Here is a 62,065-nt window from a genome sequence, read left to right on the forward strand (position 1 = left end):
TTTCATAAGGGACGTTCTACCATGGATATCTCATGGAGAGGCATCTTGCTCCTCTCTGTGAGAATTGCCAAGCTCCATTATCAGTCAGCCACATTCTGTTGGACTGCCCACTTTATCAACGAGCACGCAGAATTTACCTCTGTCGTCGTCTTCGCTCCGCTGCTCTCTCTTTACCTTCCCTTCTCGCTGATGGACCCACCTTTCATCCGGACTCTCTCATTGACTTTTTGACAACAACTGACTTACTTCACAAATTCTGATACCTTCAGCCCTTTCTACTTCAATCTCTTGCTACCCTCTACCCCCGTACTATCCCCTGCCCTGCTGTTTTCTGTAACCTGCTGATCATCCCTCCTCCCTTCTGCCATCCAATACCCTCGCTTCCTTCCCTACCCTGCAGCGCTGTATAGCCCTTGTGGCTTAGCGCTTCTTTTTGATTATAATAATAATAATAATAATTTGCTTTCATGGAATAGCCTTGGTAATTAACCCCCTTCCCTGGGTTACTAATTTTAATAAATCTTTTTTTTTTTTATCACACCACACTTGTCACACATTAGTTTCACTACTTCCTTACCCATCTGTATAGTGTCACTTTACCACCTTTGCACCTCTCACACAGGTATGAGGCAGGGATGGCCATGCAGAATGTTGTGTACGTGGTTCTGGCTTCACTCTCTGGCATCATGATCATCTGGTTCATCCTGGAAAACACTATCCTGGACCGCTTCGTCCGCTACACTGTCACACCATATGCTGGTAAATTGACCATACGACTCGTTTATATTCTCAATTTTAGGATTAAGGTGCAGGTGTTGGAGTGGTGTAAGAAGTACAGGTTCAGATTCTTCAAACGTCAAATTACCGGAGGCGGTACTTTCCTATATAATTTATTTATTTATTAAAGTTCATTCCTGTATGACCCTCATGGGTGTGCGATTAGTTATGATTAAAATAAATAATGGTGTTCATTAGCAAGGTAGACTACATTCTCGGTCAAAAAAAGTATCCAGTATGAAGACACCAAGTTTCAAATTAATGTTGTGTTTTGGGTAAAGTTCAATAAGAGAGGATTAAAGAATGAATCTCCCCAGAACTATACGTGGACCCCCGCATAACGATCACCTCCGAATGCGACCAATTATGTAAGTGTATTTATGTAATTGCGTTTGTACGTGTATGTTTGGGGCTGTGAAATGGACTAATCTACTTCACAATATTCCTTATGGGAACAAATTCGGTCAGTACTGGCATCTGAACATACTTCTGGAGTGAAAAAATATCGTTAACCGGGGGTCCACTGTACTTAGGTTACCACTAACCTCGGTGTTGTAGTCACTTAAATTCTTCTTTTGGCTTGAAATGAAATTTTACATAGGTAAAATCAAACTAGCTTCTTTGAATACATAAGAAGGTAGTGATAATGCTGTAACTTCTCATCCTTCTTAGTGGTGGTGCTAGCTCTGGTTGGAATCTACATTCAGCAGTATGCAGAGGCGACCACAGAGACTGGCTACTTCATCGTGGTTCTGCTGGGAGTTTCTGTCTTCTGCTTCGTAGCTCGGATGGGCCTGGTGATAGTTCGTGCCTGCAAGAGCCCCCTCTACGTCAACAACAAGATCGGTGACGACCCAGTGTTGAGCTTCGCTGCATGATACTGGGGTTACGTCGACCCATCTACTACACAATCCATCGCTACTTACTCCAGCCTCTAGTAGAGATGTCGTGCTACAGTTCTTGTAGTAGTGTCTTGTAAATGTTTATTTTTTTGAAGTGATGCTTGAGGATATCAATCTGACGTAGCAATGTGTTCAGAAGATGTTCAGAGAACATGCTGTCTGCTACGTGCTCTCACAAAGATATAACTCACTTGAAGCTTAGTACAAGGGCCATCATATCCATTTGTTAGTTCCACGAGACAATGTAACAAATATTCATGCATCTGATAGCCGGTTTCTTCACCATTTATCTACAGGTTTTCAACACCTGTAGATGAGCACCATGTATGCCTTAAATATACGAAAAAAAAAACTTTCTTGATGCTAATTTCCTCTTTTGGTTTCAAAAATTTTATCCCAAAGATAAGAGTATCATGTTAAGACCAACAGATGCTGTTGATTTGATGCTGTCGATTCACTATGATGAGCCATGAGGCCTAGCTGTTAGAATTTAAGAATTCATATTCACCCAAGCATTGCCTTTGTCTATATATGGATCAAATTTGTAATTTTTTTTTTTTTTAGAGATTTATAATGTTTTCTGTGATATTTATTCAGAAGTTCAACTGTTTTGATCAACATTAGTAAATACTGAGACTAATGTGATATTCTGTCACAATATTTTTTTCTAGTTATATATATTGTTTATTTTTCATTGTTTATATTACATCTTTGCATATAGACAAAATTTTGTCCTTTGGTAAGATTTGTCGTGAATTTGAGTGCTAGTAAAAGGTACTTGGGAGAAATTTTAGATGATGGGAGAGATTTTGCCATATCTCAGGCTGTAGTAGATTCTGAATGACAGAGATAAATGATGCAGAGAAAACTATTGTAAACTCCATTTCGTTCTAGGTAGAGTTCGACTTGAAGATGTAACCAGATCAAAGCCTAGTTTACACTGAAGGTTTCCTCTGCTCCATGTATGATTTTCTTGTATACTAGTGGGCAAAACCTGCCATTCTATGATAGGTTCTGAACATCCCTGGCTCTTGAGCCTAAGGTTTAACTGTCCGTGTTGTGTAAATTTGATTTTTAAGATTATATTCCACATGTCCACAAATCGTAAGTGATAATATAGGATTTTTTGGTTCGGTATTTACCCAAACTTTCGCCTTTGTTTTGAAACCCTTGTTAAGTAGTTTGCAAGTGTTTATGTGAATATTTTCTGTATTTATGTAGATTATACATAATATGAATGACAATGCTTCAAAGCCTTAGCAAAAAAAAAAAACCATTTTTATCTTTGTTTTAAGTGTACGTATTTACATCGTTATGTAACTGTAATTTCATCTTTTTTTTTTTACTTTTAAATTCTGCTAAAAAAAATGTCCCATACCTGAAATGTCCTACCAACAAAATATTTATCATTACACACAGCATACATGAGGGGGATTGCCAATGGACCCCTGGCTGTCTTCAAAAAGGTGCTGGACAGGCACCCAAAGTCAGTAACTGATCAACCGGGCTGTGGTTCTTACGTCAGGTTGCATGCGGTCAACAGTAACAGCCTGATTCCACCATGAGGCCTGGTCACAGACCGGGCCGCGGGGACACTGACCCCCCGAAACCCTCTCCAGCTGCACTGAGAGGACTTTGTTGCCTTATAAATGCTTTAAAATCAAAGGCAGCATTGGCTACCTATAGATCAATGCCTTTTTTACTTGCCTCTGGGTGAACAAGAATATAAATATACAAAACAAGCCTTTTTTTTCGCTAGTTTTGCTATATGAGTTTTATCAGTCTTGAAAAAGCTCTACTTACAGGTTTGTTGTGTATAAATGTTATTGTCCACATACCTTTTGGTGTTATGCTGTTCTAACCAGGAATATAAAGCTGTGATGAACACGAGTACTGGCAGATATTACAAGCACATATGTAACATTGTACATGTAGACTCGTAAGAAAAAACCAGATCCTCTATCTTGTTACATTCAAAGCTACACATAGCAATAACACCCTTGAAGGGTGGTGCCTTAGTTCTAAAAAAGGGCTCTTGGAATAAGAAATTTGAGCTGCTCTTCCTTGAATGATGATTACCTCCCATGAACGGTAGTCAAAAGAATACAGATGCGCTTAACAATTCACAAACAGAGAAATTATTTAGAAACATCTATACGTCCACACAGGACGTCGGCTTCGTGGTAAAGTACTGTGGACTCTGATACAGAGTTTGCAGGTTCGAGTCCTGTGTGGACGTAGAGATAATGTTTGTAAATTACAGATGTGTATAATGGGTCCGGGGATTGGGTCGCAAAGTTTTCACAGCTGAACAAGTTACAATACGACTCTCATGGGTTTAGAGCATCCTTGTGAACGTAGTAATTAGCAATAACTATCAGAAATATTGATTTGTGGGTGGGCGCTGAAGGTGTTTCAGCAATGAGTGGAAGCAAGTGTTGTTTACTAATGTATTTCCTGCTGGGAATGGTGAGCTGTTAGTGCAGAAATATCGCCATTTTTGGCAGCGCCTGAAACGTGTGACCACTGAGCAGTTCATTTTGGTGTTAACCAAAAGGTTTCTATATTTCGAAATTAATGAAAATTCTAACTGTTCGTATTTTATATATTCTGTGCTTAAGTCACTACATTAGATAAGAAGCCACATATGTCAGCAACTTGTAGGAACTTAGTGTTGTTTAGTGAATAGAAACATGGACAAGACGTGTTCTGTTTCGGAGTATGTAACATGCAAGATGTTGGATGCAGATGGCAAACTGGCAACAACAGTGATGGGAAAATACAAATAATACCACGGGTGGGGCTAGAACCCGTGGTCAGAGTGTCGTAAAGCTCCAGACCGACGCGTTATACACTGGCCCAGCTGGCCCAGTAGATAACGCATCGGTGTGGAGTTGTATGACTCAATGATCGCGGGTTCAAGCCCTACCCGTGGTATGTTAGCAGTCGTGTCATTACGATTTCGTGAGTCAAGGATAAATACGTTGCAGAAGCCACTTATACACTGATAACTTTCCCATCATGACTTGAACATTAACCACCGGAACGAGGCTACTTATTAACTGCAGAAGTGACCCTGATACACATGGGCCTTGTAATTGTATTTTCTTCCTGCTGTATTTATAAATATTTAAATTGAAATGTCAGTCACACAACTCAAAAAATATGAAATGAGATCACAGTAAACAGGTGATATCACAAAATGCAAAACAATCACTGTGAAAAAATATGAAATTCCAAGCGCTTTCGTGACTTTTCACATTATCAAGGAACGAAAGTGCTTGGAATTTAAATATTTTTTCAGTGTTCTGCATGTAATATATATATATATATATATATATATATATATATATATATATATATATATATATATATATATATATATATATATATATATATATATATATATATATATATATATATATATATATATATTAAACCTGCAGTTTTGTTTAAAAGATATTTATTACATCACGGTTTTTTTTGGTTTATATAGCCTAAATGGGTCTATGGCATTTATTATAGATTTAGATTGTGCGACAAAAATTTATATTTCCCTTTTAATGTTTCATGTAAAGAATTTTTATAATCAGTGAACCCCTTGGGGTTATACTACCCCTACGGGTTTACACCTCTCCCATGAATGTAATAATAGCTCTTGTATTTGTTTCAATGTTTCCTAATGAACAAGAAAAGAATAATATTCATACTATAATGTAGACAAATACACAGGTATACTGAACAAATACACAGGTATACTGAACAAATACACAGGTATACTGAACAAATACACAGGTATACTGAACAAATACACAGATATACTGAACAAATACACAGGTATACTGAACAAATACACAGGTATATTGAACAAATACACAGGTATACTGAACAAATACACAGGTATACTGAACAAATACACAGGTATACTGAACAAATACACAGGTATACTGAACAAATACACAGGTATATTGAACAAATACACAGGTATACTGAACAAATATACAGGTATACTGAACAAATACACAGGTATACTGAACAAATACACAGGTATACTGAACAAATACACAGGTATACTGAACAAATACACAGGTATACTGAACAAATACACAGGTATACTGAAATACACAGGTATATTGAACAAATACACGGGTATACTGAACAAATACACGGGTATACTGAACAAATACACAGGTATACTGAACAAATACACAGGTATACTGAACAAATACACAGGTATACTGAACAAATACACTGGTATACTGAACAAATACACAGGTATACTGAACAAATACACAGGTATACTGAACAAATACACAGGTATACTGAAATACACAGGTATATTGAACAAATACACAGGTATACTGAACAAATACACAGGTATACTGAACAAATACACAGGTATACTGAACAAATACACAGGTATACTGAACAAATACACAGGTATACTGAACAAATACACAGGTATATTGAACAAATACACAGGTATACTGAACAAATACACAGGTATATTGAACAAATACACAGGTATACGGAACAAATACACAGGTATACTGAACATAAATGCACAGGTATACTGAACAAATACACAGGTATACTGAACAAATACACAGGTATACTGAACAAATACACAGGTATACTGAACAAATACACAGGTATACTGAACAAATACACAGGTATATTGAACAAATACACAGGTATACTGAACAAATACACAGGTATACTGAACATAAATGCGCAGGTATACTGAACAAATACACAGGTATACTGAACAAATACACAGGTATACTGAACAAATACAGCCCTTGTGGCTTGGCGCTTCTTTTTGATTATAATAATAATAATAATAATAATAACTGAACAAATACACAGGTATATTGAACAAATACACAGGTATATTGAACAAATACACAGGTATACTGAACAAATACACAGGTATACTGAACATAAATGCACAGGTATACTGAACAAATACACAGGTATACTGAACAAATACACAAGGTATACTGAACAAATACACAGGTATATTGAACAAATACACAGGTATACTGAACAAATACACAGGTATACTGAACAAATACACAGGTATACTGAACAAATACACAGGTATATTGAACAAATACACAGGTATACTGAAATACACAGGTATATTGAACAAATACACAGGTATACTGAACAAATACACAGGTATACTGAACAAATACACAGGTATATTGAACAAATACACAGGTATACTGAACAAATACACAGGTATATTGAACAAATACACAGGTATACTGAACAAATACACAGGTATATTGAACAAATACACAGGTATACTGAACAAATACACAGGTATACTGAACAAATACACAGGTATACTGAACAAATACACAGGTATATTGAACAAATACACAGGTATACTGAACAAATACACAGGTATATTGAACAAATACACAGGTATACTGAACAAATACACAGGTATATTGAACAAATACACAGGTATACTGAACAAATACACGTATACTGAACAAATACACAGGTATACTGAACAAATACACAGGTATACTGAACAAATACACAGGTATATTGAACAAATACACAGGTATACTGAACAAATACACAGGTATATTGAACAAATACACAGGTATACTGAACAAATACACGTATACTGAACAAATACACAGGTATACTGAACAAATACACAGGTATACTGAACAAATACACAGGTATATTGAACAAATACACAGGTATACTGAACAAATACACAGGTATATTGAACAAATACACAGGTATACTGAACAAATACACAAGTATACTGAGCATAAATGCACAGGTATAATGAAATACACAGGTATACTGAACATAAATACCCGTGTATTTAAGTTCAGTATACCTGTGTATTCATGTTCAGTATAATTGTGTATTTATGTTCAGTATACCTAAGTATACTGAACATAGTCACACGGTCGACATAGGGCAAAATACTTTACGAAGTCTCGCTCTGCATATATGTTTAATACACCTGTCAGTATAACACCCACACACCTGTCAGTATAACACCCACACACCTGTCAGTATAACACCCACACACCTGTCAGTATAACACCCACACACCTGTCAGTATAACACCCACACACCTGTCAGTATAACACCCACACACCTGTCAGTATAACACCCACACACCTGTCAGTACAACACCCACACACCTGTCAGTATAACACCCACACACCTGTCAGTATAACACCCACACACCTGTCAGTATAACACATGCACACCTGTCAGTATAACACCCACACACCTGTCAGTATAACACCTACACACCTGTCAGTATAACACCCACACACCTGTCAGTATAACACTCGCACACCTGTCAGTATAACACCCACACACCTGTCAGTATAACACCCACACACCTGTCAGTATAACACCCACACACCTGTCAGTATAACACCCACACACCTGTCAGTATAACACCCACACACCTGTCAGTATAACACCCACACACCTGTCAGTATAACACCCACACACCTGTCAGTATAACACCCACCCACCTGTCAGTATAACACACACACACCTGTCAGTATAACACCTGTTAGTATAACACCCACACCTGTCAGTATAACACCCACACACCTGTCAGTATAACACCACACCTGTCAGTATAACACCCACACACCTGTCAGTATAACGCCCACACACCTGTCAGTATAACGCCCACACACCTGTCAGTATAACACCCACACACCTGTCAGTATAACACCCACACACCTGTCAGTATAACACCCACACGCCTGTCAGTATAACAATACCCACACACCTGTCAGTATAACAATACCCACACACCTGTCAGTATAACAATACCCACACACCTGTCAGTATAACAATACCCACACACCTGTCAGTATAACAATACCCACACACCTGTCAGTATAACAATACCCACACACCTGTCAGTATAACAATACCCACACACCTGTCAGTATAACAATACCCACACACCTGTCAGTATAACAATACCCACACACCTGTCAGTATAACAATACCCACACACCTGTCAGTATAACAATACCCACACACCTGTCAGTATAACAATACCCACACACCTGTCAGTATAACAATACCCACACACCTGTCAGTATAACACCCACACACCTGTCAGTATAACACCCACACACCTGTCAGTATAACACCCACACACCTGTCAGTATAACACCCACACACCTGTCAGTATAACAATACCCACACACCTGTCAGTATAACACCCACACACCTGTCAGTATAACACCCACACACCTGTCAGTATAACAATACCCACACACCTGTCAGTATAACACCCACACACCTGTCAGTATAACACCCACACACCTGTCAGTATAACACCCACACACCTGTCAGTATAACTCAGTCTATATTCTTCCCAATACAGTTTAATGTTAAAGGTCACTCGTTACATTTTCTCTTTAATTCCGAACACTCGGTTTTAAGTTAATATTGTAGCCTCTTAAGAATGTACATAATTTTATAATGTTAGAAATATAACTCAGTTTTTGGAACAGTTTTATTATTTTTACCTTCGTGCCCCTCAAGGAAGGTTCCTTGATGTTGGTGAGGGGCTCTTGATTTAGGGAATTGGATCTGTGCTCCAGTTCCCCGAATTAAGCCTGAATGCCTTCCAAATCCCTCCCCCCAGGCGCTGTATAATCCTCCGGGTTTAGCGCTTCCCCCTTGATTATAATAATTTACCTTCGTGATTTACTGCAATGTGTATAATGGGTAAATGGGTCGCCTTGTGCCAAATTTGCACACGGAAATTACTCCCTACGAAGGGAAATCCCTCAGGGGAGGTTCCTTGATGCTGATGAGGGGCTCTTGATCAAGGGAATTGGATCTGTTCTCCAGTTTCCTGAAATTAAGCCTGAATGCCTCCCCCCACATGCGCTGTATAATCCTATGGGTTTAGCGCTCCTCCATGATTATATAATATGAAAGGAAAGGACTCGGAAGGAGATGCAGCACCCCCCCCCCCCCACCCAGTGACAAGCAGGGGAACCATGAGTAAGACATAGGATTTTGTTTGGATTTTTAACCCTGGAGGGTTAGCAGCACTCGAGGTTAACCCAAGAAAGTCGGTGCGTCATCGAGGACTGTCTTATTGCCATTGTGTTCCTTCAATCTTGTCCCCCAGGATGCGACCCACACCAGTCCACTAACACCACCTACTTGCTAGGTGAAAGGGACAACAGGTGTAAGGGAACATGTCCGTTTCCACCATTGCCGGGGATCGAACCACGGACACTCAGTGTCTGAAACTAGAGCGTTTCCCACCAGGCCACAGAACCTAGAGTTTACCTGGAGAGAGTTCCGTACCTCACCTATGCTAATTGTGCTTGGGGATCAACTGCTGTATAGCCCTTGTGGCTTAGCGCTTCTTTTTGATTATAATAATAATGGGGATCAACTGCAGCAACACACCTAAAGCCAATAACCCAACAAAAAGCCGCAGTAAGAATAAACACTAAATCCCATCCCGGGGAACACCCCCCCCCCCACTCTTCATAGATCTAAACTTACTCCCTGTTCAGAACATCCACACTTACTACTGTGCAATCTACATCTACAGAACCTTAAATTCCAATATTAACCTTGATCTAAAACGCTTTCTTGATAGTTGTGACAAGATCCACATGCATAACACCAGTGTGGAAATTTATTTGGTCCCTAAAGTTCCACAGGACAGATCCGGCATGGCCGTGATGGAACGGCTGAGCTGGATGGCCCTTATACCCCACCCAAACATAAAAGCATTCTCTTGAGTTGGCGGGGATTGTTGGTAAGCTTATTTAATTTATAGATTTACTCTTCAGGGAAGAAGTAGGTAGTTTTACTGGTAGTACACTAATATTAGGATTATTGAGGCAACTGTAGATAATGTAGACCTAAGACCTTAACATAGGTAGTAATAGGCTGATAATGTAGGCAAACACTAGGATAAGTTAGCTAGGGAGAACTGGCAGCCCTAGTTTGAACGAAGAGACGAGGGTCTGGAAGAGAGACCAGCTCGTTCTTCTTAAGACAGATACCAACTGGACAAGACTTGCCGTGATCAGCAGACGGCGCCCCCCACGTGTCTTCACATTTGAGACCTGGGGAAATCTGGTAGAGGCACCTCGATGTACCGTAGATGACCTCCTCCGTCAGGCCCATACAGTAAGACAAGACCTCCACTTTATCTCGTAGATTTCTGGCCAGTGTCTGGGGAGATTGTGAGTTGAGTTTATCTGTGGGCCTGTGTTGCAGCTGGCAGAGCATGCCCAGTAAGTACCAGTGTCTCAAGGCAGTCTGGAAGCTAGTGTCCGTGTCTGCATAGTTATACTAGGGGATACATACCCTCTTGGATATAGGAATTTCTGAGGTGCAGGCAGGACACTAATAACGATTGAATATTGCAGGAATTAAGGCTCCTGGTTGCACGTGGTTTCTGAGGGGAAGTCCAAAGGGGCTAAGGCTAAGCTTAGGGAAGTTGAAGATCAGGATATATGCTGCAACACCAAGTAAGTTAGTCCTTTATACGTGCATGCAGGCGAGTTTTCTTGCAACATCAATCATTTGTGAAAATCTGTCCTATAAGCCACTTGTGAGGCTGAGGTACCCACCTCAGAGCTCGGTGTCAACAGAGTTTGCCAGGGTAGGTGACTCTCTTGGAGGCAGTCCACAGAAATTTTCACAACCAGACGCAAACATCTCTATGACATTCCCCATGTCCGACTAAACCTTTACAAAAATTCAATGTATGTCAAAGACCCTAACATCTGGAACACCCTACCTGAAAACTCTAGAACTGCAGACACATTCATCACATTCAAAACTACCGTTAGAAAACATTTTATCTCCCTGATACACCCTGTCAACTAACTACATAAAAACCACCTGGTGGTTCACACTTTCACTCACTCACCCATTTGACTATAAACACAAAAATACTAATCTTAATCTTAAAATAATGAATCCTAACTAGTCATAAGTTTGCCTATGATACTCCAATATAGAAACTATGTATTGTGCCAAAACAAAAGCATTCACATTGCTAAACTCACAAACTAGTATTTAGTCACTTAGTATTTAGTCAACTTAGTCCACAATTTGTAATAATTTAGGGCTAAGAATTAATCTAAGTCTGCCCGAAATGCCTAGCCATGCTAGGTGTTCTAGTGGCCCCCTCTGTAATTAGTATTTTATTACATGTAAACCACACAATAACCAAAATCTGTAAACCCCGCAATGTAATCCTTATAGAGAATAAACTTGATTGATTGATTATGTAGGACAGTGGGCTAGGACGGAGGTGAAGACTATACAGTGGGCTAGGATGGAGGTGAAGCCTATACAGTGGGCTAGGACAGAGGTGAAGCCTACACAGTGGGCTAGGACAGAGTTGACACCTACACAGTGGGCTAGGACGGAGGTGAAGCCTACACAGCAGGCTAGGACAGAGGTGAAACCTACACAGTGGGCTAGGACAGAGGTGAAACCTACACAGTGCGCTAGGACAGAGGTGAAGCCTACACAATGGGTTAGGACGGAGGTGAAACCTACACAGTGGGCTAGGACAGAGGTGAAACCTACACAGTGGGCTAGGACAGAGGTGAAGCCTACACAGTGGGCTAGGACAGAGGTGAAGCCTACACAGTGGGCTAGGACAGAGGTGGAAGGGTGAATGATACTTTGTTAATTAAGACAATCTGTCCCCCAGGGACGACATTGTCCGTAGACATATTAAATCTTTCATATTATTGATGGTACAATACCAAGTTGATAAATTTGCAACACTTGGTTACTGTGTATGATAATTGTACTTATGTGTACAGGTACACATAAGTACAATTATCATACACAGTAACATATGTGTAAATTACCTAGAATAGCCCAAAAAACTGAGTGACTCATTTCCATATGGGTTCTTGTAGCTTGCAAAAAAGTTTCCTTAATAAAAACAGCAACACAGTGTTGGCTTTATAAAATTATCCTGAGTTACTACCACTTTGGAGCTTATATCGTGAATAAACCTTCTATATGACATATTTTTTCCGTTTAACCTGGGGCAGAATTCGAGAAATGGTGATTGAAACACTGAAAGTTCAACTTTGTATTTAACTACATGAGTTACCCCTTAAAATTCTCTTATGCCTGATGTAAAGTAAGTAAATAACTCTAACTTTATTTAGGCATATTTACACACTTTTTGGATAGTTACAAATGCCTTACATAATACCGCATGTGTAAATTACCTAAGATAAGTGAAAAAAGTCAAATAAAATGACTTAATTCCACTGGGGTCCTTGATAAGAAGGTCGACTCTAGTCGATAGATGGCAGGAAGGTAACTGTCACACTCACAATAGACACTCGTCCCTCTGGCTCTCAAGTGTCATTAATGGCCTAGCAAGTGCCAAAACACAACTGACAGCTTCATGCACACACAGGAGCAGCTATTAAAATGGGGGCCATAGCTAGCAGGCAGAACGCTGGGGTCGAGGAGGTGGACATTGGGGTCAACCATGCCTACAGATACCCTCCTAAAAATGGTGAGACCTGCCGTAGTACCTCCTAATTTGCCTTTTCTTAGCTGGTTTAGCCCCTCAAGGAAGGTTCCTTGACGCTGGTGAGAGGCTCTTGATCTAGGGAAATGGATTTGTGCTCCAGCTCCCTGAAGTAAGCCTGAATACCATCCATTTTGTGTAATCCTACGGGTTTAGAGCTTCCCCTTAATTATAATAATTAAGGAAGGTTCCTTGACGCTGGTGAGGGGCTCTTGACTCATATAATGACTCTAACAACATGCTCATTGGAGAAGCCAGGTATAGGTACTCAAAAATTAGGGACAAAGGAATTAATGTACAATTGCTATGGATCCCATCACACATTGGATTACTCCTTCATGATAAAGTTGATATGTTAGCCAAGAAGAGTACCCAGAAGGAGAATGTAGAATATAACTTTGGTATAACTGTGTCTAGCATTAGGAATAATATTAGGAGAGAAGTAAATAATGAAAATGATTGTTATAGGAATGCAGTTAGAAGCCTGAGTAGATCTATAACTCACTGTGATAACATGAACGTAGATAAGTATGTTTATGGAGCAACCTGCAATGTGAACACTGATGTTGTAGTGGCCAGGCTTAGGCTTGGTTACAAGTACTGACTGATGTTGTAGTGGCCAGGCTTAGGCTTGGTTACAAGTACTGACTGATGTTGTAGTGGCCAGGCTTAGGCTTGGTTACAAGTACTGACTGATGTTGTAGTGGCCAGGCTTAGGCTTGGTTACAAGTACTGACTGATGTTGTAGTGGCCAGGCTTAGGCTTGGTTACAAGTACAGTGGACCCCCGCATAGCGAACTTAATCCGTGCAAGAGGGCTGGTCGTTATGCGAAATGTTCGCTATGCGAATTAATTTTCCCCATAAGAAATAATGGAAATAAAATTAATCCGTGCAAGACACCCAAAAGTATGAAAAAAAATTTTTTTTACCACAAAAAAATGTTAATTTTAGTACACACAAACTGAAAAAGGCATGCACAATTACATGACACTTACTTTTATTGAAGATCTGGTGATGATTGATGGGATGGGAGGAGGGGAGAGAGAGTGTTAGTGTTTAGAAGGGGAATCCCCTTCCATTAAGACTTGAGGAGGCAAGTCCTTTTCTGGGGTTACTTCCCTTCTTCTTTTAATGCCACTAGGACCAGCTTCAGAGTCACTGGACTTCTTTCGCACAACATATCTGTCCATAGTGGCCTGTACCTCTCGTTCCTTTATGATTTGTCTAAAGTGGTTCACAACAGTGTCATTGTAACAGTCACCAGCACGGCTTGCAATAGCTGTGTGAGGGTGATTTTCATCAAAAAAGGTTTGCACTTCAAGCCATTTTGCACACATTTCCTTAATCTTTGAAGTAGGCAATTCCTTCAATTTCTCTCTCCCCTCCTTTGAACCAGTTTCCCCAGGTCTGGCCTCTTGCTCTTGAAGTTGATCTATCAGCTCATCAGTGGTTAGTTCTTCATTGTCCTCCTCCACCAACTCTTCCACATCCTCCCCACTAACCTCCAACCCCAAGGACTTCCCCAATTCCACAATTGATTCCTCAACTGGTATACTACTCCTCTCAGGGTTAGCCTCAAACCCTTCAAAATCCCTTTTGTCTACACATTCTGGCCACAGTTTCTTCCAAGCAGAGTTCAAGGTTCTCTTAGTCACTCCCTCCCAAGCCTTACCTATAAGGTTTACACAACTGAGGATATTAAAGTGATCCTTCCAAAACTCTTTTAGAGTCAATCGAGTGTCTGTGGTCACTTCAAAGCACTTTTGAAACAGAGCTTTTGTGTACAGTTTCTTGAAGTTGGAAATGACCTGCTGGTCCATGGGCTGCAGGAGAGGAGTGGTATTAGGAGGCAAAAACTTCACCTTAATGAAGCTCATGTCCCCATAAAGTCGCTCTGCCACGTCTGTAGGATGACCAGGGGCATTGTCTAACACCAGGAGGCACTTAAGGTCTAATTTCTTTTCAGTTAGGTAATCTTTCACATTGGGGGCAAATGCATGGTGTAACCAGTTATAGAAAAATTCCCTAGTGACCCATGCCTTACTGTTTGCCCTCCACAGCACACACAAATTATCCTTGAGGACATTCTTTTGCCTGAACGCTCTGGGAGTTTCAGAGTGATACACTAATAAAGGCTTAACTTTGCAATCACCACTAGCATTGGCACACATCAACAAAGTAAGCCTGTCTTTCATAGGCTTATGTCCTGGGAGTGCCTTTTCCTCCTGAGTAATGTAGGTCCTGCTTGGCATTTTCTTCCAGAACAGGCCTGTTTCATCACAATTAAACACTTGTTCAGGTTCCAGTCCTTCAGTTTCTATGTACTCCTTGAATTCATGCACATATTTTTCAGCCGCTTTGTGGTCCGAACTGGCAGCCTCACCATGCCATATCACACTATGGATGCCACTACGCTTCTTAAATCTCTCAAACCAACCTTTGCTGGCCTTAAATTCACTCACATCATCACTAGTTGCAGGCATTTTTTTAATTAAATCGTCATGCAACTTCCTAGCCTTTTCACATATGATCGCTTGAGAGACGCTATCTCCTGCTAGCTGTTTTTCATTTATCCACACCAATAAGAGTCTCTCAACATCTTCCATCACTTGCGATCTTTGTTTCGAAAACACAGTTAAACCTTTGGCAACAACAGCTTCCTTGATTGCCGTTTTCTTGCCCACAATAGAAGCGATGGTTGATTTTGGTTTCTTGTACAACCTGACCAGGTCGGTGATACGTACTCCACTTTCATACTTATCAATGATCTCTTTCTTAATTTCAATGGGTATTCTTACCCTTTGAGGTGTAGGGTTGGCACTAGAAGCTTTCTTGGGGCCCATGGTCACTTATTTTCCACAAACAGCACCGAAAACACTGTAATAATACGAAATATTCCGAGTGTATGCGGCACATGTGAGGCTGGCTGAGGGCCCACATTGGACGCGTCTCGGACGAAGTTCGCTGAGCGGGTTTTTGTCCACTATGCGGGGCAAAATTTTAGCGAACAAAGCGTTCGCTATGCGGATTGTTCGCTATGCAAGGCGTTCGCTATGCGGGGGTCCACTGTACTGACTGATGTTGTAGTGGCCAGGCTTAGGCTTGGTTACAAGTACTGACTGATGTTGTAGTGGCCAGACTTAGGCTTGGTTACAAGTACTGACTGATGTTGTAGTGGCCAGACTTAGGCTTGGTTACAACTACTGACTGATGTTGTAGTGGCCAGACTTAGGCTTGGTTACAAGTACTGACTGATGTTGTAGTGGCCAGACTTAGGCTTGGTTACAAGTACTGACTGATGTTGTAGTGACCAGGCTTAGGCTTGGTTACAAGTACTGACTGATGTTGTAGTGGCCAGGCTTAGGCTTGGTTACAAGTACTGACTGATGTTGTAGTGACCAGGCTTAGGCTTGGTTACAAGTACTGACTGATGTTGTAGTAGCCAGACTTAGGCTTGGTTACAAGTACAGTGGACCCCCGCTTAACGATCACCTCCGAATGCGACCAATTATGTAAGTGTATTTATGTAAGTGCATTTGTACGTGTATGTTTGGGGGTCTGAAATGGACTAATCTACTTCACAATATTCCTTATGGGAACAAATTCGGTCAGTACTGACACCTGAACATACTTCTGGAGTGAAAAAATATCGTTAACCGGGGGTCCACTGTACTGACTGATGTTGTAGTGGCCAGACTTAGGCTTGGTTACAAGTACTGACTGATATTGTAGTGGCCAGGCTTAGGCTTGGTTACAAGTACTGACTGATGTTGTAGTGGCCAGGCTTAGGCTTGGTTACAAGTACTGACTGATGTTGTAGTGGCCAGGCTTAGGCTTGGTTACAAGTACTGACTGATGTTGTAGTGGCCAGGCTTAGGCTTGGTTACAAGTACAGTGGACCCCCGCATAGCGAACTTAATCCGTGCAAGAGGGCTGGTCGTTATGCGAAATGTTCGCTATGCGAATTAATTTTCCCCATAAGAAATAATGGAAATAAAATTAATCCGTGCAAGACACCCAAAAGTATGAAAAAAAATTTTTTTTACCACAAAAAAATGTTAATTTTAGTACACACAAACTGAAAAAGGCATGCACAATTACATGACACTTACTTTTATTGAAGATCTGGTGATGATTGATGGGATGGGAGGAGGGGAGAGAGAGTGTTAGTGTTTAGAAGGGGAATCCCCTTCCATTAAGACTTGAGGAGGCAAGTCCTTTTCTGGGGTTACTTCCCTTCTTCTTTTAATGCCACTAGGACCAGCTTCAGAGTCACTGGACTTCTTTCGCACAACATATCTGTCCATAGTGGCCTGTACCTCTCGTTCCTTTATGATTTGTCTAAAGTGGTTCACAACAGTGTCATTGTAACAGTCACCAGCACGGCTTGCAATAGCTGTGTGAGGGTGATTTTCATCAAAAAAGGTTTGCACTTCAAGCCATTTTGCACACATTTCCTTAATCTTTGAAGTAGGCAATTCCTTCAATTTCTCTCTCCCCTCCTTTGAACCAGTTTCCCCAGGTCTGGCCTCTTGCTCTTGAAGTTGATCTATCAGCTCATCAGTGGTTAGTTCTTCATTGTCCTCCTCCACCAACTCTTCCACATCCTCCCCACTAACCTCCAACCCCAAGGACTTCCCCAATTCCACAATTGATTCCTCAACTGGTATACTACTCCTCTCAGGGTTAGCCTCAAACCCTTCAAAATCCCTTTTGTCTACACATTCTGGCCACAGTTTCTTCCAAGCAGAGTTCAAGGTTCTCTTAGTCACTCCCTCCCAAGCCTTACCTATAAGGTTTACACAACTGAGGATATTAAAGTGATCCTTCCAAAACTCTTTTAGAGTCAATCGAGTGTCTGTGGTCACTTCAAAGCACTTTTGAAACAGAGCTTTTGTGTACAGTTTCTTGAAGTTGGAAATGACCTGCTGGTCCATGGGCTGCAGGAGAGGAGTGGTATTAGGAGGCAAAAACTTCACCTTAATGAAGCTCATGTCCCCATAAAGTCGCTCTGCCACGTCTGTAGGATGACCAGGGGCATTGTCTAACACCAGGAGGCACTTAAGGTCTAATTTCTTTTCAGTTAGGTAATCTTTCACATTGGGGGCAAATGCATGGTGTAACCAGTTATAGAAAAATTCCCTAGTGACCCATGCCTTACTGTTTGCCCTCCACAGCACACACAAATTATCCTTGAGGACATTCTTTTGCCTGAACGCTCTGGGAGTTTCAGAGTGATACACTAATAAAGGCTTAACTTTGCAATCACCACTAGCATTGGCACACATCAACAAAGTAAGCCTGTCTTTCATAGGCTTATGTCCTGGGAGTGCCTTTTCCTCCTGAGTAATGTAGGTCCTGCTTGGCATTTTCTTCCAGAACAGGCCTGTTTCATCACAATTAAACACTTGTTCAGGTTCCAGTCCTTCAGTTTCTATGTACTCCTTGAATTCATGCACATATTTTTCAGCCGCTTTGTGGTCCGAACTGGCAGCCTCACCATGCCATATCACACTATGGATGCCACTACGCTTCTTAAATCTCTCAAACCAACCTTTGCTGGCCTTAAATTCACTCACATCATCACTAGTTGCAGGCATTTTTTTAATTAAATCGTCATGCAACTTCCTAGCCTTTTCACATATGATCGCTTGAGAGACGCTATCTCCTGCTAGCTGTTTTTCATTTATCCACACCAATAAGAGTCTCTCAACATCTTCCATCACTTGCGATCTTTGTTTCGAAAACACAGTTAAACCTTTGGCAACAACAGCTTCCTTGATTGCCGTTTTCTTGCCCACAATAGAAGCGATGGTTGATTTTGGTTTCTTGTACAACCTGACCAGGTCGGTGATACGTACTCCACTTTCATACTTATCAATGATCTCTTTCTTAATTTCAATGGGTATTCTTACCCTTTGAGGTGTAGGGTTGGCACTAGAAGCTTTCTTGGGGCCCATGGTCACTTATTTTCCACAAACAGCACCGAAAACACTGTAATAATACGAAATATTCCGAGTGTATGCGGCACATGTGAGGCTGGCTGAGGGCCCACATTGGACGCGTCTCGGACGAAGTTCGCTGAGCGGGTTTTTGTCCACTATGCGGGGCAAAATTTTAGCGAACAAAGCGTTCGCTATGCGGATTGTTCGCTATGCAAGGCGTTCGCTATGCGGGGGTCCACTGTACTGACTGATGTTGTAGTGGCCAGGCTTAGGCTTGGTTACAAGTACTGACTGATGTTGTAGTGGCCAGACTTAGGCTTGGTTACAAGTACTGACTGATGTTGTAGTGGCCAGACTTAGGCTTGGTTACAACTACTGACTGATGTTGTAGTGGCCAGACTTAGGCTTGGTTACAAGTACTGACTGATGTTGTAGTGGCCAGACTTAGGCTTGGTTACAAGTACTGACTGATGTTGTAGTGACCAGGCTTAGGCTTGGTTACAAGTACTGACTGATGTTGTAGTGGCCAGGCTTAGGCTTGGTTACAAGTACTGACTGATGTTGTAGTGACCAGGCTTAGGCTTGGTTACAAGTACTGACTGATGTTGTAGTAGCCAGACTTAGGCTTGGTTACAAGTACTGACTGATGTTGTAGTGGCCAGACTTAGGCTTGGTTACAAGTACTGACTGATATTGTAGTGGCCAGGCTTAGGCTTGGTTACAAGTACTGACTGATGTTGTAGTGGCCAGGCTTAGGCTTGGTTACAAGTACTGACTGATGTTGTAGTGGCCAGGCTTAGGCTTGGTTACAAGTACTGACTGATGTTGTAGTGGCCAGGCTTAGGCTTGGTTACAAGTACTGACTGATGTTGTAGTGGCCAGGCTTAGGCTTGGTTACAAGTACTGACTGATGTTGCAGTGGCCAGGCTTAGGCTTGGTTACAAGTACTAACTGATGTTGTAGTGGCCAGGCTTAGGCTTGGTTACAAGTACTGACTGATGTTGTAGTGGCCAGGCTTAGGCTTGGTTACAAGTACTGACTGATGTTGTAGTGGCCAGGCTTAGGCTTGGTTACAAGTACTGACTGATGTTGTAGTGGCCAGGCTTAGGCTTGGTTACAAGTACTGACTGATGTTGTAGTGGCCAGGCTTAGGCTTGGTTACAAGTACTGACTGATGTTGTAGTGGCCAGGCTTAGCCTTGGTTACAAGTACTGACTGATGTTGTAGTGGCCAGGCTTAGGCTTGGTTACAAGTACTTCTGGCAGTTTGGGAGACACACAGATGATGATCAAACTAAATGTAAATTATGTGATCAGGCATATGGTCACTCTCTTGAACACTATGTGCTTAATTGTCCACTTATTGAGGAATACAGAGACAGACAGTATAATAACCTATGTGACATGTCAAGATATCTTATTAATGAAAATAAGATACCAGATATACTAAGCAAATTTCCTAAATTTGCTTGCAACAGATAAGTGAACTATAGATATGTAGATATAAATCCATATGTATTCCTGTTAACCCTTTGGGGCCTAGTTCCTAGGCCTTTTGTGTATCCATATGCTCTCGCGCTACCGTCCACAGGATGGATATGGGGTGCACAATAAACTAGCCACTTCGGTGGCGAAATCTAAAATCAGGTGAGGGGCTCTTGATCTGAGGAATTGGAGCTGTGAATACCTTCCACATCCCTCCTCGCCCCCACAGGCGCTGCATAACCCTACGGGTTTAGCGTTTCCTCTTCATTATGATAATTAGCTGGTTTAGAACTATAAGAACCCTGCCCTTGTGGTTTAGCACTTTTTTTTATTATAATAATAATAATAATATAAGAACCCTAATGGAAATCAGTCATTTAGACCTTTTTTAAGGGATTATCCTGGGTAATCTACACATATACTGCTATGTATGATAATTTATGTAATTATATGTACCTGTACCTGAATAAACTTATTAGCTGACTCAGACGATGTTCCTTGATGTTGGTGAGGGGCTCTTGATTTAGGGAATTGGATCTGTGCTCCAGTTCCCCGAATTAAGCCTGAATGCCTTCCACATCCCCCCCCCCCCAGGCGCTGTATAATCCTCCGGGTTTAGCGCTTCCCCCTTGATTATTATAATAATAATAATAATAATAATGACTCAGACGATGAATCGCCCTTACAGGTTTAACGCCTGTGTGAAAATACTCATGACAATCTCAGAAGGTCTACACATTCCTCCATAGGACATATATGGTGTATTTCTCGGGGTTATCCTGTAATTTTAGGTTTATTTTTTAAAATAATCAATGTTAAGTTGGTTTTTCCATGGATATATTTTGTGAAATTGGTAAAAAATAAGCAAACCTAATGTTACCCAAAATAACTCACTCAGGGGTGTCACTAGCACATTAAGAGACAATACAATAAGTGTCAGGGGCCCGAGACTGTTCAACTGCCTCCCAGCATAGATAAGGGGGATTACCAATAGACCCCTGGCAGTCTTCAAACTGGCACTGGACAAGCACCTAAAGTTGGTACCTGACCAGCTGGGCTATGGCTCGTACGTTGGATTGTGTGCAGTCAGCAGTAACAGCCTGGTTGATAAGGCTCTGATCCACCAGGAGGCCTGGTCACAGACTGGGCTGCAGGGGCATTGACCCCTGGAACTCTCTCCAGGTAAACTCAAAAATACCTGAAGTAACTTCACCTACTCTGCCAGAGGTAGATGTGGAACTGGTGTGTATTTGTTTATGTTCATTGGTAATAACTGTTGATCAGTCTTGGCATGGCATTTGAGCCAAAATAAAGCTATTATATTTGTCAAAATATTCATTAAAATAACATTTTAGCTCAAATTTCTTATTTTTTTAATATTTCACCCATTTTTATAAAAATCATATAAAAATTACAATAAAATATAAGATTAGGTATTTCGATCTATATTAAAGGATTTTTAGTCAAAATATTTTAATTTTAGTAGGAAAAAAAAATTCATGGTAAAAATTTTGTATGAAATAATGTACACATTTTCTAAAGAACCAGGTCTGGATATCAGCCATGACCCCTATGGGTTTAGCACTTCCCCTTAAATATAATAATTGACCTAAACAACAAGTTCTAGTACCTGACGTCATTGCTGTTTGACCCGTGTATTAATGTTGGTAGCTTTACCGACAATAGGTTACGTAAAAGGACACAAGTGCAACTAATGTGAATTAATGTTGGTAGAATTACCAACACTATGTATTGCTATTACTACTACAACTAATATTACTACTACTTCTACAACTAATATTACTACTACTACTACAACTAATATTACTACACCTAATATTACTACTATTACTACTACTAATATTACACCTCACTCTAAGCCTATATATACCCTCTGTGTCCATGTATTGTTTGTTACGGCTTGATAAAGCTCCTGGAGAGCGATACGTTGCCACAGTAAAACGTCACATTAGTTGCGCTTGTGTGCTTTTACCTGTATGACCCTTGTGGGTTTAGCGTTTAGTTATGATTATAATAGTAATAATTGTACCTGACTAGATATGCCAATTTCTGTGCTTAGCTTGTCTTGGCAGTCATTGTGTCCTGGTGACCTGGCAGTTATCATACTTTCACTCTGATGAAAAATATGCATATAAAAATAATATAGAATAATCAGTGAATATAATTTGTATTAAAATATAAATATATGAAATGGCTTATTTGGGAAATGGCCAGTGTGCTAAAAAAAAAAAAATAATGCTGCCCAAAAACCAAACTCGTATATCATATTATGGTATGCACTACATACAAATTTAGGATTAAGACGTGTGCAACTCTAGGGTATACCTTATGTTTTTATTGCTTAAACATTTTGCCTGCACACCAAGAGAGAATATAACACATAGACAGAGGTGTAAGTTTATTTAGATACAGGGACACATCAGTACAATTATCATACATAGTTTGACATGTGTCAATTACCTAGGGTTACCCAGAAAAAAAGTCACTTAACTTTTTATTGGGGATTACCCAAAAAAGAAGTCGGTGACTTATTTCCATTGAGGTCCTTGGAGTGGTAATTTTGAGGTGGTGGTCAGTATCTTAGAGGAATGAACAAATTTTGATAGACAAATTATTGATGACTGGACACCATGTAGCTACAGATAAAAAAAAAATAGGTATTAATGTGGAGAAGAGATGGACCCTTACAAGTTTAACATTTCCCCATGAATGTTATAATATTAATAATAATATAATAGGAAAGAGGGAAATTTTTTCCCAGTAAAAGTAGGCCTTAGACAAGGATGTGTGATGTCACCGTGGTTGTTTAATATATTTATAGATGGGGTTGTAAGAGAAGTAAATGCGAGGGTCTTGGCAAGAGGCGTGGAGTTAAAAGATAAAGAATCACACACAAAGTGGGAGTTGTCACAGCTGCTCTTTGCTGATGACACTGTGCTCTTGGGAGATTCTGAAGAGAAGTTGCAGAGATTGGTGGATGAATTTGGTAGGGTGTGCAAAAGAAGAAAATTAAAGGTGAATACAGGAAAGAGTAAGGTTATGAGGATAACAAAAAGATTAGGTGATGAAAGATTGAATATCAGATTGGAAGGAGAGAGTATGGAGGAGGTGAACGTATTCAGATATTTGGGAGTGGACGTGTCAGCGGATGGGTCTATGAAAGATGAGGTGAATCATAGAATTGATGAGGGAAAAAGAGTGAGTGGTGCACTTAGGAGTCTGTGGAGACAAAGAACTTTGTCCTTGGAGGCAAAGAGGGGAATGTATGAGAGTATAGTTTTACCAACGCTCTTATATGGGTGTGAAGCGTGGGTGATGAATGTTGCAGCGAGGAGAAGGCTGGAGGCAGTGGAGATGTCATGTCTGAGGGCAATGTGTGGTGTGAATATAATGCAGAGAATTCGTAGTTTGGAAGTTAGGAGGAGGTGCGGGATTACCAAAACTGTTGTCCAGAGGGCTGAGGAAGGGTTGTTGAGGTGGTTCGGACATGTAGAGAGAATGGAGCGAAACAGAATGACTTCAAGAGTGTATCAGTCTGTAGTGGAAGGAAGGCGGGGTAGGGGTCGGCCTAGGAAGGGTTGGAGGGAGGGGGTAAAGGAGGTTTTGTGTGCGAGGGGCTTGGACTTCCAGCAGGCATGCGTGAGCGTGTTTGATAGGAGTGAATGGAGACAAATGGTTTTTAATACTTGACGTGCTGTTGGAGTGTGAGCAAAGTAACATTTATGAAGGGATTCAGGGAAACCGGCAGGCCGGACTTGAGTCCTGGAGATGGGAAGTACAGTGACTGCACTCTGAAGGAGGGGTGTTAATGTTGCAGTTTAAAAACTGTAGTGTAAAGCACCCTTCTGGCAAGACAGTGATGGAGTGAATGATGGTGAAAGTTTTTCTTTTTCGGGCCACCCTGCCTTGGTGGGAATCGGCCGGTGTGATAATAAAAAATAATAAATAATAATAATAATAATATAATAATAATATAAATAATATGATATAATATACTAATATAATAATAATAATATAAATAATATGATATACTAATACATATATAATATAAATAAAATAATATATAGTACATACGTAATATAATAACAATTTTCATGTATAACTCGTCAGCACCTAGAAATCAGCGAATAGGTATAATTTTTTTATTTTCAGGAAATTACTTCAGCAGTCATTTTATCATGGGAGGCGAGCGATTTGACACTGCTCAGCCCGAGATGTATCTCTTTGGGGAAAACATGGATGTTAACTTCCTGGGATCACGACCAGCACCAGTAAGTTGCTGCTGATTTTTTCAACCTTCAGCTCTGTATAGAATTATGTATTTATTAATGTACAATATTTTTACAAATTCTGTTCCCATTAGGGTAAATAGTTTTTACCTATTAGGCATAACTGATTTTTTTAATCCTTCAGATATTTTGCAAGCTGAGACATAATACGCTTCAAATCCAATTTTACAGTACAGTATTGCACTATTTTATTGCTAAGTTTTTAGCTGAGTTCCGTTCCTTAGACTACGTCAGTAAACAAATTCGTCGCTAAGCGAGGAGCATATTATAATGGTAGTGGGTCTGTGTCAACCATCTTTGATATTAAAGTTAAGACACATGTGCAACATCTGGATATCTTTATTGTAGATGTTTTGCCATCCAGTGGCTTAATCAATACAGATTCTAGGACATAATAGGAAGATAGTAGAACTATATACAAAAGATGAGGTAATCAGTCCCTCGGCCTTGGAGTTAGTGTTCACAGCATCGTGGTGGAGGAGAATCTGGAGCAAAGGCAAGAAGACTGGCGTTTATATAAGCGTCAGTGGAAGGGACGGGCAGCAGACGAGGGCATTCACTGGTAGGCGGGATTCCCCAGTGGAAGTAGGTCCTTCCCAAAGAGATGGGTTAGTTGCAGCAGCCGTGAAGAAGGTCTTGTAGATGTCCTCTGAACCAAGATTCCATGATGTTGCAGTGTCTGACAAGTTGTGCAAGAAAGGTATAAAATACCGACAATATGAAAGTTAAGACACATGTGCAACATCTGGATATCTTTATTGTAGACGTTTCGCCATCCAGTGGCTTTATCAATACAGATTCTAGGACATAATAGGAAGATAGTAGAACTATATACAAAAGATGAGGTAATCAGTCCCTCGGCCTTGGAGTTAGTGTTCACAGCATCGTGGTGGAGGAGAATCTGGAGCAAAGGCAAGAAGACTGGCGTTTATATAAGCGTCAGTGGAAGGGACAGGCAGCAGACGAGGGCATTCACTGGTAGGCGGGATTCCCCAGTGGAAGTAGGTCCTTCCCAAAGAGATGGGTTAGTTGCAGCAGCCGTGAAGAAGGTCTTGTAGATGTCCTCTGAACCAAGATTCCATGATGTTGCAGTGTCTGACAAGTTGTGCAAGAAAGGCCTTTGCTCCAGATTCTCCTCCACCACGATGCTGTGAACACTAACTCCAAGGCCGAGGGACTGATTACCTCATCTTTTGTATATAGTTCTACTATCTTCCTATTATGTCCTAGAATCTGTATTGATAAAGCCACTGGATGGCGAAACGTCTACAATAAAGATATCCAGATGTTGCACATGTGTCTTAACTTTCATATTGTCGGTATTTTATACCTTTCTTGCACAACTTGTCAGACACTGCAACATCATGGAATCTTGGTTCAGAGGACATCTACAAGACCTTCTTCACGGCTGCTGCAACTAACCCATCTCTTTGGGAAGGACCTACTTCCACTGGGGAATCCCGCCTACCAGTGAATGCCCTCGTCTGCTGCCCGTCCCTTCCACTGACGCTTATATAAACGCCAGTCTTCTTGCCTTTGCTCCAGATTCTCCTCCACCACGATGCTGTGAACACTAACTCCAAGGCCGAGGGACTGATTACCTCATCTTTTGTATATAGTTCTACTATCTTCCTATTATGTCCTAGAATCTGTATTGATAAAGCCACTGGATGGCGAAACGTCTACAATAAAGATATCCAGATGTTGCACATGTGTCTTAACTTTCATATTGTCGGTATTTTATACCTTTCTTGCACAACTTGTCAGACACTGCAACATCATGGAATCTTGGTTCAGAGGACATCTACAAGACCTTCTTCACGGCTGCTGCAACTAACCCATCTCTTTGGGAAGGACCTACTTCCACTGGGGAATCCCGCCTACCAGTGAATGCCCTCGTCTGCTGCCCGTCCCTTCCACTGACGCTTATATAAACGCCAGTCTTCTTGCCTTTGCTCCAGATTCTCCTCCACCACGATGCTGTGAACACTAACTCCAAGGCCGAGGGACTGATTACCTCATCTTTTGTATATAGTTCTACTATCTTCCTATTATGTCCTAGAATCTGTATTGATAAAGCCACTGGATGGCGAAACGTCTACAATAAAGATATCCAGATGTTGCACATGTGTCTTAACTTTCATATTGTCGGTATTTTATACCTTTCTTGCACATCTTTGATATTGTTTTAATGTCACCTTTGCACCATTTATAACATTTCTGGTATATTTTTAAATGTTTGTACAGTAGTGTACTGTATATTGTAATAAAGAGAATAGAAGAAAGCAGCTCTTAATATACATTATTTAGGTATGCATACTGGTCAGAGAGCCTGTTGTAAGCCCGAGTCATCAGTAAATGAGTATGTTGGTAAGTAAGGAGAGGCTGTATTTATATATGTATAGGAATAAAGTAATTAGGTAGCACACTCAGCTCACACACTGAGTGTCCATGGTTCAGTCCCTGGTGCAGGTGGAAACATCTTGTGTGTTTCCTGGAGTTTACCTGGAGAGAGTTCCGGGGTTCAACACCTCCGCGGCCCGGTCTGTGACCAGGCATCATGGTGGAGCAAGGCCTGATCAACCAGGCTGTTACTGCTGGCTGCACACACTCCAACATATGAACCACAGCCCTGCTGTCCCTATTCACCTAGTAACAAATAGGTGTACCTTGGTGTTAGCTGACTGGTGTGGGTTGGATCCTGGGGGGGGTATTATACCTCAGGTAAGGCTGGGCTTTGAATGAGTTAGGATAACAGCTCTTAGCCTATTAACTAATTTGTGTAAAAAAAAAAAAAAAAAACTTGATAATGATCTTTATTAATATTTTTTTTTTATTAACATAACAGCCATTTCCCACCAAGGCAGGGTGACCCGGAAAAGAAGAAACGCTTTCATCATCATTCGCTCCATCACTGTCTTGCCAGAGGCATGTATACACTACAGTTCAAAAGCTGCAACATATCTCCACCCCACCTTCAGAGTGCAGGCACTGTACTTCCCACCTCCAGGACTCAAGTCCAGCTAAGCTGTTTCCCTGAATCCCTTCATAAATGTATGTTCTAATTAATCTTTTATTTATTTTCAGTTTCCATATCCAGCTCCAACAGCCAATGAGCCAAGTAAAACTTTGAAAGCACTCATCAATATTAGAAAGGAAAGTTTGAGATTTGTCCGTGCGCCCGATGAATCTGCAACCTTAAAAGAGCCTGACGACACCATTGCTACTTCCAGATTTAACATAGAATTTACATTTGATTGTGATGTGCGATGTGCCATTACCATCATGTACTTCTGCTCGGAGGATGTTACAACTAGTGGCATGATGTAAGTTTTTCACATATGGGGTCACAGGTAAATCTCAGTTTGTCTTGGGCCTATTAAAAACGTTTAAGGGGTGACAATTAAAAGTTACCATTGTTCTAGACAAAAAATCTGGTAAATAATTGCCTGGAAATATGTGATAAAATATGTTCTAGTGTATTATGCTGTATGATACACTACTGTGATACTACTGTAATACTGAATAGATCAGACTGATACTTGTTAAGAATTTATAGGAAAAGTAAGCAACCCAGTTTCATTTATATTCAACACAGGTGATATGTAAGGAATACAAATTTTGAATTAATTTCAGCCAAATATGTTACATTAATGTGATTCATTCCAGTTTCATCTGTGTTGAGCATTTATGGTTTAAAAAATACTTTGTTAATGATAATAATCATTGGGAAGCACTAAACTCATTGGGACATAGTGCCTGGAAACTGGGAGTGTTAGCAAGGTAACATTTATAATGTTCTAAGTATTTGTTAAAAAAAACTCCTGGTTATGCTAAACATTTCGGACAGATTAAAACTAGAACCTACTGCTATTGGGCATTGTGTAATTAAAGTTACATCATTTGAATCCCTAGTTTAATATAATTAAATTGTCTGAAGATTAGATCATTAAGTGAAGTGATAATTTTAAGTACAAATACAGTGGTACCTCGGGATACGCACAGCTCAAAACGCAAGCAATTATGTAAGTTTATTTATGTAAATGTTTTTGTAAGTGTATTTTTGGGAACAAATTCTTTTGGTATCAGCTCTTGAACAGCCTTCTGGAATGAAATAAGTTTGTATCCCAAGGTACCACTGTATTTTAAAACACCACTGTTAATAGAAAGAGATAGTTAATAATTTTTGAGTACTGGAAATAATAAGTGCACGAATGTGAAAGTTGATTGCAATCAGGATATGCAGGTTGCATGAGATGTACAGTATGTAAGTGATGTTTATTACTGTTAGTAGGTAATGAGAAACTGAATGTAAATTACTGGAAATCTTGTTAAAAAAATTAAATAGATAAATAGCATTATTGCACAGGAATGCATCTTAGATTATAACTTGGGTGTCTATGGGTGAAAATGGGTTGTAAATTCTAGACAATCCACTTGCAATGTATTTTGAGTAATGTATTAATGATGGTGAAAGTTTCTTTTTCGGGCCACCCTGCCTTGGTGGGAATCGGCCAGTGTGATAATAAAAAAAAAAAAAAATTAATGATGATAGTGGTGGGCTTACTATGCTGGTATACATTAGTCATTAATACACTGTTCTTCATAATCTCTTACCTTTATCCATTTCATTGTAAGACTTTTATGATTTCATTTTGTGTATAATTGTTTTCAGTTTGGCTTATATATTGTCTCCACAGCTACACGCCACGTGATGCCAGCATGAATTCAGAAACGTACCACTATAAGCGAGGAGCAAACCAACAGTTCTCGCAGGTGTGTCACGTCTTTGACCCCTCTCTCTATCCTGAAGAAGAGCTCTTGTACAGCTTTGACAGAGAGATTCTGCCTATTGTTATATATTGTGTTGCAGAAGAAGGAGAAGGTGAGTAATTCTTTTTTTCTTTTTTTCACTCCGGTATGTATAATTGTCACTAAAAGACTAAATACTAGTGACATGGTTTACCTAACATTAATTTTGCAGTAGTAGTACAGTGGACCCCCGCTTAACGATCACCTCCCAATGTGACCAATTATGTAAGTGTATTTATGTAAGTGCATTTGTACATGTATGTTTGGGGGTCTGAAATGGACTAATCTACTTCACAAAATTCCTTATGGGAACAAATTCGGTCAGTACTGGCACCTGAACATACTTCCGGAATGAAAAAATATCGTTAACCGGGGTCCACTGTATTTTGTAGATCGAGCTAGAAGCATTAAATGTAGTTAATGATAACTTTGAGGGGACTTAAGCTAGAGTTCATCATGTCCATGCTGGCAGAAGATTCCTATGTAAAAACTTGCATTTGTGGTCACAGTAGTGCCTGTGCTATTTATTTATTTTATGTCTTTGCAAACAGTACATTGAGATTTTGTATTTACAATAGTGGGTTGCAATGCAAAGAGAGCCTCTATTATGCCTATGGTGTATAAATATACCTAGTTGGATGAATCTTATTGTAACCAGCTGGCCCAGTGGCTAATGCGCCTCTCTGGAGTTTTGTGACTCACAAGCTGCGAGTTCAATCCCTGCCCATGCCATGGTTTGCATCTTCTATCATTAAATTGTACAGTAGCATGAAAAAAGGCACAAATGCAGCGTAATGGGATCCTTTATTGGCAACGTTTTGCCTACATAGTGGGCTTTATCGAACCACAAACTCAATAAAGCCCACTGGGCGAAACATTGTCAGTAAAGGATGGTGTGACCAGGGTAATATTTTGTGAAGAGATTTTGGGAAACTGGTTAGCCAGACTTGAGTCCTGGAGGTGGGAAGTACAATGCCTGCACTTTAAAGGAGGGGTTTGAGGTATTTGCTGTTTAGAGGGACATATGAACTGTCATATCTGCATGCCTCTGGCAAGACAGTGATAGTGTGAATGATGATGAAAGTGTTTCTTTTTTGAATCATCACTCTACCTCTCAGTAGGGGGTAGCCAGTGTGTTAAAATGAAAATTATATTGTATGTCTTTTTTCATCTCATCAGTATTTTATACCATTTCTCTCCATGTACAGTAGTATTTTGACAGCATACTAATTAAGTTGTGCTGGTCTAAGCAGTCATTAACTAGGGAGAATTAAGTTGTGCTGGTCTAAGCAGTCATTAACTAGGGAGACTGTATAACTCAAAAGCCTTGTTTAATAGGTACCTTAGTTTAGTGAAGATAAGTATTTTTACACAGGAAATATTTAAGTTATTTATTCACAAAAAATACCTTGAGGTTGGTGCTTTGGGGCTTGTGAAGGGCTTGTGATTTAAGGAATTGGAGCTAATCTTCACCTTAGATCCAGCCTGATTATTCCCTTTTCCCAGGCTTTGTATGACTCCTACATTTGTATCACTTTTCATGAATATAATCACAAAAATATTATTTGCATGTTGTGTAAATAAGTAAAGGTTACAGATAATGAATTTTTAAAAATGATTTTTTTAGAATGATTTTACTCTTTGTTACAGATCCCCGTCAGTCTCATGTTACTTTTGCTGTGGTAGAAAGGCACAGTGATGGGTATGCCCTGAAGCCTCTCAAACAGAAGCTCTTTGTGGATGGCCTCTCTTACCTTCTACAAGAGATTTATGGCATAGAAAACAAGAATGCAGATAATTGTAAGGTTAGCTTTAATACTTTTTTTTTAATTGCCCTGTAGAGATTGTTGAACAAAATGGATGTTGATGGTTTACCAGGCATTACAAAGTGGTATTCTACCATGCAGTGGGAAATAGTGATGATTGACTTCTTCAGTGTTACCTTAAACATGAAGTTTGATGTTACATGGCACTTTGAATTTGAGGAAGAAGTGGGAGATATCACTAAAGCACTTTTGTCTTGCTCCTATACAGTCATGCCTCACCCCCCCCCCCACTCAAAAATGCTTTAGTATAGAAATACTGTTATTGAAGTTGGCTGCACACCATATCAGATGTTGAATGTTCATAAAAAAGTTTTTTTTCCATAATTTGTGAGGGACATAGGTCAGTATGACTCATGAAATTGTAATGACACAATTGCCAACAAACCACAGGGTTTGTTGACCCGCTTGCCACAAGTTCAAGCCCCACCCGTATTGTGGTTTGATAGGTTAGTATTTGGGTTTGAGGAGAGTAGACACTAGTATAAGAGGTTGCACAACTGCTTGCTTTGTCAGGCAGACAGAAACAGTTGTCTTTATGATAGGCAGCATTCTGTTCTGTTGGAAATAATTGAAGGTGGCCATGCACTCAAATACTACAAGCTTGCATTACCACCTTACTTGACATATTTAGCTGCCAAGACATGTTTCCTGCTGATCTTTATTTGGTGAATATTAAATATATATTCAGTATACAATTAAGTTTGAAACCTATTTTTTTAGTTGTAGTTTTTCAGGTTATTGTAATGGGGTTTAGTGAGATAATGTTAATAAGTTAACATTACCTCACTTATTTTGTTTTTCAAGAACATTAAGTAGAAGTACACCTGTACCTAAACATATTTTTAATTTAAATACAGTATCCTTTGATTCATGCAGTACAGTTAATGTTTTCTAGGCTTATAACTATTGTACTATCTCCATGGGGAAGTGGAGCAGAATTCTTCTTCCCTAAGCCATGCTTGTCGTAAGAGGCAACTAAAATGCCGGGAACAAGAGGCTAGTAACCCCTTCTCCTGTATACATTACTGAAATTATGAAGAGAAACTTTAGGTTTTTCTTTTTGGGCCACCCTGCCTCAGTGGGATACAGCTGGTTTGTTGAAAGAACAACAACTAATGTACTAAACTCAATAAGGCCATCAATCCTTAACCCTTAAACGGTCCAAACAAATCGACGTTCAAATTCGTAGTGCTACAAAAGTAAATCTACTTCTTTTTACATATTTTCAAATATAACAAAAAAAAAATGTGGATAAAAGTTTTTTTTACATGTTTTCAAATGTAAAACAAAAAAGAAGATCTACATTTTTTTACGTACTTTCAGATGTTGAAAAAACGTATATATATGTTTGAACCATTTAAGGGTTAATAAGCATCTTAAGTGCATTTTTTAAACTGCATTGATTGCAAGTTGTAAATGTATACCACAAGGTAACATTTATAAAGGGGTTCAAGGAAACCAGTTAGCCAGACGTGAGTTCTGGAGGTGGGAAGTACAGTGCCTGTACTCTGAAGCAGGAGTGAGGATATTTATTTTTGAACTGTAATATTGACACCCCGGTGGCAAGACAGGGTCACCCTACCTCGGTGGGAGACGGCCAGTTTGTCAGAAAAAAAATCATCATGCATACGGAATTGCTGGTAAAAGTGGGACATTGCATAATAAAGAGAAGGGATCTTGTAGTACTGTAGTTAAGGGTATTGGAATATGATATGAATAGTGATTCTGCTCATGGTTGAATTGCAGGTTTCAACAGAGGAAGATACGGAGGACAATGGAGCTGAGTGTGTTATCTGCATGTGTGACCTGCGTGATACATTGATCTTGCCGTGTCGTCACTTGTGTTTGTGTAATTGCTGTGCCGATTCTCTCAGGTGCAGTACTTAGGCTCTCTCGTGTACATAAAACTTATTAGGAGGTTTTTGTTTAAATTTGTTCATTATAAATTTTTCTCTGCTGTTTACATACAAAAGTATATTTTTCTAGATAGACTTTCTTAAGGACATACCTGTATTTTGGCAGCAACTTTTTTCAAAAATCTTTCCAGTCCTATTGACAGCCTTTACTTTTTGAAACATTTAATGGAAAACATAAATAATGTTACTGAAGTATTTTCATGTTGGTTTGGGCCTCATTTCACCTCTGTGGCTCTAAGAATATGTGAAAAGAGTAGGTTGGTTTCACTAGGGAAGTACCTTGTAGATAAATGGTTCGGAGAACTGACAAGTCGATAAATTAGACATGTGCGCCACTTGGGTCTCTTTATTATGGAAATGTTTCACCACACAGTGGCTTCATCAGTCTAGTACAAAGAAGAATAGTGAAGATCAGAAAGAGTTTGAGGTAATCAGTCCCTCAGCCTGGAGTTGATGAAATCAGCCCATCATTGGACTGTTTTCGTGCACATGCAAAAACAAAAGGCATATAATGAAAAAAAATGGAAAGTACAGTGGACCCCCGGTTAACGATATTTTTTCACTCCAGAAGTATGTTCAGGTGCCAGTACTGACTGAATTTGTTCCCATAAGGAATATTGTGAAGTAGATTAGTCCATTTCAGACCCCCAAACATACACGTACAAACGCACTTACATAAATACACTTACATAATTGGTCACATTCGGAGGTAATCATTATGTGGGGGTCCACTGTAATAGGCTTTAGAATACATTGTAAGGTTACCAGAATGTGGTTGAGAGTTACAAAGATGAAACCTTGGATTCACTTTTGAGACAAACTAATCAAATAATTTACATCATACATTTTAATTTTCTGACATGTACAAAGCATGAACAATGTCTAGTCAGTACAGTGGACCCCCGGTTTACAATATTTTTTCATTCCAGAAGTATGTTCAGGTGCCATTACTGAACGAATTTGTTCCCATAAGGAATATTGTGAATTAGATTAGTCCATTTCAGACCCCCAAACATACACATACAAACGCACTTACATAAATACACTTACAAATTGGTCGCATTGGGAGCTGATCGTAAAGTGGGGGTCCACTGTATTTGTATTTATCTTTCTTGTAAAAAAACAACAGTATTGTTAATATTAAAAGTTTCATTGTTTAAAAAAAAATACAAAATAAAAATGACAGGAAGCCACAGCAGTTTGTAAATTTATTATGAGATTTACAGGAACATTTTTTTTAATTGCATCATGATTCCTGCATCCAATTAACATTAAAATTCTTTTTAAAACTGCTCTCTTATGTGGTTAGCGGGCTTTGACCTCATATGAGTTTAGTGCTCTTTTGTATTTATAATACATTGTGTTTTGACATTTTGTACTTAACATTATAAATGACTAAATGTGAAAAAAATCCAAATAAATTTGTGTGAGGTTCGTTAAAAATGTCAAGTATTTTGAAGCTTGATGTATTTGATTAACTTCAAGCAAATATACAGTTAGGATATAATTTTCCGTATTTAGCCATTAATAATTTGGAGATGGTAGTTATGAGCTAGTTTTCTTCTACTTAGTAGGGTGACAAAAAAAAAAAAAGAATACCTTCACCATCATTCATTCGGTGCTTGTATTATTATTTTCAGGTACCAAGCCAACAACTGTCCTATTTGCCGTGCACCCTTCAGAGCTCTCCTCCAGATAAAAGCCTTGCAGAAGAGCTCTGCAGCATGCAACAATCCACAGCCAAGCTCTGAGGTATGTCTCTCGCCTCCAGGCTGAGGTTTTTAGCTATTTCTGCCTACTGTGACATGCTTTAAAATTTTGTTTATTGCTAGTTATGCCTACTTAGTTGCATGCTTTGTTGTTAAAATGACCCGAGTACTGAATTCTTTCACAGGTGTTTTGAATGTTAAGGTAGAGTATTGAATACCATGAGTGATCAGTTAGGAAATTTATATTTTTGCACTATTTTTATAATTATTAAAAAACCACTGAATCTGTAGGGATCATACAGTGCCTGGCTTATGGGAAGTAATCTATTTTGATCAGAAAGAAGGTTTGGTAGCTCCAGTTCCTTAGATCAAGAGCCCCTCAACAAGAAATTACTACTTTTGAGGGGTAAATTTTTACATGCTGAACTATCTCAGTAGTTACTCAACTTGAAATAATAAGACAAATGCTGTTATGTAAAGCAATTGTTATTTACAAAATTTCCATTACATAAGCTGTCATAACTGATGAATTGGATGTACTAGTACGGCTTATGCACCAGTGTCCATGACGTACTAGTACGCATAAATTCTAGTGCCTTCAAATCTAGTGAGAGAAAGCTGGTAGGCCTACATATGAAAGAATGGGTCTATGTGGTCAGTGTACGCAGTATAAAAAAAATCCTGCAGCACACAGTGCATAATGAGATAAAAAAAAAACTTTGACCGTGTTTTTGGATTAAAGCATAGATTTTGCACTATATTTTCGTATGGTATTTATTGTTGTATTCTAGTTTTCCTGGTCTCATTTTATAGAATGGAAGACATATTACAGAAATTGAGATGATTTTGACTGGTTTTACAATGAAAAGTACCTTGAAATTGAGCTCAAAGTAGCAAAAATTTTCGATTTTTACCAAAGTTCAAAAGTAAACAAATCATGCTAAGCGTCCGATACACGTTAACTGGTGAGTCTAATATTCTTTCACAAGTGTGTCGATATTGTTTATACAATTTCTACACTAATGCAGTAGTCTGCATAACAGTAAATCTTATTTTTTTGTGAGAATAAAAGTTCAAAATGGAAAGCAAAACAAAATGTAAGAGGGGCCTGGGGACGTGACTAATGAACAGAGGAAATGATATTTTAGTGCCAGGAATGTCTTTCTTGTTTATTCTGGACCCTATTTGGAAATTGGCATCTTTTGAAATTTGTGTGAAATTGGCAAAATTGCTAAATTCTGACCACTGTATTGGATAGTTGAAATCGGTAAATTGGTGGTTTCTTGTACTCATTCGATAGAAAAAATGGAGTTCTAGCAAAATAGTTATGATTTTTGTCGACTAGTACATTGGAATTGGCTGAAAATAGGGCTCAAAGTGGGCAAAATTGCCGATGCATAAACATCGTCGAGACTGCTAACTTCACGAGAGCATAATTCCGTAAGTTTTCCATCAAATTTCATACTATTGGTGTCATTATGATCAGGAAAAGATTCTCTATCTTTTCATAAGAATTTTTTTTTTTTTTTTTTTTTTTTTGAAATTTGGGGGACCCTGAGAACAGTTTCTGAGAGGACCTGTGGACCCTGAAAGGGTTAATACTTAAAGAAATCTTCATTGTCTTACTGAAGTCTCCCATTTCAGACTGACACATTTCAATACTATGTGACTCATCCTGTGTGATGGAATATGACAGGGAAACACAGCTACAGTAAAACCTCAATAAAAGGGACCCTTATGTAACAGATTTCGGATACAATGGACAAAATATTTAACCAAACAAATACTCGATGCAATGATGAAAATCCTCTGCATAGGGCATTTTGATGCAATGAATTTTTGTTAAAACCAACATCCCCTTGTGCCTAGTCCTTCATTATACAGTAGGGCCCCAGTTATAGGGCAGGTTAGGTTGCAGGCTACCATTAGAAAGCGGACATCGCCGGAAAACAGAACGCCATTTTTTCCACTACTAAATGCATATAAATGCGAGATAACAAGTTTACACTAATATATATTAAGTTAGTTAGTTTAATATGTTTATTATGCACCCCATACCCATCCTGTGGGCGGTAGTCAAAAGATTACAGAGGTACATAATGGGTCCAGGGACTGGGCCTCAAAGTTTTGATAGCTGAGCAAGTTACAGAGGCAATGAATTCACAATTTACAAAGGTAATGAACTCACAATTTACAAAGGTAATGAACTCCAGGTAGGTCTAGTCACAATCATTACAAGTTACAAAGGTATTTACAGATTACAGAGGTACACAATGGGTCCAGGGACCGGGCTCCAAAGTTTTGATGGCTGAACTAGGTACAAGGTAATGAACTCACAAGTTACAAAGGTAATGAACTCACAAGTTACAAAGGTAATGAATACTGTAAGAATGGTTACTTACGTTTATACATGGCTGCAATCATGAACAAATTTTAGAGTAATGAGCAATTCACACTTCCACACCCGGTCACAACTGTAGTGAGTTATTGGTGCAAATGTTGATTGCTGAGTCTCTCTCTCTCTCACACACACACACACACACACACACACACATACAAATTCATACACACACACACATAAACACACACACACACACACAAACTCATACACACACGCACACACACTCATACTCACACACACTCATACACACACTCACACTCATACACACACACACTCATACTCACACACACACACACACACACACACACACACACACACACACACACACACACACACACACACATGCACACATGTGGTAATGCTTTATTTACAGCTAGCAAAGTCAGGGTATTTCTCCAGAATGGTCTGTAATATACCACTGTGGATAAAATACTTAGCCATTTCTTGAACACTTCTGAGTGAGTTGTTTCTAAATTCATTAATTTTATCGCACTCCAGTACATAATGACGCAGGGTGTGACAATAATCCATCTGGCAAAGTTTACATTTCGTTTGGTCTACATCTGGTGGTGGTGATTTAACCTGCCAAAGATACTTGTAACCCAGCCGGAGCCGGGCGGTAGTGACATCCAAGAGTCTGCTTATTTTGTTGGATGCACCATAGACATGTGGCTCCTCCATAGCAATAGAACTAGGCATTAAAAAACAATAAAAAGTAAAATACACAAACAGTACACTCATTACTTGCCTCAAAATATTTGTAGTCTTAATGTAGGGTGAGAGGTGAGATGAGATACATATCAGCATTGAAACCAGCCATATCAAGGAGGCCCAGCTGCTAGGCAGGCTGGGTCAAAAGTAAAGTGTTATGTTAAGATTCAATTCCATTGATGTAGAAAAGGACCTAATAAGTTTCTTCGTCAAGAAAAAGAGTAATGTGTATGTTAATGAGTGCCTAACTAGAAAGTGACAGAACCTACTATACAGACTTCGAAAATTTAAGCGTGATAACAATATGGCAATTAAACAGTGTTTCACGTGTGATGGCATAATCATGGTAAAAGTATCAGATTCGGGCCATAGGTTTGAAATAACAATGAACAAGAACTAGTATATTTCCTTACTTCACTGGTCTGACTGAATCTTGTTAACCTGCATCTCAACACATGATCAACCTTGTACAGTGCATTAGTATAGTGCAATATACCCCATTCCTTTTATTTGTCTGACTCTATTGTCTTAAGTGATTACTTAAATTATTACAAGTGTATGTTTTACTATATCCTTAAAAGTGTATGTTACTTAGCAGCATTAGGTGCTAAAGAAAAGGTGCTAAATCACGTGCCAAAGAGTTAACTTTTTGATTGAATCTTTGCACTGTATACCCAGTGCCTCGTACATTTTTAGCTTTAATATTAATCTTAATCCAAATTTTCATTTTTGTTAGTGATTAACAGTAATTGATTCTCATTTATTTAGCCACATAAGGTGCTAATTAAGGTGCTAAATCAGGTGCTAAAGTGTTTTCTTTGTTTTATTTTTTATGTTCAGTAGCTCCTTTATTTTCAGTTTTAAAATACCTTCATCCATATATTCATATTTGTTAGGGGTTAACCCTTAAACTGCCCAAACAGATTTACGTTCACATGTGTAGTGCTCCAAAAGTAGATCTACGTTTTTTTTATGTATTTTCAAATACAGTGGACCCCCGGTTTACGATATTATTTCATTCCAGAAGTATGTTCAGGTGCCAGTACTGAACGAATTTGTTCCCATAAGGAATATTGTGAATTAGATTAGTCCGTTTCAGACCCCCAAACATACACGTACAAACGCACTTACATAAATACACTTACATAATTGGTCGCATTGGGAGGTGATCGTAAAGCGGGGGTACACTGTATAACAAAAAAAAAAAGTAGATCAAAGTTTTTTTTACACGTTTTCAAATGTAAAAAATAGATATACGTTTTTTTTACATACTTTCAAATGTTGAAAAAACGTAGATATACGTTTGGACAGTTTAAGGGTTAACAGTAAATGTTTTTTATTTTTTGATAATTGCAGCAGTTTATTTCTCTACATACCTCTTATGAAGGCAAATATTGATCCTGATATCAACCTCTTACTAAACTGCACAAATAATCCTAACAGTAATTGCCATTACTACACGGCTAGTCAGGCTAGAACTCTACTAAGTGCCAGCAAGACCATTACAGTTTTCAATTATAATATTAGATCATTGAGTAAACACTGTGATGACCTCCTTGCATTACTGAAGTCTCTAAATGCTTCTGTAACTTTCATTATTCTTACTGAAACCTGGCTCAAACAAGATTTGAGAGACATTTACCGTACCTGGTTACACAGCCATACATAACTGCAGGCCTGGCCAACTAGGAGGAGGCACTGCCATCTACTACTCTGATGAACTTGAATGTATGAAATTTACTTGCACAAGGGACGACAATGGGGGGGGGGGAGCCACATAGAGAGTTTTGGTCATAATTTGAAATGTCCGCATTAGCGGAATGCTGTAAGGCGAAACGCCATAAAGTGGGGTCCTACTGTACCTTGGTTTCACTTTGTTTCTTTTGCGATGCTCATATTATACATACCATGAGCAAGTATAATGGTGGTGGATTTTATACTTAGATGGGAGCAGAATTAAAACAAATTAACAATTATAATTTACATAAACACGCTAAGATAACAGGGATATCTTGCTACTCCTACTTACACTTTGGTCACACTTCACAGACACGCACATGCATATATATATATACATACATCTAGGTTTTTCTCCTTTTTCTAAATAGCTCTTGTTCTTTTTTATTTCTTCTATTGTCCATGGGGAAGTGGAAAAGAATCTTTCCTCCGTAAGCCATGCGTGTCGTATGAGGCGACTAAAATGCCGGGAGCAATGGGCTAGTAACCCCTTCTCCTGTATACAATTACTAAAAAAGAGAAGAAGAAAAACTTTATAAAACTGGGTTGCTTAAATGTGCGTGGATGTAGTGCGGATGACAAGAAACAGATGATTGCTGATGTTATGAATGAAAAGAAGTTGGATGTCCTGGCCCTAAGCGAAACAAAGCTGAAGGGGGTAGGAGAGTTTCAGTGGGGGGAAATAAATGGGATTAAATCTGGAGTATCTGAGAGAGTTAGAGCAAAGGAAGGGGTAGCAGTAATGTTAAATGATCAGTTATGGAAGGAGAAAAGAGAATATGAATGTGTAAATTCAAGAATTATGTGGATTAAAGTAAAGGTTGGATGCGAGAAGTGGGTCATAATAAGCGTGTATGCACCTGGAGAAGAGAGGAATGCAGAGGAGAGAGAGAGATTTTGGGAGATGTTAAGTGAATGTATAGGAGCCTTTGAACCAAGTGAGAGAGTAATTGTGGTAGGGGACTTGAATGCTAAAGTAGGAGAAACTTTTAGAGAGGGTGTGGTAGGTAAGTTTGGGGTGCCAGGTGTAAATGATAATGGGAGCCCTTTGATTGAACTTTGTATAGAAAGGGGTTTAGTTATAGGTAATACATATTTTAAGAAAAAGAGGATAAATAAGTATACACGATATGATGTAGGGCGAAATGACAGTAGTTTGTTGGATTATGTATTGGTAGATAAAAGACTGTTGAGTAGACTTCAGGATGTACATGTTTATAGAGGGGCCACAGATATATCAGATCACTTTCTAGTTGTAGCTACACTGAGAGTAAAAGGTAGATGGGATACAAGGAGAATAGAAGCATCAGGGAAGAGAGAGGTGAAGGTTTATAAACTAAAAGAGGAGGCAGTTAGGGTAAGATATAAACAGCTATTGGAGGATAGATGGGCTAATGAGAGCATAGGCAATGGGGTCGAAGAGGTATGGGGTAGGTTTAAAAATGTAGTGTTAGAGTGTTCAGCAGAAGTTTGTGGTTACAGGAAAGTGGGTGCAGGAGGGAAGAGGAGCGATTGGTGGAATGATGATGTAAAGAGAGTAGTAAGGGAGAAAAAGTTAGCATATGAGAAGTTTTTACAAAGTAGAAGTGATGCAAGGAGGGAAGAGTATATGGAGAAAAAGAGAGAAGTTAAGAGAGTGGTGAAGCAATGTAAAAAGAGAGCAAATGAGAGAGTGGGTGAGATGTTATCAACAAATTTTGTTGAAAATAAGAAAAAGTTTTGGAGTGAGATTAACAAGTTAAGAAAGCCTAGAGAACAAATGGATTTGTCAGTTAAAAATAGGAGAGGAGAGTTATTAAATGGAGAGTTAGAGGTATTGGGAAGATGGAAGGAATATTTTGAGGAATTGTTAAATGTTGATGAAGATAGGGAAGCTGTGATTTCGTGTATAGGGCAAGGAGGAATAACATCTTGTAGGAGTGAGGAAGAGCCAGTTGTGAGTGTGGGGGAAGTTCGTGAGGCAGTAGGTAAAATGAAAGGGGGTAAGGCAGCCGGGATTGATGGGATAAAGATAGAAATGTTAAAAGCAGGTGGGGATATAGTTTTGGAGTGGTTGGTGCAATTATTTAATAAATGTATGGAAGAGGGTAAGGTACCTAGGGATTGGCAGAGAGCATGCATAGTTCCTTTGTATAAAGGCAAAGGGGATAAAAGAGAGTGCAAAAATTATAGGGGGATAAGTCTGTTGAGTGTACCTGGTAAAGTGTATGGTAGAGTTATAATTGAAAGAATTAAGAGTAAGACGGAGAATAGGATAGCAGATGAACAAGGAGGCTTTAGGAAAGGTAGGGGGTGTGTGGACCAGGTGTTTACAGTGAAACATATAAGTGAACAGTATTTAGATAAGGCTAAAGAGGTCTTTGTGGCATTTATGGATTTGGAAAAGGCGTATGACAGGGTGGATAGGAGGGCAATGTGGCAGATGTTGCAAGTGTATGGTGTAGGAGGTAGGTTACTGAAAGCAGTGAAGAGTTTTTACGAGGATAGTGAGGCTCAAGTTAGAGTATGTAGGAAAGAGGGAAATTTTTTCCCAGTAAAAGTAGGCCTTAGACAAGGATGTGTGATGTCACCGTGGTTGTTTAATATATTTATAGATGGGGTTGTAAGAGAAGTAAATGCGAGGGTCTTGGCAAGAGGCGTGGAGTTAAAAGATAAAGAATCACACACAAAGTGGGAGTTGTCACAGCTGCTCTTTGCTGATGACACTGTGCTCTTGGGAGATTCTGAAGAGAAGTTGCAGAGATTGGTGGATGAATTTGGTAGGGTGTGCAAAAGAAGAAAATTAAAGGTGAATACAGGAAAGAGTAAGGTTATGAGGATAACAAAAAGATTAGGTGATGAAAGATTGAATATCAGATTGGAGGGAGAGAGTATGGAGGAGGTGAACGTATTCAGATATTTGGGAGTGGACGTGTCAGCGGATGGGTCTATGAAAGATGAGGTGAATCATAGAATTGATGAGGGAAAAAGAGTGAGTGGTGCACTTAGGAGTCTGTGGAGACAAAGAACTTTGTCCTTGGAGGCAAAGAGGGGAATGTATGAGAGTATAGTTTTACCAACGCTCTTATATGGGTGTGAAGCGTGGGTGATGAATGTTGCAGCGAGGAGAAGGCTGGAGGCAGTGGAGATGTCATGTCTGAGGGCAATGTGTGGTGTGAATATAATGCAGAGAATTCGTAGTTTGGAAGTTAGGAGGAGGTGCGGGATTACCAAAACTGTTGTCCAGAGGGCTGAGGAAGGGTTGTTGAGGTGGTTCGGACATGTAGAGAGAATGGAGCGAAACAGAATGACTTCAAGAGTGTATCAGTCTGTAGTGGAAGGAAGGCGGGGTAGGGGTCGGCCTAGGAAGGGTTGGAGGGAGGGGGTAAAGGAGGTTTTGTGTGCGAGGGGCTTGGACTTCCAGCAGGCATGCGTGAGCGTGTTTGATAGGAGTGAATGGAGACAAATGGTTTTTAATACTTGACGTGCTGTTGGAGTGTGAGCAAAGTAACATTTATGAAGGGATTCAGGGAAACCGGCAGGCCGGACTTGAGTCCTGGAGATGGGAAGTACAGTGCCTGCACTCTGAAGGAGGGGTGTTAATGTTGCAGTTTAAAAACTGTAGTGTAAAGCACCCTTCTGGCAAGACAGTGATGGAGTGAATGATGGTGAAAGTTTTTCTTTTTCGGGCCACCCTGCCTTGGTGGGAATCGGCCGGTGTGATAATAAAAAAAAAAAAAAAAATAATTTACAAGATCCTAGGTAGTAGGTTGATAAACAGCAACCACCCAGGGAGGTACTACCATCCTGCCAAGTGAGTGTGAAACAGAAACCTGTAATTGTTTTACATGATGGTAGGATTGCTGTTGTCTTTTTTTTCTGTCTCATAAACATGCAGGATAACAGGTATATCTTGCTACTTCTACTTGCACATAGGTTACACTGTCACCAAGTCACACTACGCATGAATATACATGCATATATATACGTATACACACGCACACCCATCTGGGTTTTCTTCTATTTTTTAATAATTCTTGTTCTTCTTTATTTCCTCTTATCTCCATGGGGAAGTGGAACAGAATTCTTCCTCCGTAAGCCATGCATGTCATAGGGGGGTTAAAATGCTGGGAGCAAGGGGCTAGTAACCCCTTCTCCTGCATAAATTACTAAATTTTAAAAGAAAAATTCATTTTTCTTTTTAGGTCACCCTGCCTTGGTGGGATATGGCTAGTGTGTTAAAAAAAAAATACAAGATAGGTTGTTTTGAGATAGAATATTCATAGTCATGGGGGTTCCTTGTTCAAGACAGAATATTCATAGTTGTAGGGGCTCTTGTATGTATAGACCAGGGGTGACCAAACCTTTGTTACTTAAGATATCTTTCAGAGGAATGCTAAAAAAAGTTGCCAGATGACTACGTATGTCTTTAAAACAGTGGTGTGATTATCTCATTAGCCGCATTGAATGGGTATAAGAGCTGTAATCAGCTCACAAGTCATGGCTTGATCTTGTCTACCATAGACTTTTTAAAAGCATTTGCAATTGTACCATTTTGAATAGGTTATCCATATTTATTATGGTAGGAGCATTATGGAGTATGAAAATTTAAAATTGTTAATATATAAACATATGAATGCCTTAAAATTACTATTTCCTGATAAAAAACATTTCACTGTAGTCTTTCCGTTTATTAGACTACAGTATTATTGAAGTGCCATTACTAATAAAATTACAGATAGTGTTTAATTGTGTATAGTTTATTTTTTTGGGTCACCCTTGTAGTTGGTAAACATTTGATGTGACAAAAATTATTCTTTGATAGGAGTTAGTTATGGTAGGTATACACTTCTGTTATTGCAAGTTTAATGTGCTCTTAACACATCTGCCTTATCTGTTGGCTGTGTCTTTAGGCTGAGAGGTCTTCCTTTGTGGCAATTTCCATCCTCCATGCTGCGTCTGAGGGAGACGAGGAGGGTGTGCATACCTCTAATGCTTTGGTATGGCTTTATTAATGGCATGTTTGTTATCTTGTTGTATTTATGGGGAAGCACTAGTAGTCATACCATGCCTGGGATGGGGAGGATTATCCTCAGAAGGGGAGGTTAGCTCCAGTTCTGTGGATTAAAAGCCCTTGACCAGCATCAAGGCACTCCCTTGAAGGGTTATTTCTTGTCAACATGAATGATTTGCTTACACAGCATTCCTTGCATGCTTCTAAACTACACAAATATTGTCCTTACTGTTTTGGAAGGAGTAGAATTGAACTAATATATATATACAATAGATCACTGATTATCCAACAATCCCTTATTCTATATTTAACATTATGCAATGGTATTTTTCACACAGAGCACTTGACCAAGTCATTTGATAACTGAATATTGCAAACAGCAGGGACATTAAGAAATGATAAAATTATCTAGTATTTTTAAAAATCCAGTTCACTTTCGCTTGCTTGGTTGACCAGGCAAGCACCAGGCAAGCCTGGTAGAACCTGGCCTAAGGCTGGGCTCTGGGAGTAGAAAAGCTCTCGTAACTCATCAAAGATATATGATGGATAATTGATGATCTATTCAGTACAGTGTTGCCTCTAGTTAGGACTCAACTTTTTATACAGCAAGCCTTTCAAAATTACCCGTAATTATTCACTTAAAATTTTTTGCTTCATAACTGTTAATTTCTTTATTTTCAATATGGAATATATTTTTTTAATATTTCTGAAGGTGTAGCAAGAGTTGGTTATAAGATTAAGTTTGGCCCATTCAGATATGGAGTGAAACTAGTGTTTTAGCTGTAGATTCAGTCCAGCAGTTACATAGGCATACTATCAGCAGTAATGAGGAAAATACACAAGTGCAGAGCAAGCTTGTATCGGTGACAAAGCTTCAGTCTGTAGACTTTATAGTGATAATTAAGCACCTGTAAATATACAAATAGTGTACTGTATTTTTCGGCATATAAGGTGCATTATATGCTCAAGGTCAGGAACACGGTTAGGCTTTGAGTTACTGGTAAGTTGTGGTTTCAGTGCTGTGGGACCAGTAAAATGTACTTCCCCTACCCACATCAGAAAACTGGTTCCCAGATTGCTTTAGAATGATTAGTAACTATTATAAATTATAATTTACACATTACTGGTATGTAATAAGCAAACCAACTTCATCATTTGCAAATAAAGTGGTCCCATCGCTCTGCCATCTGGGCTAAGTGAGAATAGATCTATTGTTAAATCTCTCAGGCTGTGTAGAGGTTGCCAGTAGGTGTGTTTGGAGCATGTACCAAGGTACTACTACTGAGATCATCTTGTTAGAAGCTCAGTAGCCCAGATGTTAGAGCAATGGACTGTCAAATTATGGACCACAGTTTTGAGCCCCTCATCCATCCTTCTGTTTATCCATTGGCAGTTATTTATTACAACTTAATCTAAGTTCACGTACATATATACACCTACCATCCGACTCATGACCTGCTCAACTTACGACCACTCAACTTACGACCGTGTTTTTTATGCCAAATTTCTGGGAAATAAACAACTATTTGTGTTGTACACAGTGTTTATCCTAAACCTTACAGTATAAAATACAGTACTAACAACATAAAAAGTAAAGTAAAACATGAAATACCAAAATAAAACAATAAAATAAAGTCATTACAAAAATGTTTTGTTGATATTCAGTAGTAAAGTTCGACTTACGACCATTTCGACTTACGACCGGTTTCTCGGAACCGAACTCGATTGTAAGTCGGATGGTAGGTGTATATGCAAAGGCATTAAAGAGAAAAGTTCTAAATTATGTAAAACATTGTCACAGAGGCCAGACTTTCCTTGTGAGATCAATTGTTCAGCCAGTTAATTGCTGCCTGAATAAAGAAATTGTGCTAAAGAAAATAAAGGAAGCAGTATGAATATTACTTTCGGTAGATAGAGAATGGAAACTGGTTTTCTGGAGTACAGTATGCTGTGGGCTTAATGAGAGGTAAAGAACAGAGCCAAGGAAAATATAGAAAGTTTGAGTGAATGTATGTAGGTATGTATGGGTGAGTGGGGTGTTGGGGATGGAATGTACAAAGTATAAATCTGTAAATACATAATTGATTAGGATTGAAGACCATCTGCTACATGTGTCTTATTAAGGTTGCATGTAACCTTTCCATTACTAGGCAAAAATCCTTTAATCCCAAAAATAATGATTAAAGTAAACTTTCAACATACATAAATACATACATTGAGAAATATACAATTCTCAGTGTTTGTAACCTTGTGGAGGAGACTTCCACTCTGTTGTGTACAGCAAAATTGTCTTTGAGATAAATTATGGTTGTAATCTTTAATAATTACATACTAACTACAGATTGTGAATCATTGTATGTGATAATAATAATTTTACTGTTATTTGAAAGAACAGTAGTGGGGTGTTATTTTTATTTTTACAAAAGACGTTGAATGATTTAATTTACAGAAATTTATCCCAGATTGTTTATTCCATTTTGTTAAATATCTTAGGGTGGGGATAATGTACCAGCGGGTTATGAGGCAGTTTCACTCATCGAGGCTCTCAATGGTCCATCTGTTACACCTCAGCAGCCCACTGCCCCTCCAGCCCACGAGATGTACGTCCAGCTGCCCCAGAATGCCGCTGATGCCCCATCTGAGCCTCACATTCGTAATGAAACATCCAGGTAATGTAAATGTAACAACCTGGCTGATTTGTCTGTTTAAACAACTTAATACACAAAGGAATTTTTTTTTTCAACATTCTGGCTGTCTCCCACCAAGGCAGGGTGACCCAAAAAAATAATAAAACTATAAAATTTTTCTTCTCTTTTTTTGTGATATCACCTGTTTACCATGATTTTATTATATTTAGTAATTTATATAGGAGAAGGGGTTACTAGCCCCTTGCTCCCTGCATTTTAGCCACCTTTTATGATACATGTTCACTCTTGAATATTGGCAAAAATTGAACTTGTCTGCTACTTTGAACTCAATTTCAAGCTATTTTCTGTCCTGGAACCAATCAGAATCATCTCTATTTCTGTAATACATCTTCCATTCTATAAAATGAGACCAAGAAACCGAGAATATGAACTTAAAACCATAAGAAAATACAAAGAAACGGTTGCAGTTTTTTCTCTTTATGTACTGTGTGCTGCAGGATTTTTTATATAGTGCACACTTACCACATAGACCCATTCTCTCATATCTAGGCGCAAATTTACTGCTTGCAGCTTATCTGAGTGAGCTGAACTCTTGGCATAGTACGTCACAGACAGTGACTTTAAATCCGTAATACTACAGCACAGCTAATGAAAGGGTTAAGATTGATCATATTACAGTATGAGCATGTAAAACAATTCTCCTTATGTCTACCTAGAGGGTATACCAGGGATCAACACCCCAGTGGCCTGGTCCATGACCAGGCCTCCCGGTGGATCAGGGCCTAATCAACCAGGCTGTTACTGCTGGCCGCACGTAGTCCAACATACGAACCACAGCCTTGCTGATCCGGCACTGACTTGAAGTATCTCTCCAGCTCCCTCTTGAAGACAGCCATGTACTATTGTTTTTTATACAAACAGCTTAGTTGCACGTTGAAAACCAGATACACAACTCGCAACTTAGGAACCTCACTTATAAATATAACTCGTAAATAAAAAACTAGGAATACTATATCTAATTTGTAACTTGGGTACCTTCTGTATTATTGCAATATTTGTAAGTTGAGAAACCAAGGACAACTCATTTACATCTTGAAAATTAACTATATTAGCATATAGTGAATCCTAAATTTTGTGATAATAAACAGGAGCAGCCTGTTTCTTTGGTTTTTCTAGCTACTTTATCAAGTTGTAATTGTTTCTCCAACATACAGGTCATCTCTCACCCATTCAGGATGACTTGAAAAAGAAGAAAACCTTATACAGCTCTTCTTTTTTTTTATTATTTTTATTATCATGCAGGCCAGTTCCCACCGAGGCGGGGTGACCCGAAGAAGAGGAAACACTTTCATCATCATTCCCTTCTTCTTTTTACATTTAGTAATAGAGTTGTAATTATGGCACATTTTTTTATGTTGCAGGTGTTTCATTGAGAGTATAAATGTTCGAGCTGGGACTGGCACGGTGGAAGATTCAACCACGCAGACTGACCGTCCACCTAGCTCATGTGACTCAAATAATCTCTCCAATGTTGTAACTGAGGTGAGGATTAGATCAGGAAACTTTGTAGTGTACCATTACACTGTATTCTTATCATGTAGTGGACTGTTATGTTATATAGAATTCCTTGTTAAGAATGTAGAGCAGTAGGGATTATATACCTTAGTGTATACTAATGGTTTCTGGGGTCAGTTCCCCTGTGTCCTGAGCCTAGACTAGGCTTCACAATGAATAGACTGATCAACCAGGCTGTTGGTGCTAGTCTTATGCAGTCCATTGTCTGTAATACAACTTGGTTGACCAGGAGCCACCTGAGGACCTTGTAGTGTTATTAGAACTTGTGGTTTTTAAAAAGAATTTATATAATACAGCAGATCTTATGTACTGTGTTAATCTCCACATTGAACATCAGAGCGGTCAAAGTAGTGCCAGTTCATTCAGGTAGTAATGGATTTGTAGGCCTGCTGGTCACCATCAGTAGTAGCCTGATTGATCAGATTGATCATCATGATAATAATCATCTTAAAGATTATCATGATCATCAAGGAATTGCATCTACCCTTCCCTTCTTTTAATCAGAACTAATTACCTCCTATTCCCTGGATGCTTTAACTAAATGGTTATAATTATGACCATAATTTTTAAAGGGGTGGGCCAGTAAGACAGTGGAAGGCCTCCAGTTAGATGACCAAAAGCTCTAACGGCGGGTCATCATCTAAGACCCACGTCCTGACGCGGGTCAGGAAAAGTGCTTCCTGACAAACCTTACCTAACCTAACCCAGATGCAGTATGATCTAAAGATTTTTGGCATGTGTGAGCATGTCCTAATAGATAGGAGTGAATAAAAATGAATGGTTTTTGGGACATGACAAGTTGTTGGAGTGTGAGCAGGGTAATATTTTGTGAAGGGATTTAGGGAAACTGGTTAGCCAGACTTGAGTCCTGGAGGTGGGAAGTACAATACCTACACTTTGAGGGAGGGGTTTGAGATACATGCGGTTTGGAGTGACATTTGAACTGCCATATCTGCATGCCTCTGCAAAGACAATGATATGGTGAGAGTTTTTTTTTTTGTTGTTTTTTGGGGTCACCCTGCCTTGGTGGGAGATGGCCGGTGGGTTAAAAAAATAATAACAGTTAGAGAGAACAGTCTTGTTTCTGCCATGGCATAGTCAAGGAATGGTCACCTTCATACACCAAAGTACCCTTCCTCTGGCTGACTGACAGAATCACATAAAAGTGTGCACTAATTATATTCATGATGAGTCATATATGAATATTTTAACCAAAAAACATCATTGCAAGTTAATTTTAATCCTCTTGTGAGTTTTGTAATAAATCCATGTTACCAGTACTGTAGGGCCCCACTGATACAGCAGGTTAGGTTCTGGGCTACTGTAGAGCCATGATGATACAGCAGGTTAGGTTGCGGGCTACTGTAGGGCCATGATACAGCAGGTTAGGTTGCAGGCTACTATAGGGCCCCGCTGATACAGCTGGTTAGGTTCTGGGCTGCTGTAGGGGCCCCGCTGATACAGCAGGTTAGGCTTCAGGCTAATGTAGGGTGCTGCTGATACAGCAGGTTAGGTTCTGTGCTACAGTAGGGCCCTGTTGATATAGGAGGTTAGATTCTTGGCTACTGTAGGGCCCCGCTGATATAGGAGGTTAGATTCTGGGTTACTGTAGGGGCCCTGCTGATACAGCAGGCTAGGCTCTGGGCTAATGTAGGGACCCCTTGATACAACAGGTTAGGTTCTGGGCTACTGTAGTGTCCTGCTGATACAGTGGGGTGTATAAATGAAAAACAGGAATAAATAAAGGGGGATGTAAATAGTGTGCTGAAATTTCCAGCCAAGACAGGACTCGCAGAAATGGTTTCAAGTTGGAAAAATTCAGATTCAGGAAAGATATAGGAAAGCACTGGTTTGGTAATAGAGTTGTGGATAAGTGGAACAAACTCCCGAGTGCAGTTATAGACGCTAAAACGTTGTGTAGTTTTAAAAATAGGTTAGATAAATACACCAGTTCTAGGTAGTAGGTTGGTAGACGGCAACTGCCCAGGGAGGTACTACCTGCCAAGTGAGTGTAAAACAAAAGCCTGTAATTGTTTTACATGATGGTAGGATTGCTGGTGTCCATTTTTCTGTCTCATAAACATGCAAGGTTTCAGGTACATCTTGCTACTTCTACTTACACTTAGGTCACACTGCACATACATGTACAAACATATATATATACACACCCCTCTGGGTTTTCTTCTATTTTCTTACTAATTCTTGTTCTTCTTTATTTCCTGTTATCTCCATGGGGAAGTGGAACAGAATTCTGCCTCTGTAAGCCATGCGTGTTGTAAGAGGCGACTAAAATGCTGGGAGCAAGGGGCTAGTAACCTCTTCTCTTGTATATATTACTAAATGTGAAAGGAGAAACTTTCGTTTTTCCTTTTGGGCCACCCCGCCTCGGTGGGATACGGCAGGTGTGTTGAAAGAAAGAAAGAAATACACCAGTGTGTGTGAGTTGGACCTGACTAGCTTGTGCTACTAGGTCTAATACCATGCTCCTTCCTTAGGTGGAAGTGACCTGACTAGGTGGGTCATTGGGCTAAGCCAGAGAGTGACATGGACCTACTTCACATGGGTCAGTAGGCCTGCTGCAGTGTTCCTTCTTTCATATGTTCTTATGTTCTGGGCTATTGTAGGGCCCTGCTGATACAGCAGGTTAAGCCCTGGGCTACTGTAGGGCCCTGCAAATACTGCAGGTTAGGTTCCAGGGTTCTGTAGGGCCTAGCTGATACAGCAGGTTAACTTCCAGGCTACTGTAGCACCCTGCAGATTCATCAGGTTAGGCTCCGAGCTACTGTAGGGCCCTGCTGATACAGCACGTTAGGCTCAGGGCTGCTGTAGGGCCTTGCTGATACAGCAGGTTAGGTTCTGGGCTTCTGTAGGGCCCTGGTGATAGAACAGGTTAGGTTCCAGGCTACTGTAAGCCCTGCTGCTACAGCGGGTTAGATTCCTGGCTATTGTAGGGCCCAGGAGTTTAGGTCCTGGGCTACTGTAGGGTCTCACTGATACAGCGGGTTAGGTTCTGAGCTACTGTAGGGCCTCGCTGATACAGCAGGTTAGGTTCCAGGCTACTGTAGGGCTCGCTGATACAGCAGGTTCCGGGCTACTGTAGGGCTTGCTGATACAGCAGGTTCCTGGCTACTGTAGGGCCCTGCTGATACACGAGTTCCCCTCAAGGAAGGTTCCTTGATGTTGGTGAGGGGCTCTTGATTTAGGGAATTGGATCTGTGCTCCAGTTCCCCGAATTAAGCCTGAATGCCTTCCACATCCCCCCCCCCAGGCGCTGTATAATCCTCTGGGTTTAGCGCTTCTCCCTTGATTATAATAATAATAATGATACACGAGTTTAGGTTCCAGCCACTGTAGTGCCTTGGTGATACAGCAGGTTGGGTTCTGGGCTACTGTAGGGCCCCACTGATACAGCAGGTTGGGTTCTGGGCTACTGTAGGGCCCCACTGATACAGCAGGTTGGGTTCTGGGCTACTGTAGGGCCCCACTGATACAGCAGGTTGGGTTCTGGGCTACTGTAGGGCCCCACTGATACAGCAGGTTGGGTTCTGGGCTACTGTAGGGCCCCACTGATACAGCAGGTTGGGTTCTGGGCTACTGTAGGGCCCCACTGATACAGCAGGTTGGGTTCTGGGCTACTATAGGGCCCCACTGATACAGCAGGTTGGGTTCTGGGCTACTATAGGGCCCCACTGATACAGCAGGTTCGGTTCTGGGCTACTATAGGGCCCCACTGATACAGCAGGTTGGGTTCTGGGCTACTATAGGGCCCCGCTGATACATCAGGTTAGGTTCAAGGCTACTGCTGTAAAGTGAAATGTTGCCTTTTTCACTTTCAAATTTATGTAAAAACCTAATAACACATTTTCACTATCATATGTTAAGTGAGCACTAGAGCTAGGCCTAAAAATTGCATATACAATTACACATATACTTAAAAATATTTTCATCCATAGCTTATAGTGAGTGTTGAATATATTTATTGTATGAAGTCTGAATAAATGAAGAATGGGAATGCTTGAAAACTGATGCATTAGCGAAGCGCCGTAAACAAAGCACTGTAAAGCGGGTCTTGCCTGTTCTCCCTATTTATTGAAATGGTCAGTTTGATAAACCTAGCACAGTGCTGCTGCTTATCTTATATTTTTTCTCTAGCACAGTAGCAAATATCCATACTGTATATAACTTTTATAATTTTTCTTCATAGATGCGCATGTCAGTGCTGCTTGCTCAAGAGTCGGAGGAGCAGGCAAATGCCAAGAGTGATAATGTTGTGGCTGTTGCAGCAGCACCAGTCAAAAAGAAAACAAGTCGGAAGCAGTCTCGTGAGAAGCAGCAGCATTATGGCTCAAAGGATAGTGTTAAGGTTGTCAATGAACTAGGGGCACAACGGAGTATTGAGGTTAGATATTCTCTTGCCTTCAATTATCTTAGTAATCGAAATTTGGTATAATGATTGTTTCTTTGTGTGTACAATTTTTTTTCCACTTATATTTCAAATATTGGGTGCTTTTGTCTTTAACAAGTCACTTAAGAGGTTATTCACTGCTATTATTCTTATTCAATATTACCAAGTTTCAGCACTTGTTGTTCTAGTATTTGTTCTTTAAAATTATACAAGGTTTGCTTACAGCGTTATCATTTCTTATAAATGAAGAGGGAAGGGGTTGAAGCACCACTGATGAAGTGGTGTAAACAAGTGCACTTCATGGTGAGTGACTTTGTATGCTTCCATAACTCTGCTTTAGAGTCTGTCACTCGGAACTTAACTTTTGATTTGAATATATTAATTATTTGTAGAGTCAAGTATCCTTATTCACAGCCTCCATATTTCCTGTTTTGTGTCTTTTTGCCAGAGGGAACACTGACGACCATTTCAGTTTCTCATTAATTGCCAAAATAATCATGTGTCTCCATGCAGCAAAAACCAAAGGAATATGCATACTTTACTACCCTGTATAGATATTGCATACCAATATTGTAATGATACATAATATAGGGTTATTTATTCTCACATTTCCTATTAGTTTAATACGTATTTCAGTAGGCAAATTATGTTCGGAGGTGTTTAGTAAACTATACTTTTGTCCTGCAGCCTGTTGACCCAGCAGAAACAAGGAGCCTCTTGGATGAGGACCAATCTGAAGCTGATGCTGGGATGGAGTGTGACAGACTGAGGCACCAAAGCCCGCGAGAGCCCGAGAGCTGCCATGAAATAAGGGTTCCACAGGCCGAGGCAGAGGTCGATGATGACGATGGAGATGAGGGGGAGCAAACACTGGAAAAGAAAAGTGATGACCAAAGGGAGCAATCCATTGTGGTGTTGCCAGACTCAACTACCACAGAGAGTGATGAGAATGACCTGCCACAGGTGGTTTCCCATTCTCCAGTTGTGACACCAAGGAAGGTAATATGCATGCTTGCTTTGCAAGATGTTACAGATATGTTTATACATCTTAGCTCTCCATATCGCATTTTACTCCTCGTACAGTGCCTGCACTCTGAAGGATGGGTGGGGATATTTGCAGTTTGGAGGGGCATCTGAACTGTAGTGTATGCATGCCTTTGGCATGCACACACTACAGTTAAGATGGAGTGAATGATGATGAAAGTGTTTCCTTTTCAGGTCGCCCTACCTTGGTGGGAGAGAGCCAGTGTATTAAAAGTGCATAAATTTACAGTATATAAGTGTAGCTGAATAACCTATGTGTTGTGATTACTTTCAGAGGGAAAGGGGTGCTGTGATGCTGGTAAAGTGCTCTTGATCTAAGAGATAAGCTACCCTCTCTTTCTACAGATCAAACCAGATTACCCTACCACCTTTCTGTTTTACCCAGAAGGGTGGTGGGGTTCAGTGCTTGTCTATGAATAATCATAATATTGCAATTACAGTAGGGCCTCACCCATATGGCAGGTTAGGTTCCAGGCTACCGCCAGAAAGCAGATCGCCATTTTATCCATTTATAAATTCAAGATAACAGGTTTACACTAACATATATTAAGTTAACAATAGAACTAGGCATTGAAAAATAATAAAAAGTAAAATACACACACAGTACACTCATTACTTAAATTAAAATATTTGTAGTCTTAATGTCGGGTGAGAGGTGAGTAGTATTTATTATAAGAAGCCACGTGTGGTAGGTATGGTAGCCCTCCTGGCCACCCCACCCACACGCAATATACTACAACATTTAAAGTACCAGTTTTATAAAGTTTTTCTTCTTCTCTTTTTTAGTAAATGTCTACAGGAGAAGGGGTTACTAGCCCATTGCTCCCGGCATTTTAGTCGCCTCATACGACACGCATGGCTTACAGAGGAAAGATTCTTTTCCACTTCCCCATGGACAATAGAAGAAATAAAGAAGAACAAGAGCTATTTAGAAAAAGGAGAAAAACCTAGATGTATGTATATATATATGCATGTGCGTGTCTGTGAAGTGTGACCAAAGTGTAAGTAGGAGTAGCAAGATATCCCTGTTATCTAGCGTGTTTGAGACAGAAAAAGAAACCAGCAATCCTACCATCATGCAAAACAGTTACAGGTTTCTGTTTCACAGTCATCTGGCAGGACGGTAGTACTTCCCTGGGTGGTTGCTGTCTACCAACCTACTACTGCCTGCACTCTGAAGGAGGGGTGTTAATGTTGCAGTTTAAAAACTGTAGTGTAAAGCACCCTTCTGGCAAGACAGTGATGGAGTGAATGATGGTGAAAGTTTTTCTTTTTCGGGCCACCCTGCCTTGGTGGGAATCGGCCAGTGTGATGATAAAAAAAAAAAAAAAATTTAAAGTGCCCTAGAGCGACAAAATGCATATACAGTACACTCATTACTTACCTTAAAAGTATTTGTAGTCTTAATGTGAGAGGTGAATAAATGATATAAAAACGAATAAATAAGAGAATGAACAAGTAAATGAGAGAGAACAGAGCCACAGAGTATGTAAACAGATGAACACATCTAGTTATGGTTGATACACTTTCATTTCCATGTCTGTGAATCTTATACCATAATACAAACCCCTTACATTGTGTACAAGTTGTTTCCACGTTGGTACAGTAGAATAAACAAAGAGCAACACACTCATTCTCATGTAACACACCATTTTTAGAAGGAATAACGCTTTGAGTGAAGGCATACAAAAAGAATAATTTTCTAGTTACCCTTAGTAATACTGTTTTGTACACATTTTCTTTGGTGTTGAACTAGAGAAAAATGTTTTTCTTTCCGACACTCCAACAAGACGACTGGAAAAACATCTCGTATTTATGTCAGTGAATAGGGACGTCCCTATTCACTGACATCTCGTATTTGTTAATATTTTCTACTGTGGGGTGTATTTATCATGTTTATATGTTACAAAGTGCATTTATTATATAATTTTGAAAAAAAATCAGAGACAAATTAATCAAAATGTCTATATTAACATAATATATGGCATTTAATGCACCTCAGAGTGATTATTATCATTATTAATATGGTGTCTTCAAGACTAATAAGACACTCTTAGTGATTTTAATGTATACCTGCATGCCAGCACAGTGTGTAAGTTTACTTAGGTACAGGTACACATAAGTATAATTAGCACAGTATGTATAAAATATGAAATACAACTTTAAAACACTTGAAATTTTGGAAAGTTTCCAGACATAATGGAGAGTTTTGTTCACGGAGAATGTAAACAAACCAGGTGGCCCACGGTGACCATATTAGAAAGTCAGGTGAGGGAGCTGTATAGAGAGTTTTGGTCATAATTTGAAATGTCCATATTAGCGGAATTCCGTAAAGCAGGGCCCTACTAATTTCGGCTAGCATAATTTCAAATTTCATCATTATACTGACTTGGAAATTGTGCTGATGGTTGTAAATCCACAGCAGCAAGCGGTGATGAAAACGAGGAAGATGTAGCAGAAAGAGTCTATTGATAGGTTAATTAAGTGTATTCTAACCTAACCACTCTGTAATCCGGCACACTACAGGTCCCATTGATGCCAGGGTGTTTTAGCATACTAGATTAATGTAATAAGTTTATATGATACTGCATAATGCAGTTTCTTTGATAAAATTAATGTTATTTCCTTTTACAGACCCCATGGACTGGGAGAAACGGTACTTCATCAGATGTATCGGTTCCCGCTTCCCCAGGTGGAGGAGCGTCCAATGTCAATCATCAGAGTGATTCCGTTTCTCTTCCTGGCACACCATTAAGCAATGCCTCAGCTGTTAGTAGGTCTTCAGATGCGTCGGTGAGCTCTGCCTCGTCAACACGTGCTCTTCTCTCTCACCCGATGGATAGTTCGCCGGCTAGTGTCGTGTAAATCTTTTATAACTCATTTTGTGTATAACAATCTGAATTTTAAGAGTAGACATTAATCCAAATATATAACAATGTAACACCTGGTGTTACATTTAATTTTGCATTTTAAATGCTACATAAACATTTAGAGGTGTGAAATAAATTTTCAGGTTAAAAATTAATTTAATTTTTTTTATATAAGATGGTTATTCTTCAATATTTATTGTCTTATACTTGCTTTGTTCAGTATAGTATAAACAGAAGGCAGAACCATACCTTCTGAAATTTGTAAAAAATATATGAAAAGTAAAATACAAAGGATATTTTATCCCTTAAGTGTCCGTGCCGTAGTACTACAAGTTTGAAGTCTGTCTGTGCCGTAAGTAAGTAAGTTTATTCAGGCATACACAAATACAGTTACATAGAAGCGTGTAGAGAACTAGGTTAACCCAAAAAAGTCTGTGACTTGTGTCATAAGCTCAGTTCACTCAGATAAGCTAGGAGCTGTAAATTTGGGCTTAGATATGAAGGAATGGGTTGATGCAGTAAGTGTGCACCATATAAAAATAATCCTGACTCACGCAGTGCATAATAGGAAAAACTGCAACTGTGTTTTTGGTTTAAAATAGTGACCTTGTAGTGTATTTTTGGATGGCTTTTATGGTTATATTCTCAATTTCTTGGTATAATTTGATAGATTGGAGGATATATTACAGAAATAGAGATAATTTTGATTAGTTTCAAAACTGGAAGTAGCTTGAAATTGAGCTCGAATTAGTGGAAATATTCGATTTTTGCCAATATTCAAGAGTAAACAAATCATGTCACTTGTTCAGTCTAATGTGTGTTCGCGAATGTGCTGATATTATTTATACGGTTACTGCTATAGTGCTTAACAGTAAATCTTTGTTTTTTTGTGTGTGAATAAAAAATCAAAATGGAATTTATGTTTAAAGCCTGGGAACATAACTAATGAATAGAGGAAATGTTATTTTAATGCCAGGAATACTTGCATTATTTATTCTGGACCCTATTTTGAAATTGGTCAAATTACCAATCACTTCATGGGGTAGTAGAAAAAGTTCCTTGTGCTCATTCGATACAATGGAAAATATGCTAGCGATATAGCTATAAAATTGATCAATTGGAACAATGTAATTGGCTTAAAATAGGACTCAAAGTTGGCAAAATCGCTGACACAGCAAAATTTCGTCAAGTTTTACGTCAAATTTCATACGGTTTTATTCCCTTCTGAAAAAGATTCTCTACCATTTCGTAAGAAAAATTTTTTGACACTGGACAATTTTCAGATCGGGGATCTGGACACTCGAGTGGTTAAGGATGTTTTTGAAACTGAGGAAGAAATGCCCGAGATATTAATAAAAAAAAATGCCTTAAATAACTTTAACCCTAAACATTGAAGTAAATTTTAACTTTTTAAAGAACAATGAACATCTGGAGAGCAAAGCTATGTAAAACAGCTATTTGCAGATTGGCTTTAAATCAGCAAAATTCTGTGTATGCAATACAGTTTTTTTAGAAAAGAATATTTTTATATATTAACACATCGGCCTTCTCCCACCAAGGCAGGGTGGCCCCGAAAAAGAAAAACTTTCATCATCATTCACTCCATCACTGTCTTGCCAGAGGCACACTTAAACTAGTTATAAAACTACAACATTAACACCCTTCCTTCAGAATGCAGACACTATACGTCCCATCTCCAGGACTCAAGTCTGGCCTGCCGGTTCTCCTGACTCCCTTCATAATGTGATATTATAAGATCTTTGAGAGCATTTTACTTAGTCCCCCTTTCAGTATTCATGACAAGATCTTGGTTAGCTTTATTATTTCTTCCGCATCCAGCTACTCCACTTTTGTCACTGCTACGTTCCAGTACCCTGAGGTTGCCCTTGTTCAGCTGTAAATACCTATAGGTGAGTGCAGCACTAGGCATAATCAGAATTGCAAAACCCTCACGCAGAAAATCTGCATGTATAAAAATAGAACAAATTATGCACTACATTGTATAATGCTGTAAAACAATTTTTATATACATACTGTATATGAAAAAAGACAAAATTTCAATAAATATATGTACTGTAGCTAATGCATTTGGAATGTCTTAACAGAAAGTGGAATTGCATTTGGTAAAAAAGGTTATGGGTGTATACTAAACTCCATTTTCCTTTATACACTGATGTTTATTTAGTAGACAGCCTCCATGCACTTAGCACCACTGTATAGTGAGTGTTTCTCTGACTATAGCTCTTGGTTGATACACTTTTGAGACTTCAGTTCTGATATTCACAGTATTATGACATTTTTTTATTGTCTGAAACTGCTAATTTTTAAGGTTGCCAAGATGTTCTTTTTTGAATATTAAAAGAAATATTGAGCTAAAGGCACTCAATTGTGTGTATGAAGAATATAATCATAATGCAGTACATTATATAATTCTGGTGATTTCCTTCAGAGGCTCTTGATTCAAGGAAATTGAACCTTTTCCTTTCTTGGATCTAACCTGATTACTTCCAAATACCCCTGTGGGTTTAGCACTTCCCAATGAATATATAAGCCTGTCATTATAACTAATGTAAGACAGTCTATTCCCTGTATAAGTGAACCCTTGATTTAACTAACAAGTAGGGAAAATTAGTGGATACGTAACAATTTTGCAGTGATCATAATAATGAGTAATTTTGTAACCACCAGAATTATTTGGCCTTGTATTTTTAAAGTCCATTAAATTGAGGTTTAGTGTGTACGTTCTTTTAATCCATGGAAGAATTACTACAAGTTATATTCAGCTAGTTTGACCATGTTTATACCCTTGATGATGGGCTCATGATCCAGGGAACTGGGACCATGTTTCCCTTAGATCAAATCAGGCTACTTTTAATCCCTGAGGTACTGTTATAGCTTCAGCTCTTCACCATAAATATAGATATTGTTTAGTGTCTGATAATATATATTTTTTTCAAAAACATCTTTTAAATTATTTACCCATTGAACTTTAAATCCATGAGGGTCATTCAGTAATGCTAGAACACTAAAATAAATCTTAATGCTGCCATTTTTTTTTTTTTTTTCAAGCGATGTTGGTAAAGGTATCTTAATCTAAAGAATTGGAACTAGCCTACATTCCCTTGGATCAGACCTAATTACCCAAATAGAATATCCTATTTTGCAAGTGCTGGATGACCCTTACAGGTTTAGTGCAATATATAAGGTTGTCACAACCAAGCAACAAGTCTCAATTGAGTGTGGCAGCTCTATTATTTTGTTTCAAGTCTTACTGATTTTTTTTTGTGTTTGACTTTAGAACTTCAGTTCTGCTTTACTTCCTGACTGCCCTTTGCATCCAGTATGTATCACTTTTCATGATTATTAATATATTTAAATTTGTTGATAGCTACATTTTTTTGCATATTACATAATGAATTCTGTATTATTATTATAATCAAAAAGAAGCGCTAAGCCACAAGGGCTATACAGCAATGAATTCTGTAATATTCAAAGCCCTTGCTATTAAGGAAAATTCTCATTGCAATGTATAAACAATAAATAATGCATAAAAAATGTATTTGTTACATTTACAAAATAGACATAAATAAGTATTCAGACATTATCTTTCCAACAAGGTAAATAACAAAACTTGTATCAGTAATATAACAGGTAAATTATTTTACACTACTTATGAGGGAGGAATTGTATGGACCACATGACACCTGTGATAACGTTAAAGAATTCCATTCAGAGTTCTTACCAAGGCTGTGATACTGGCCAGCTGTATAGTCCTTGTGGCTTATTATTATTATTATAATCAAAAAGAAGCGCTAAGCCACAAGGGCCTTGTGGCTTAGCGCTTCTTTTTTGATTATAATAATAATGTGATACTGGCCCTTACATTTCCTCCCTCCACATGAGAGTATTGTTACATTCATGACTATGAAATTTTGGTTCCTATTGATAGGAATGTAAAGTCATATGAACAGATGTTAACTGGCATTGTTCTGTGGCCTATCACAATGTAGCCACACTTGGACTCTGGCATGGCTTAGGGAAATTGTCAATGTGAGTTCATACCTTAATTCCATTGAGGTTGAATGTTACTTTGTTATTCAAATAATTGAAGAACCTAAAAACTCAAGTTGATGCTTATTTGGCCATGTAGCTAAGATGATAATGAAAATATTCCTGTATCTAATTGCCTGAAGATCTTTGGATTTTATTTGAAACAAACATCTAGAGCCATACCATCACGCCAGACCTGTTGAAGGGATCATGGCCGAGTTGAAATGGTCATTATACCTTAAATTTCTTGCAAAGCTAGGGGTTAGTTTTTCCTGACAAGGCAAACATAGGATTCAAACAATAGAAGTCAAAAACCCAAATCCTGTTAGTCACACATGTATGCATAATACTGTATATTAGGAGGATGTACAGAC

The 62,065-nt window shown here is 39.2% G+C and overlaps 2 protein-coding genes across 7 annotated transcripts in view; both read left to right on the forward strand.

Moving 5' to 3' along the window:
* LOC128702991 (uncharacterized) overlaps positions 1 to 9,211 on the forward strand; it is a gene marked incomplete at its 5' end in the record, with an annotated part of 31,442 nt that extends 22,231 nt beyond the window's left edge. The window contains 4 exon segments of one of the 4 annotated variants that reach the window (XM_070103537.1): positions 623 to 759; positions 1,450 to 6,634; positions 6,762 to 6,821; positions 7,448 to 9,211. In XM_070103537.1, the coding sequence (XP_069959638.1) occupies positions 623 to 759; positions 1,450 to 1,655 (343 nt within the window). 4 annotated transcript variants of the gene reach the window in all.
* Positions 9,212 to 13,001: 3,790 nt separating this feature from the next.
* Mrgn1 (Mahogunin ring finger 1) lies at positions 13,002 to 60,603 on the forward strand. 3 transcript variants are annotated; one of them, XM_070103540.1, is made up of 13 exons: positions 13,002 to 13,239; positions 24,858 to 24,976; positions 28,082 to 28,320; positions 29,695 to 29,879; positions 31,457 to 31,611; positions 33,379 to 33,506; positions 35,189 to 35,300; positions 44,999 to 45,085; positions 47,593 to 47,768; positions 49,169 to 49,289; positions 53,527 to 53,721; positions 54,415 to 54,726; positions 57,406 to 60,603. In XM_070103540.1, the coding sequence occupies exons 1-13, from the start codon at positions 13,152 to 13,154 to the stop codon at positions 57,634 to 57,636; spliced, it is 2,148 nt and encodes a 715-aa protein (XP_069959641.1). In that variant the 5' UTR covers positions 13,002 to 13,151; the 3' UTR covers positions 57,637 to 60,603. The 3 variants fall into 3 exon arrangements, with proteins under 3 accessions (XP_069959641.1, XP_069959642.1, XP_069959643.1); XM_070103542.1 differs by lacking the exon at positions 13,002 to 13,239 and adding an exon at positions 13,348 to 13,366; XM_070103541.1 differs by lacking the exon at positions 44,999 to 45,085.
* The last annotated feature ends 1,462 nt before the right edge of the window (positions 60,604 to 62,065 follow it).

Source organism: Cherax quadricarinatus, chromosome 86 (genome assembly GCF_038502225.1).
Source record: "Cherax quadricarinatus isolate ZL_2023a chromosome 86, ASM3850222v1, whole genome shotgun sequence".
NCBI lineage: Eukaryota > Metazoa > Arthropoda > Malacostraca > Decapoda > Parastacidae > Cherax > Cherax quadricarinatus.

Bases quoted from the DNA above. Each gene is read 5' to 3' on its own strand.
- Mrgn1 (XM_070103540.1), top strand. From the start codon at position 13,152: ATGGGGGCCATAGCTAGCAGGCAGAACGCTGGGGTCGAGGAGGTGGAC. The intron at 47,769-49,168 runs GTAATGTAAATG...TTTATGTTGCAG, and splicing joins ATTCGTAATGAAACATCCAG to GTGTTTCATTGAGAGTATAA. The intron at 54,727-57,405 runs GTAATATGCATG...TTCCTTTTACAG, and splicing joins CAGTTGTGACACCAAGGAAG to ACCCCATGGACTGGGAGAAA.